General features: G+C 40.9%; 1 non-coding gene across 1 annotated transcript; it reads right to left on the reverse strand.

The window, feature by feature from the left end:
• Positions 1-33,142: 33,142 nt before the first annotated feature.
• LOC112425720 (U6 spliceosomal RNA) lies at positions 33,143-33,249 on the reverse strand. The gene has a single exon (XR_003016849.2). It is a non-coding gene; the product is annotated as a U6 spliceosomal RNA (small nuclear RNA).
• Positions 33,250-72,089: the final 38,840 nt, after the last annotated feature.

Consider the following 72,089-nt stretch of genomic DNA (forward strand, 5'->3'; position numbering starts at 1 on the left):
CTGGATTCAAGTGATTCTCCTGCCTCAGCCTCCCAAGTAGCTGGGATTACAGGTGCCTACCATTATGCCTGGCTAATTTTTTGTATTTTTAATAGAGACAGGGTTTTACCATGTTGGCCAGTCTGGTTTTGAACTTCTGACCTCAGGTGATCCACCTGCCTCGGCCTCCCAAAGTGCTGGGATGATAGGTGTGAGCCACTGTGCCCGGCCTTATTTTATTTTTTGATGGTTTCTCAGACTCTTTCTCTCTATACTCTCTTTCTGGGACATTTGTTATATGGGTCTCTTGGATCAATCCCTATATCCCTAGATTTTTTTTTTTTTCTCTATGTTTTAAGAAGTTTATTTTACTTTGGTCTCTGGTACCTGAAAGCATGCTATCAAACATACTTTGAATCTCTAAAGTGTCTTATTATCATATTATTTTTTGGAGATGGGGTTCTCACTATGTTGTCCAGGCTAGACTCAAATGCTAGGGTTCAAGCAATTCTTCTGCCTCAGCCTCACAAGTAGCTCGGATTATAGGCATGTGCCCCCACACCTGGCAATTTTTTATATTTTTAGTAGAGACAGGGTTTCTCCATGTTGGTCAGGCTGATCTCGAACTCCTGACCTCAGGTGATCCCCGCACCTTGGCCTCCCAAAGTGCTGGGATTACAGGCGTGAGCCACTGTGCCCAGCTGATATTTTCATCTTCATTTTCTTTTTTCTTTTTTTGAGACAGAGTTTCGCTCTTGTTGCCCAGGCTGGAGTGCAATGGCGCAATCTCAGCTCACCACAACCTCTGCCTCCTGGGTTCAAGTGACTCTCCTGCCTTAGCCTCCCGAGTAGCTGGGATTACAGACGTGTGCTGCCACGCCCAGCTAATTTAATTTTTTTAGTAGAGACGGGGTTTCTCCATGTTGGTCAGGCTGGTCTCAAACTCCTGACTTTAGGTGATCTGCCCGCCTCGGCCTCCCAAAGTGCTGGGAATATAAGCATGAGTCACCATGTCTTGCCAGATATTTTCATTTTCTTTGGTAACAAGTTTGTAGACTGAGTAGGATTTGCTAAAATTTAGGTTTGTACAGTTTGCCAATTATGCAGGTAGATGAGCAAAGTCTAGCTTTATTTGGGCAAGATTGTTGATCAAGATGATTTGACACTGCATTCTTAAATTCAAAGTACCTAAGAGTTAGGGGGAGTATTTTTTGTTGCTGAGATTCAGTGCTTCACTTGATATACCATAGAAAGCAGAATCTGATTCATAATCATTTTCTGAATCAGAAAATGTAACTTTATTAATTTACTCAATTTCACAGAGCAATCAGGTTAAGGACACAATAATGTGTGTTTGTGTGGAATACCCAAGGTAATTCAGCAGCCACTACTTCCAACTGAGCATTGGTGTCCTTTTGGGAAACAAAAACTTTTGATTGTCCAGTCATAGCGGTTCATGCCTGTAATCCCAGCACTTTGGGAGGCTGAAGCAGGAGGATTGCTTGAGCCCAGCCTAAACAACATGGCAAGACCCCATCTCTACAAAAAAAAAAAATTTAAAATACTTTGCCAGGTGTGATGGTGGACACCTGTGCTCCTAGCTACTCAGGAGGCTGAGGCGAGAGGGTCGCTTGTGTAAGGGAGGCCGAGGCTGCAGTGAGCTGTGTCCATGCCATCGCACTCCAGCCTGGGCGATAGAGGGAGATGCTTTCTCCAAAGAAATCCAAAAACACAAAACAAGGAAACTTGGTTGATTGAGAAATACTTGCCTGTCCCATCCCAGACTTTTGAGACTCGGTGTCCATAGGTGCTTCCACATCCACTTTTCTACTGTGTCCGATCCCAGATTCTTTCTGGCATATTGTACAGCATGCTTTGTGTTGATTATTTACCTTCCTAATCCAGCTACATGTGTCCTTCCATCTGTCATTAACATAGTGCAGTTGTTTTGCCTTTTTGTCTGATGATATCTGGATCATGCTGGTGTTAGTGTTGTAGTCATTCTCATTTTGATGAACTGAACTCTTAAAAAGCATGTTCACAGTATTCACAATTTGAAAAACTAAAATAACAGTATTTTAATACAAAGCACAACAGTTACTACACAGACAAAGAAAAAGTTACAGTGCACTTAACTTGCGCACTGAAGTCGCGTCACTCAGAGTGAGCTAACGATGAATGATCCAGTACTGTGAACTACAGATTACTGTTAGCAGCATCAAAGGTCAGGGGAGATGACAGTGATAGTATCTTTGGAGGGTGAATAATACGGGCCATATCTGTTTGACACTAAAAGCAGTGTCACTTGCAGCTCCTATTTTTTGGGCTTCTGTACTTTTCTCTCAATTTTTCCACTCATGATTTAAAAAAAAAAAAAAAAAAAGGAACATTTTACATTCAGGAAAGATTTCTCAGGACATGGGAAATTCAGTGTTGAAACAAGACCGTCTTGGGCAAAGTTAGACAGTTGTTTACCCTAGAAAGGTGTACTCCTGTGCTCTGTGGGGAAAGGAGTAGGAGCAGAGACACAATTGTCCCCCATACTGACACACAGATTATCCCAGGCTTTCAGGTCCATTTCTCAGTGTCACCCTTTGTTATCTTAGTGGACTCAGCCTTCAAAGCTTCCAGGACTGTCAGACAGACTGCATCCTCCTCTGAGCATGGTCTAGGCCAGTGGCTCTCAAATGTTTTGGTCTCTGGACACTTTACCTTCCTTTTTTTCTTTCTTTTGAGGCAGAGTTTTCCTCTTTTGCCCAGGCTGCAGTGCAGTGGCACAATCCTGGCTCACTGCAACCTCCATCTCCCGGGTTCAAGTGATTCTCCTGCCTCAGCCTCCTGAGAAGCTGAGATTACAGGTGCGCACCACCATGCCAGGCTAATTTTTGTATTTTTAGTAGAGATGGGATTTTGTCATGTTGGCCAGGCTGGTCTCAAACTCTTGACCTCAGGTGATCCAACCGCCTTGGCCTCTCAAAGTGCTGGGATTACAGGTGTGAGCCACCATGCCTGGCAGCTTTACCTTCTTAAATATTTTTGAGGACCCCAATGAGATTTTATTTATCTGGGTTATATCTACCAATATTGACTACATCAGAAATTAAAACTGAGAAATTACAAAAAAGTTATATGTTCATTTAGTTTCAAGTAACAATAATAGAATCATTACGTGTTGGTTGGGAAAAAAGTAGTGTTTTTTTTTTGTTTGTTTCTTTTCCCTGAAAAATAACTCCATTTTCCAAAACAAAGCAAAACAAAACAATTTAGTGAGAAGAGCGGCGTTGTTTTACATGTTGCAAATCCCTTTAACATCTGAATTAATAAAAGACTTCTGGATTTTCATGTCTACTTCTGCAGTCAATCTTCAAAAATATGTTGTTTGGTTGGAGTATAGGGATAAAATTTGGCTTCACCCAGATATGTATCTGGGAAAGAGAGGTGTATTTCAATAGCCTTTTCTTGCTGTTGATTGTGAATATTCTTCTACACCAAAACATAAAGCTCAAATTAATGAAATTACTAATTTTACTGTTTCAACAAGTTTTTGTTTTTTTTTTAAAGTATATATATATATTCTATGTATGTATGTATGTATTTATTGTTTTCAGACAGGTTCTGGCTCTATCACCCAGGCTTAAGTGCAGTGGTGCAATCTCAGCTCACTGCACTCTCTGCCTCCTGGGCTTAATCCATCCTCCTACCTCAGCCTCCCAAGTAGGTGGGACTATAGGTGCGTGCTACCACACCCAGCTAATTTTTGTATTTTTTATAGAGTCAGGGTTTTACCATGTTGCCCAGGCTGGTCTCAAACTCCTGAGCTCAAGCAATCCGCCTGCCTGGGCCTCCCAAAGTGCTGGGATTACATGCATGAACCACCACACCTGGCCCAATTTTATACTTCCAAATTTTTGTTACAGCGGAGTCCCACTGCATTTAGATAAAGCATTAGTGTGTCCACCATATTGAAGCATAAGCCCTCATCTCTTTTTAAAGTTTGCCTTAAGGTGAAAGACATTGTTTTGCTGCATATGCTTCTTTCTTTTCTCTCTTTCTCTTTCTTTCTTTCTCTTTCTTTCTTCCTTCCTTCCGTTCGTCCTTCCTTCCTTCCTTCCTTCCTTCCTTCCTTCCTTCCTTCCTTCCTTCCTTCCTTCCTTCTTTCTTTCCTCCCTTCCTCCCTCTTTCCTTCCCTCCCTTCTTTCTTTCTTGACGCAGCAGGTCTGGGGAGTTCAAACCCTGTACTAAAGGGCTGGCCCTTGACTGCTCCTGGGAGATCACCTCTAAGCCTCTGGAGTGTCCTGTCTGATGAAAGTGTTTCTGTTTACCTGGGACCCTGAGCCGCCCAGGTAGTTTATGCTAGCAATGTGATTTATGGTAGGGGACTTGGGTGACACAGTATCTGGTTGACATCTGGAGTGGCTGGAGATTGAGAAACTAGGGTTAGCCATGTGGGCACTCTATGCTAGTGTGACTGACACCCAATAAAAATCCTGGACATTGAGACTCAAGTGAGCTTCTCAGGTTGGTGTCATACCTCATTGCTGGGAGAATGACAGGTGTTGCCTGTATAACCCATGAGGAGAGGAGAGGACATCTAGAAACATCTAGAATGAGAAGAATGAGGACGGTTGGTCTTTCTTCTCCTGGTCTCTGCCTGATGTCTTTTTTTTTTTTTTTTTAAGAGACAGGGTCTCACTATATTGCCCAAGCTAGTTTTGAACTCCTGGGCTCAAACAATCCTCCAGCCTCGGCCTCCCAAAGTGGTGGGATTATAGGCGTGAGCCACCGTGCCTGGCCTGACTAATGTGCGCTTTACCTCTGCTGATTGTTCTCTGTGTCTTTTTGCTGTCATGAACTATAACCATGTGTGTAATAGCTTTTCTGAATTCTGCAAGTTTTTCTGAAGTGTCCCTGAACCAGAGAGTAGTCTTGGGGACCCCCATCACTGATCCCTCTGCCCACTGTGCTGTACACCCCAATTATCTTAAAGAGAGAAATTAGGTCCAGACGCTGTCTACCTTCAGGGAGTCTGTGGTTTAGCGAGAGAGGCCATTAATACTCCCCAAATACAATGTGAGGCACACAGCAAGACATACATAAGATAGACCTACAGGGTCAGGTGGCTTAGGGAAGAAAGCGAACAATCTAGCTAGGGTATTTTTGGCCGGGCGCGGTGGCTCGCGCCTGTAATCCCAGCATTTTGGGAGGCTGAGGCAGGCAGACCACAAGGTCGGGAGATTGAGGCCACACTGGCCAACGTGGTGAAACCCTGTCTGTACTAAAAACACAAAAATTAGCCGGGCGTGGTGGCGCATGCCTGTAGTCCCAGCTACTCGGGAGGCTGAGGCAAGAGAATCGCCTGAAACTGGGAGGCGGAGGTTGCAGTGAGTTGAGATTGCGTGCCATTGCACTGCAGCCTAGCGACAGAGCGAGACTCCTCTAAAAAAAAAAAAAAAAAAGGCAAATTCATAGAAAAAAATAATGCACATTGCAGTTGGAAATACGATCAATCATCAGGAAAAGCCAGGATCAGAACAGTCCTATGTCTGTACTTTCCTCTGCACAACTTATACTTTCTTTTTCTTTTGCTCTTGCCTAAATTCTTTGCCATCTGGCTGGTTCTCTGTCCACACAGAAAAATACCTGATCTTTTTTACACATTGACAGAAACTCATTCACACCAATAGTTCTGCCTTCTAGGTATTTGCTCGTAAAAGACTTTTATCTCTCACTGGGGGCTGGGAGTGCTCTGTCTCTGGTTAGAGCAACATCTGGCAATAGCAAGACAGTATTTTTAGGGAGGTGGAGATACATTTCTCCTGGCCACTGACTCATTGTTGCAGAGACTGGCTGGGAAAGTAAATCTGCTTTAGATGTACAGCAGAATGGAGTTAAAAGAAACAGTAGGGGACCAGGTCATTTCCTTTCCTTCTTACTGCCCCTCCTTCCGGTTCTAACTCATCTCATTTTATTTCTTGAATCCAAGATTCTCACATGCCCAGGAATTTTCCTGTGCCAATGCCCTTCACCTTCATTTCCTCTTCTTGTGTGTGACCTTGACCTCTGGGCAGGCTACTCAGAATCCTAGGCTTGAAGTTTCTGATGTCAAGGCTCTAGAGCTCCTAGGGCACCTAGCTTGGAGGCAGCGAGCTGGAGGCATCTGATTAGAGCTGTCTCTGTCTCTGTCTGTGTGTGTGGGGGTGTTGATGGAGGATACTGTGAAAAGATTGTCTGTGTTAAGTGGAGGCTCAAATAGAACACCTCTGAGTTTCCAGCTCAACTTCAACATTCTAAGGATATTTGGTTAAATGAGAGCTGGGAAACATAGGAAAGAGAGTCGTCGACATTGATATCAGTTATAAATACTGTAGAACTAGCTTAAAGAATAAAACGCTAAAATTTGCTTTTCTGGGTAAGAATATTATTAACAGAGGTCATTTATGGGAATGATTGACCATTTAAGCTTACTTATCATGCAATATGGTAACAATTATGTATACTCGTCAACATGCCACTTTCAATAGGTTCGGTTTTACTCACTCAATAAGTTCTACACGTGTGCTTGCTTTTCGTGATTTTATCCTTGAGATACAGTGGTTGTCTATTCATAGCTTAAAGTAAATGAAAAGGAACACTGCCTGGGAAGACAATGCTACTTTGGTACTGTTGTGATTGCATTTTAACCAGTCTGCAAATTCCACACAATCATTCATTCAGTGAATGCTCGCTATGTGCATGCCTGCTATGTGCTGTTCTCTTCTGCAGAGAAGTCAGGGGCGGGCAGGGACAGGAATGTGAGGAGGTGCTTACAGCCTTTGTTGGAGGGGAGTTCTCTCAGATAGTGAGGAAGTGGCTGTCCGGATCGCTGCTCGAGGGCAGCTGATCAGTGCCGACATGGTATTAAAGCCAGCTTCAGCATCCCACAGAGCCATCGACAGAAACTCCTGGCGCTCCTGGCCTCCCTCCTGACCTTGCTCTTGCAGGGCCCCAGTGTAGCTCTACTCTACCTTGGCTCATTCCCATTTCATCCTGCTCTTTGTTTCCATATTTGCGAAAAGTGAAAGGATTTTTAAAATTTATTTATTTTTATTTTTTAGATAGAGTCTTTCTCTGTTGCCTGGGCTGGAGTAGAGTGATACCATCATAGCTCACTCCAGCCTCCAACTCCTGGGCTCAAGCTGTCCTCCATCCTCAGCCTCCCAAGTCACTGGGACTACAGGCATGCACCACCAGGCCTCGCTATGTTTTAAAAATTTTTGTAGAGATGAGGTCTCATTATGTTTCCCTGGCAAGTCTTGAACACCTGGCTTCAAGCGATCCTCCCGCTTTGGCCTCCCAAAGTTTAGGGATTATAGGTGTGAGCCACCATGCCAAGGTGGGAGGATTGCTTGAAGCCAGGAGATTGAGACCAGCCTGGGGAATGTAGCAAGACTTCATCTCTGTAAAAACCAAAACTGGGTCAGGTGTGGTGGCTCACACCTGTAATCCCAGCACTTTGGGAGGCCGAGGGGGCAGATCACCTGAGGTCAGGAGTTCGAGACTTGCCTGGACAACATGGTGAAACCCCTTCTCTACTAATAATACAAAAATTAGCTGGGCATGGTGCCTCATGCCTGTAATCCCAATTACTTGGGAGGCTGAGGCAGAAGAATCGCTTGAACCCAGGAGGTGGAGGTTGCAGTGAGCTGAGATCACGCCATTGCACTCCAGCCTGGGTGACAAGAGTGAAACTCCATCTCAAAAAAAACCCAAAAAAACAAAAAACTGAAACTAAAACAAAAAGAAGAAAAAAAATCAGCCATTTGGTAGAGACATTAAGGCAGACTTTATTCAAGAGGGATCATGGTGATGGGACCGCTGCAATGCCGTCTTGCAGTGAGGGATAGAGATGAGACTCGACTCCCACAACAAGGACAATTGGGCCTTTACAGTCAAGGGACAGGGTGGAGGGCAGTGGGTGGGAAATTACTAAGAAGAAACCTCAAGGGTAAAGGGGATTTCTGACTAGACTGACTTGATAGGATTATTGCCCAAGGAAGGTCAGGGTGATAAAATATTGAAGGTAGTGAGATATCTAGGGTTGGGAATTTTCACTAAACTGACTTAGCAGGATTCTTGCTCAAATTGGATTCTACAAGGATGGAGAGGGAAGCTCAAGGTCAGGCCTAGTCAAGCAGAGCCTGACAAATGTTTTGGTCAAAGGAGAGCATCTTTGTCCTCCTGGGCAAACTCTTCAGATGTGACCCTTTCTCATCACTTCGGGGCAGTGCCTGGACCCAGTCCTACTACTGGACCCAAACCTTATGTTAGTCCCCTGGAGGCTGGTGTTTTGGCAGAAAAATTGTTTACCAAATTTTAAAATTCTGACTTTACTGACTGGGTGTAGTGGCTCACTCTTGTAATCCCAGCACTTTGGGAAGTCGAGATGGGTGGATCACTTGCGGCCAGGAGTTCGAGACCAGCTTGGCCAACATGGTGAAACCCTGTCTTTACACAAAAATACAAAAATTAGCTGGGCGGGGTGGTGCATGCCTGTAATCCCAGCTACTCAGGAGGATGAGGCAGGAGAATCTCTTGAACCCGGGAGGCAGAGGTTGCAGAGAGCTGAGATCGTGCTGCTGCACCCCAGCCTGGGTGAAAGAGATAAAATTCTGACATTAGCCTTATTATGACTTTGTCTTAAGAGAATACTCCCTTGGAATTATCACAGATTCTGCACGTTTCACAAAAATGAAGTTGGGTCAAACGTCCTACTTAAAATCTCCATTTATTTATTTATTTATTTGATGGGCGTGATCTTGGCTCACTGCAACCTCCGACTCCCAGGTTCAAGCAATTCTCCTGTCACAGCCCCCCAAGTAGCTGGGGTTACAGGTACCCACCACCATGCCTGGCTAATTTTTTTGTATTTTTAGTAGAGATGGGGTTTCACCATGTTGGCCAGGCTGGCCTTGAACTCCTGACCTCAGGTGATCTGCCAGCCTCGGCTTTCCAAAGTGCTGGGATTACAGACGTGAGCCACCACGCCCAGCCTAAACTCTCATTTTATATGAACAAGAAGTAGTAGCTTATCTAGATGGGAATAAGCCTTGTGAAGGCACCAGCCTCCAAGGATAATCTCTATGCCAGACTGCAGAATCCTTACTGAAATTATCAGCTGTCCTAACTGGTTCTGTTTAAATGTGACAGATAACCATCTTTTTCTTTCCTTTTTATTTTTTAATTTTACTTTGTTTAAGTATACTTTTATTATTATTATTATTATTTCAATAGTTTTTGAGGAACGGGTAGTGCTTGGTTATGTAGATAAATTATTTAGTGGTGACTTTAGAGATTTTGGTACACCCATCATTGGAGCTGTGTACACTGCGTCCAATGTGTAGTATTTTATCTCTCAACCTCCTCCCACCCTTCCCCTCAGTCCCCAAAGTCCATTGTATCATCCTTATGCCTTTGCATACTCATAGCTAGCTCCCACTTATAAGTGAAAACATAACAATGTTTGGTTTTCCATTTCTGAGTTACTTCACTTAGAATAATGATCTCCAATTCCATCCAGATTGCTGCAAATGGCATTATTTTGTTCCTTTTCATGGCTGAGTAGTATTCCATGGTGTATATATATCACATTTTCTTTTTATTTTATTTTCTTTCTTTCTTTTTTTTTTTTTTGAGATGGAGTCTCTCTCTGTTGCCCAGGTTAGAGTGCAGTGGCGCAACCTTGGCTCACTGCAATCTCTCTCTCCCGGGTTCAAGCAATTCTCCTGCCTCAGCCTCCTGAGTAACTGGGATTACAGGCGCACGCCACTACACCTAGCTAATTTTTGTATTTTTAGTAGAGACGGAGTTTCACCATGTTGATCAGGCTGGTCTTGAGTTCCTGACGTTGTGATCCACTTGCCTTGGCCTCCCAAAAGTGCTGGGATTACAGGCGCCACCATGCCTGGCCTGACCACATTTTCTTTACCTGTTAATTGATTCATGAGCATTTGGGCTGGTTCCATATTTTTGCAATTTGCAAATTGTGTTGCTGTAAGCATGCATGTGCAAGTGTCTTTTTCATGTAATGACTTCTTTTCCTCTGGATAGATACTCAGTAGTGGCATTGCTGGATCAAATGGTAGTTCTACTTTTAGTTCTTTAAGGAATCTCTGTACTATTTTCCACAGTGGTTGTACTAGTTTACATTCCCACCAGCAGTGTAGAAGTGTTCCCTGATCACCACATCCATGTCATCATCTATTATTTTTTTATTTTTAAAGTATTGCCATTCTTGCAGGAGTAAGGTGGTTTTGATTTGCATTTCTCTGATAATTAGTAGTGTTGAGCATTTTTTTTTCATGTTTCTTGGCCATTTGTATATCTTCTTTTGAGAATTGTCTATTTGTGTCCTTAGCCCACTTTTTGATGGAATTATTGTTATTATTGCTGATTTGTTCGAGTTCCTTGTAGATTTTGAATATTAGTCCTTTTTTGTTTGAGTTCCTTGTAGATTTTGGATAATAGTCCTTTTTTGGATGCATAGTTTGTGAAGATTTTCTCCCACCCTGTGGGTTGTCTGTTTACTCTGCTGATTATTTCTTTTGCTGTGCAGAAGCTTTCTAGTTTAAGCAAGCCCCATCTATTCATCTACTTTTGTGTGTGTTGCATTTGCTTTTGGGTTCTTGGTCATGAACTCTGCCTAAGCCAATGTCTAAAAGAGTTTTTCTGATGTTATTTTCTAGAATTGTTATTGTTTCAGGTCTTAGATTTAAGCCTTTGATCCATCTTGAGTTGATTTTTGTATAAGGCGAGAGATGAGGATCCAGTTTCATACTTCTACATGTGGCTTGCTATTATCTCAGCAGCATTTGTTGAATAGGGTGTATTTTCCTCAGTTTATATTTTTGATTGCTTTGTCAAAGATCAGTTGACTGTAAATATTTGGGTTTATTTCTGGGTTTTCTATTCTGTTCCATTGGTTTACGTGCCCATTTTTATACCAGTACCATGCTCTTTTTGTGACTGTAGCCTTGTAGTATACTTTGAAGTTGGGTAATGTGATGCCTCCAGACTTGTTCCTTTTGCTTAATCTTGCTTTGGCTATGTGTGCTCTTTTTTGGTTCCATGAATTTTAGTAGTGTTTTTTTCTAGTTCCCTGAAGAATGATGATGGTATTTTGATGGGAATTGCAGTGACTTTGTAGATTGCTTTTGGCAGTATGGTCATTTTCACAATATTGATTCTACCTACCCATGAACGTATGATGTATGTTTCCATTTGTTTTTGTCATCTATTTCTTTCAGTAATGTTTTGTAGTTTTCTTTGTAGAGATCTTTTACCTTCTTGGTTAGGTTTATTCCTAAGTATTTAATTTTATTTTTATTTTTGCAGCTATTGTCAAAGGGATTGAGTTCTTGATTTGATTCTCAGCTTGGCCACTGTTTGTGTATAGCAGTACAACTTAATTGCGTGCCTTGATTTTGTATCCTGAAACTTTACTGAATTCATTCATCAGATCTAGGAACTTTCTGGATGTGTCATCAGGGTTCTCTAGGTATACAATTATACAGTGACTGTTTGACTTCCTCTTTACTAATTTGGATGCCTTTTATTTCTTTCTCTTGTCTGATTGCTCTGGCTAGGACTTCCAATACTATGTTGAATGGAAGTGGTGAAAGTGGGCATCCTTGTCTTGTTCCAGTTCTCAGGGGGAATGCTTTCAACTTTTCTCCATTCGGTGTAATGTTGGCTGTGGGTTTGTCAAAGATGGCTTTTATTACATTAAGGTATATCCCTTCTACACCAATTTTGCTGAGGGTTTTAATCATAAAGCAATGCTGGATTTTGTCAAGCACTTTTTCTACATCTATTGAGATGATTATATGATTTTTGTTTTTAATTCTGTTTATGTGGTGTATCACATTGATTCACTTACCCATGTTAAACCATCCCTGCATCTCTGATATGAAACTCACATGATCATGGAGGATTACCTTTTTGATATGCCACTAGATTTGGTTACCTGGTATTTTGTTGAGGATTTTTGCGTCCATGTTCATCAGGGATACTGGTCTATAGTTTCCTTTTTTTGTTATGTCCTTTCCTGGTGTTGGTATTAAGGTGATATTAGCTTCATAGAATGATTTAGAGAGGATCCCCTCTTTCTCCATCTTTTGGTACAGTTTCAGTAGGATTGGTACCAATTCTTCTTTGAATGTCTGATAGAATTCAGCTGTGAATCTGTCTGGTTCTGAACTTTATTTGTTGGTAATTTTTTAAAATTACCACTTCTATCTCACTGCTTGTTATTGGTCTGTTCAAAGTTTCTATTTCTTCCTGGTTTAGTCTAGGAGGGTTGTATATTTCCAGAAATTTATCCATCTCCTCTAGCTTTTCTAGTTTGTGTGCATAAAGGTGTTCATAGTAGCCTTGAATGATCTTTTGCATTTCTGTGGCATGAATTGTAATATTTCCTATTTCTTTTCTAATTGAGCTTACTTGCATCTTCTCTCTTCTTTTCTTGGTTTATCTCACTAATGGTCTATCAATTTGGTTTATATTTTCAAAGCAGCTTTTTGTTTCATTTATCTTTTGTATTTTTTTGTTTCAATTTCATTTAATTTTGCTCTGATCTTTGTTATTTCTTTTCTTTTGCTGTGTTAGGGTTTGGGTTTGGTTTGTTCTTGTTTCTCTAGTTCTTTGAGATTCCTTAAATGTCTGTTTGTGCTCTTTAGACTTTTTGATATAGGCATTTAATGCTACGAACTTTCCTCTTAGCACCACTTTTGCTATATCCCAGAGGTTTTAGTAAGTTGTGTCACTATTATCATTGTGATCATACTTCTTTAACTTCTATTTTGATGTCATTGTTGACCCAAAGATCATTCAGAGCAGATTAGTTAATTTCCACGTATTAGTTAATTTCCCATGGCTTTGAGGGTTGGAGTTGATTTCCAATTTTATTCCACTTGATATAATTTTGATTTTCTTGAATTTATTGAGACTCATTTTGTGGCCTATCATATGGTCTATCTTGGAAAATGTTCTATGTGCTGATGAATAGGATGTGCATTCTGCAATTGTTTAGTAGCATGTTCTATAAATATCTGTTGAGTCCATTTGTTCTAGGGTATAGTTTAAGTCCATTGTTTGTTTGTTGAGCTTCTGTCTTGATGGCTTGTCTAGTGCTGTCAGTGGAGTATTAAAGTTCCCCACTATTATTGTTATGGCATCTATTTCATTTCTTACAATAGTAGTAATTGTTTCTATAAATTTAGGAACTCCAGTGTTAGGTGCATATAGAGGATTGTGATATTTTCCTGTTGAACTCATCTCATCTTTTTATCATTATGTAATGTCCCTCTTCATTTTTTTTTAACTGTTGTTCCTTTAAATTCTGTTTTGTCTGATATAAAAATAGCTACTTTTGCTCATTTTTGGTGTCCTTTCTTTTTGCACCCCTTTACCTTAAGTTTATGTGGGTCCCTATGTGTTAGGCGAGTCTCTTGAAGACAGCAGATACTTGGTTGGTGAATTCTTATCCATTCTGCAATTCTACATCTTTTAAGTGGAGGTGAAGGATTTAGGCTATTTACAGTCAACATTAGTTTTGAGATGTGAGCCACTATTCTATTCATCATGCCAGTTGTTTCCTGAATACCTGTTTTTTAAAATTGTATTATTGTTTTATAGGTCCTGTGAGATTTATGCTTCAAGGAGGTTCTGTTTTGATGTATTCTGAGGTTTTGTCTCAAGATTTCAAACTCCTTCTAGCAGTTCTTGTAGTGCTGGCTTGGTAGTAGCAAATTCTCTCAGCATTTGTTTGTCTAAGAAAAGCTTTATTTTTCCTTCATTTATGAAGCTTAGTTTCACAGGCTACAAAATTCTTGGCCGATAATTGTTTTGTTTAAGAGGGCAAAAGATAGGGCCCCAATCCTTTCTAGCTTGTAGGGTTTCTGCTGACAAATCTGCTGTTAATCTGACAGATTTTCCTTTATGGGTTATCTAATGCTTTTGCCTCACAGCACTTCAGATTCTTTCCTTTTTCTTCACTTTAGACAACCTGATGACTATGTGCCTAGGTCATGATATTTTTGTGATGAATTTCCCAGGTGTTATTTGAGCTTCTTGTGTTCAGATGTCTAGATCACTCACAAAGTCAGGGTTTTCTTGACAATTCTGTCAAATAAGTTTTCCAAATGTTTAGATTTCTCTTATTCCACAGAAACAGAAATTATTGTCAGGTTTGGTCATTTAACACAATCCCAAAGTTTTTGGAGGTCTGCATTTTTTAAAATTCTTTTTTTTCTCTGTCTTTGTTGGGTTGGGATAATTCTAAAACTTTTAGCTGTAAAGTTCTTTCTTCTACTTGTTCAATTATATTTTGCATTTCCCTAAGTGTGTCTTTCTTTTCCAGAAGGTTTTATTGCTTTTTATTTATGATATCTATTTCTCTGGAGATGTTTTTGTGCATATCCTGCATTATGTTTTTAATTTTTTAGGTTGGTTTTCACCTTTCTCTAGTACCTCCTTGAGTAGCTTGATAATCAACCTTCTGAATTCTTTTCCTGGCAATTCAGATATTTTTTCTTGGTTTGGACCCATTGCTGGTGAACTCATGTGATATTTTGGGGGTGTTAAAGAACCTTGTTTTGTTGTATTACTAGAATTGCTTTTCTGTTTCCTTGTTATTTGGGTAGGCTATGTCAGAGGGAAGATCTGGGAATCAAGGGCTGCAATTCAGATTCTTTCGTCACAAGGAGTGCTCCCTTGATATGGTGCTTTCCCCCTTCCGCTATGGATGGGGCTTCCTGAGAGCCAGACTACAGTGATTGCTACTGCTCTTCTGAGCCTTGTCCCCCAGAAGAGCCGCCGGGCTTTGGGCTGATACTGGGTAGTGTCTGCAAATAGTCCTGTGATGTGATCTGTCTTCAGGTCTCTCAGCTGTGGATACCAGGGGAGTGAAGTGGACTCCGAGAATCCTTGGTTGTAGGTTTATTTAGTGCACTGGTTTTCTTGAATGCTGCTTTATTTTATTTTTTTTTTTTTTTGAGACGGGGTCTCGCTCTGTCACCCAGGCTGGAGTGCAGTGGCCGGATCTCAGCTTACTGCAAGCTCCGCCTCCCGGGTTCACGCCATTCTCCTGCCTCAGCCTCCCGAGTAGCTGGGACTACAGGCGCCCGCCACCTCGCCCGGCTAGTTTTTTGTATTTTTTAGTAGAGACGGGGTTTCACTGGGTTAGCCAGGATGGTCTCGATCTCCTGACCTTGTGATCCACCCGTCTCGGCCTCCCAAAGTGCTGGGATTACAGGCTTGAGCCACCGCGCCCAGCCTTTGAATGCTGCTTATGCTAGCAGTGAAGTTGTCATGTGGACAGACTCTATATCTCTGATTAGCCAGGATATTATAGGCAGTGAAATTAGCTGTTGTTTTCTCCTCCCTTGGAGCAGGGTTGTTCTTTCATGAGTTCCTGTAGTGGCTTGAGTTGGTTGGCCTCCCACCAGGAGGTGGCACTTTCAAAACAGCATCAGCTGCTATAGTATAGTGGGGCTATAAGCTTGCCCTACAGTCTCCTGGATAAGTATTTGGGTTTCTCAGGTGATGGGCAGGGCCATAGAACTCCCATGTCTTTTGTCTTCAGCTACCAGGTCAGGTAGAGAAATACCGTCAGGTGGAGGCAGTGTTAGATGGGTCTGAGCTCAGACCCTCCTTGGGCAGGGCTTGCTGCAGTCACTGTGGGAAATGGGGGATTGGTTCTCAGGCTAATCAAGTGATGTCCCAAGGGGGTTTATGGCTGCCTTTGCTTCTTCAAACAGGTTTCCAGGGAAGCGGGGGAAACCTGGCAATGACAGGCCTCACCTAGCTCCCATGCAGCCAGCAGGGTCAGTCTCACTTCCACCATGCCCCCTCAATAGCAACAGAGCTGAATTTATATCCAGACCTCTGGTGCACAGGGCTGAGATTTTGCTTCAGGCTACAAGCCTCTCCACTGAGAAAGCAAGCAGGGCTTTCAGGCCTCACTGCTCCCTGTCTGCCATGGCTTCTGTGCTCATATCTGCAGTTTCTGTTTATTGCTCCCTCCTAGATTCTACCCAGGAAAAAATTCATGCTCAGTCAAAATTATTACAAAGTTCAGCTAGAACTCTCCTTCTTCCTGTGGCCCTTCTTCAATTCCACTGGCTGACTACCCCAAGGACTCCTATGAGATAAAGCCAGAAATGGCTCCCTTGGGCTTCTCTGGGGAGTGGCAGTGCCTACAGGGCTCTTTCTACTGCTTCTACTTTTATATTTCTCTTGGCTGTGTAAATTTGTTTCAGCTCTAGGTAAGGTTAAATCCTTCTCCCATGATTTGGATTTTCATGTTTCCCCAGTGTAGACGTGTGTTTGGAGGCAGACTTTCCCTACTCACACGTTGGGCACTCACAGTGTTTTGGCTATCTCACGGAATTTACAGAGGCAAGCCACTTCTTTCCTAGAATAATTTTTTTTTTCTTAAGACTTTCAATATGGCTGCATAGTAGACTGAAACAAAGATTTGGAGAAATGAGAGCATGGTCCAAATAGCAATGGACTCATTTCCCACCTGTAGGAACCTGGGCCGTTTACATAATAGCATGGCACCTTGATGGCTTCACCTTGACACGTATATTTGCTTCCTAGGGCTGCTATAAGAGAGTACCAAAAATTGGGTGGCTCAACAAAACAACTATTTATTCACTCACAGTTCTGGAGGCTGGGAGTATGAAAGCAAGGTGACAGCAGGGCTGCATCTCCTCTGGAGCATCTGGGGAAGCTCCTTCCTGCCTCTTCCTGCTTCCGGGGCTGGTGGCCATCTGTGGTGTTCTGTGGCTTGAGCTGTGTCACTCTAGTTACATGATCGTCTTCTCTCTGCGAATTTTCACATCATCTTCCTGCTGTGTCCCTGCCTCTGCGTCCAAATTTCCACTTTTTATAAGGACACCAGCCATGCAGGATGAGGGTCTGCTCTAATAACCTCATTTTAACTGGGTTATCTCTGCAAAGGCCCTATTTCTGAATAAGGTCACCCTTGGAGGTACTGGGGATGAGGACTGCTATGTATCTTTTTGAGGGGCACCATTCAATCTATAACACATGGGAACAATATTTACCTAATAAGGTGACCACCTAGCACAGAATGTGAAATCCATAAAAAAATTATTATACTGACCACAGAAATGGTGATTTAAAGGGTTTGAATCTGCAGCACTCCTTCATTTGTTTACTCATTATGTCCACAACGCCTTTTGAGAGCTGATGGCATGCAGGTGCCAGGGACAGACCATTTTTATTTCTTCCCACCCAGCTCATGTTCTGGCCCAGGTTCCTACCTGGTTCCTGGCCATGGCTCTCTCCCTGTTGTGTGATCTCATTCCCATCTCGGTGACCCAGGGACTGTGCCAGGCCTCCAGTTGCAGACCTCAACTCTGCTACCAGAACCAATGTGGACTTGTTTTTCCCAGCCCTATTCTTCCTGCTTCTGTCTTCGTAAGCCACAATATTCAAGCCCAGATTTCTTCGACCTGCCATGGCCTTGCTCCTATATCTTGTTCATGTGAAATGGTGCTCTGGGAAACTCTTAGCCAGAATCAGCCATGGGGACTTTTTCCAAAATGAGAGAGTATGAATCCTTTCCTTCTGCCATCCTTATTTTGGCCTCATCTTCTGCTCTTCTGGCTCCAGGTCTCAGCCTTGCATAGCTCATGCCAGAACACCTGGCCACAATCATCCCTCTGAAGCACCTCAGATGATTTAGGGATTGGAAGGAGGAGGCTACAGGTACACTTACCTGCTATGAATTCCCTCTTCCTTTAGTTAGGCATCTTCCACTTAAAGGTAGGGAAGCAATTCCTGTAGAAGCAGCAGCAATATGTCTTGGGGTGGCTTTCTTGGAGCTGGGATTCTAACGGAACATGCAATTGCTGATGACAATTTTCCTGCGTGTAGGACCTTCCAGAATGGAGAAAGCAGGTGTATTCTTGCTAAGCTGCTGCCTGCTGGGCTTCTATTATCTTGCCAGAAGAGCTTCTGTAAGCATCCATGCACTTTCCTCTAAGCACTGGTTCCCAAAGCTGGCTGCATGTTAGGATCACCTGGGGGTAGGAGGTTACAATTCCCAGATACCCAGGATTCTAGGTGAATATATAATCACTAAACTCTTGGCAAGGAAGCAAATGCAGTTTAATCAAGAAGAGATATCTTTTCAATAAGCAGGGCTGAAAAACTTGGACATACCCACGCAAAAAATCTAGGCTCATATAGAGTCTAAACCATTCAGAAAATTCCTATATATCTTATGCCTTTCACAAATATTAACTCAAAATAAACCATAGTTCTAAATAAAAAACTGTAAAACTCCTAGGAGATAACATAGGAAAAAATCTAGGTGACCTTGGATTTGGTGATGACTTTTAAATGCAACACCAAATACATGATTCATGAAATAAAGACATTGATAAGTTGGATATCAGTAAAATTAAAAACTCTGTTCAGGGGAAAGATACTATTCTAAGAAGGAAATGATAAGTCACAGACTAGAAGAAAATATTTACAAAACATGTGTCTTTTAAGGGCTTATATCCAAAATATACAAATACCTCTTAAAACTCAGCAGTAAGAAAAACAACCCAACTAAAAAATGAGCAAAATATCTGAACAAACATCTCACCAAATAAGATATGCAGATGGTAAATAAGCATATAAAAAGATGCTCAATATCATATGTCATTAGGGATTTTTAAATTAAAACAACAATGAAACACCACTACGTACCTATTAGAATGGCTAAGATCCAAAACACTGACAACACTAAATGCTGACAAAGATGTGGAGCAACAGGAACTCTCCTTCATCACTGGTGGGAATGCAAAATGGTGCAGCTAAGAGGTGAAGCCAGCTTGACTTCTGGGTCAGGTGGGGACTTGGAGAACTTTTCTGTCTTACAAAAGGATTGTAAAATGCACCAATCAGCATTCTGTAGTTAGGATTGTAAAACGCACCAATCAGCACTCTGTAGCTAGCTAGAGGTTTGTAAAATGCACCAATCCTATGCTCTGTAAAAAACACACCAATCAGAGCTCTGTAGCTAGCTAGAGGTTTGTAAAATGGACCAATCAGTACTCTGTAAAATGGACCAATCAGCACCCTGTAAAATGGACCAATCAGCACACTGTAAAATGGACCAATCAGCAGGACATGGGTGGGGACAAATAAGGGGATAAAAGCTGACCACCCTAGCCAGAAGTGGCAACCTGCTCAGGTCCCTTTCCACACTGTGGAAGCTTTGTTCTTTCGCTCTTCACAATAAATCTTGCTGCTGCTCACTCTTTGGGTCCATGACATCTTTAAGAGCTGTAACACTCACCACAAGGGTCCACAACTTCATTCTTGAAGTCAGTGAGACCACGAACACACCAGAAGGAACAAACTCGAGACACACAGCCACTTTGGAAGACAGGCTGGCAATTTCTTACAAAACAAAGCATTCTGTTCATAATATGATTCAGCAATCATGCTCCATGGTATTTACCCAAATGAGTTGAGATTGCCAAAACTTGGAAGCAACCAAGATGTTTCATAGATGAATGGCTAAATAAATTTTGGTACACCCATACAATGGAATATTACTCAATGATAAAAATAAATAGGCTGTCAAGCCACAAAAAGACATGGAAGAATTTTAATTGCGTATTTCTAAGTGAGAGAAACCTCTCTGAAAAAGCTACATAGTGTACTATTCTAACTATGTGACATTCTGGAAAAGGCAAACTTCTGGAGACAGTAAAGAGATCAGTGCTTGCCACTAGAGTTGGGGAAGAAAGGAAGGAGAGAAGAATAAGTGGAGCACAGACAACTTTTAGGGCAGTGAAACTATTCTGTGTAACACTATAATGGTAGATACATGTCATTAGTGTATTTGTCAAAACCCACAGAATGTATAACACAAAGTGAACCCTAATGTAAACTATGGACTTTAGTTAATAATAACCTGTAAATATTGGCACATCAGTTGTAGCACATGTACCTCACTAATGCAAGATGTTAATTATAGGGGAAACATTTTAAAAAACAAGTAGACTCAGGCTATATAGTTAACATAGCAATGCAAAGTGCAGAACAGTGCATGCCACACTTTCACTTTATATATAAATATATATTATTTCTTGTCTATTTTAAAATGATCTCTGTGAGTTGCCTCCTGGATAAGTGGGTGACTGAGATAGAAGCTAGAAAAACTCAGCAGTAAGAAAATAACCAGAAAATAACCATTCCATGGGGAATGGGAGGCATAAATAGGTTGCAGCTCCCACTCGGATGGACAGAGCAGCATGTGGAATCTCACATCATGAAGTTTTGCTCCAGAAATACTGCAGCCATAAACCAGGAACACCAAGAGAACACAGACACCCTCAGAAGGAAGAAGATTGCCCCTGCAAGACCCAGGAGACACCCCAAATACTGTCAGTGCCCATACTCTGGAATTGGGAAAGGGGGATTGTCCACCCCTGAACACACACCCTCACTGGGGAGTCTGAAGGTCTAGATCATGGGAGAAGATTCTGACCTTACCAGGAGCTGAGTCAATTTAGAGAGCTGAGTAAAATACAGGGGTAGAGGAAGCAGCTGGAAAAGCTCTGTCGGCTCTCTGGGTCCCCTAGGAAGCTATTTCTGCCTTGCCTCACAGGGGTCCTTGGAGAGGGCTGCCAGAGGTACTGGGAAAAGGCCACAGGGAGAAGTAAACCACCAGCTGAACTACCTAACAATTCCAACCAAATAAAAAGTCTCCTGACCAGAACTCGGGGGAGGATGTGGATCTGGTGTGCAGACTCCACAGGCAGGGAAGCACGAAAGCCCTACTTCCTTTCATAGCTGGGAAGCTGCTAGTCTGGGGCAAGTTCTCAGCCCTGCTCACCCACTGCCTGGAAACAGACTCGGTGCTGTTTAAGGGCTCATGGTGGGAGTGAGACTGGCCTTTTGGGTTGCATGAGAGTTGGGTGAGGCCTGCAACTGCTGCTTTCCCCCACTTCCCTGACAATCTGCATGATACAACAGTCAGTCATAATCCTCCTGGGAATATAATTCCATCAAGCTGGGAAACACACCCATGGACCCCACAGCAGCAGCAGCAAGACCCACCCAAGGAAACCCTGAGCTTGGAAATGCCTAGCCCTGCCGTCACCTGATGGTCCTTCCCTATCCACCCTAGTAGCTGAAGAAGAAGGGTATATACCCTTGGGAGTTCTAGGGCCCTGCCCACTGCCTGATTCTCCTCAGTGGAGTGCACCATCTCCCAGCAGTAGGCCAACCAGCACAAAAAGACTGCATTAAACAACCAAAACTACGGACTCCCACAGAGTCCCTTTCACCCCCCGGCCACCTTCACTGGAGCAGGTGCTGGTATCCATGGCTGAGAAATCCACAGATGGTTCACATCACAGGACTCTGTGCAGACAACCCCCAGTACCAGCCCAGAACCTGTAGACCTGCTGGGTAGCTAGATCCAGAAGAGAGATAGCAATTACTACAGCTTGGCTTTCAGGAAGCCACATCCCTAGGGAAAGGCGGAGAGTACTACATTAAGGGAACACCCTGTGGGACAAAAGAATCTGAACAACAGCCTTGAACCCTAGACCTTCTCTCTGACAGAGCCTACCCAAATGAGAAGAAACCAGAAAACCAACTCGAGAAATAAGACAAAATGAGGTTCTTTCACACCCCCTAAAAAATCACTCTAGCTCACCAGCAATGGATCCAAACCAAGAAGAAATCCCTGATTTACCTGAAAAAGAATTCAGAAGGTCAGTTATTAAGCTAATCAACGAGGCACCAGAGAGAGGCAAAGCCCAATTTAAGGAACTCAAAAAAGTGATACAAGAAATGAGGGGAGAAATCGTCAGTGAAATAGATACCATAAATAAAAAGCAAAACTTCAGGAAACAATGGACATACTTATAGGAATGCAAAATGCTCTGGAAAGTCTCAGCAATAGAATTGAACAAGCAGAAGAAAGACTTCAGAGCTCAAAGACAAGGTCTTTAAATTAACCCAACCCAACAAAGACAAAGAAAAAAGAACATGAAAATATGAACAAAGCCTCTAGGAAGTAAGGAATTTTGTTTAAAAACCAAACCTAAGAATAATCAACATTCTGGAGGAAGAAGATAAATATAAAAGTTTGGAAAATATATTTGGGGGAATAATTGAGAAAAACTTCACTAACCTTACTAAAGACCTAGACATACAAATACAAGAAGCTCGAAGAACACCTGGGAAATTCATTGCAAAAAGATCATTGCCTAGGCACATTGCCATCAGGCTATCTAAAGTTAAGTCAGAGGAAAGAATCTGAAGAACTGTGAGGCAAAAGCACCAGGTAACCTATAAAGGAAAACCTATCAGATTAACAACAGTTTTGTCAGCAGAAACCTTACAATCTAGAAGGGATTGGCACTCTATCTTCAGCCCCAATCCCTTCTACAGCCTCCTTAAACAAAGCAATTATCAGCCAAGAATTTCGTATCCAATGAAACTAAGCTTCATAAATGAAGGAAAGATACAGTCTCTTTCAGATAAAAAAAATGCTGAGGAATTTGCCACTACCAAGCCAGCACTATAAGAACTGCTAAAAGGAGCTCTAAATCTTGAAACAAATTCTGGAAACACATCAAAACAGAACCTCCTTGAAGCATAAATCTCACAGGACCTATGAAACAAAACTAGAATTGAAAACAACAACAACAACAGCAACAAACCAAGGTGTACAGGCAACAAATAGCACGATGAATGGAGTGGTGTCTCACATCTCAGTACTAATATTGAATGTAAGTAGCCTAAATGCTCCACTTAAAAGATGTAGAGTTGTAGAATGGATAACATCTGCTGCCTTCAAGAGACTCACCTAACACATAAGGACTCACATAAACTTAAGGTAAAGGGGTGGAAAAAGATAATTCATGCAAATTGATACCAAAAGTGAGCAATAGTAGCTATTCTTATATCAGACAAAACAAACTTTAAAGCAACAGCAGTTAAAAAAGACAAAGACATTATATAATGATAAAATGCCTTGTTCAACAGGAAAATATCACAATCCCATAATATGCACCTAACACTGGAGATCACAAATTTATAAAACAATTCCTGCTAGATCTAAGAAATGAGATAGACAGCAACATAATAGTAGTGGGGGACTTCAATACTCCACTGACAGCAGTAGACAGGTCATCAAGACAGAAAGGTAACAAAGAAACAATCAATTTAAGGTATACCCTGGAGCAAATGGACTTAACAGATATTTACAGAACATTCTACCTAACAACCACAGAATATACATTCTATTCATCAGTGCAAGGAACTTTCTCCAAGACAGACCATATGATAGGCCACCCAATAAGCCTCCATAAATTTAAGAAAATTGAAATTATATTAAGTACTCTCTCAGACTACAGTGGAATAAAATTGAAAATCAACTATAAAAGGAACCTTTGAAACCATGCAAGTACACGGAAATTAAATAACCTGCTCCTGAATGATCACTGGGTCAACAATGAGATCAAGATGGAAATTAAAAACTTCTTCAAACTGAGTGACAATAGTAACACAATCTATCAAGATCTCTGAGATACAGCAAAGGCAGCGCTAAGAGTAAAGCTCATAGCATTAAACGCCTGCATCAAAAAGTCTGAAAGAGCACAGACAGACAATCTGAGTTCATATCTCAAGGAACTAGAGAAACAAGAACAAACCAAACGCAAACCCAGCAGAAGAAAGGTCAGAGCAGGACTAAATGAAACTGAAACAAAAACAGAATACAAAAGATAAATGAAAGAAAAAGCTGTTTCTTTGAGAAGATAAATAAAATTGATAGACCATTAGAAAGATTAACCAAGAAGAGAGAATATCCAAATAAGTTCAATTAGAAATAAAACAGGAGATATTACAACTACACTACAGAAATACAAAAGATCATTCAAGGCTACTACAAACACCTTTACACACCTAAACTAGAAAACCTAGAAGAGATGGATAAATTCCTGGAAAGATACAATCCTCCTAGCTTAAATTAGGAAGAATTAGACACCCTGAACCGACCAATAACAAGCAGTGAGATTGAAATGGTAATAAAAAAATTACCAATAAGAAAAGTTCAGGACCAGATAGATTCATAGCTGAATTCTACCAGACATTCAAAGAATTGGCACCAATTCTATTGACACTATTCCACAAGATAGAGAAAGAAGGAATTCTCTATAAATTATTCTATAAAGCCAGTACCACCCTAATACCAACACCACGAACGGACATAACAAAAAAAGGAAACTACAGACCAATATCCCTGATGAACATAGATGCAAAAATCCTCAACAAAATACTTGCTAACTGAATCCAACAACATATCAGAAAGATAATCCACCATGATCAAGTGGGTTTCATACCAGGGATGCAGGGATGGTTTAACATATGCAAGTCAATAAATGTGATACACCACATAAACAGAATTAAAAACCAAAATCATATGATCATCTCAATAGATGTAGAAAAAGCATTTGACAAAATCCAGCATCACTTTATGATTAAAATTCTCAACAAAATCAGCATATGAGGGACATACCTCAATGTAATAAAAGACATCTATGACAAACCCACAGCCAACATTGTACTATATGGGGAAAAGTTGAAAGCATTTCCCCTGAGAACTGGAGTGAGACAAGGATGCCCACTCTCACTAATTCTCTTCAACACAGTACTGGAAGTCCTAGTTAGAGCAATCAGATAAGAGAAATAAATAAATGCATCCGAATCGATAAAGAGGAAGTCAGACTGCTGCTGTTCACTGATGATATGATTGAAGGGGTGGCCTGCCCCTCCACACCTGTGGGTGTTTCTCGTTAGGTGGAACGAGAGACTTGAGAAAAGAAATGAGACACAGAGACAAAGTATAGAGAAAGAAAAAGTGGGCCCAGGGGACTGGGCACTCAGCTTACAGGGGACCCACGCCGGCACCGTTCTCTGAGTTCCCTTAGTATTTATTGATAATTATCTTTACCATCTTAAAGATAAGGGAGTGGCAGGACAATAGGATCATTGTAGGGAGGAAATCAGCTGTAAGATATATGAACAAAAATCTCTGTGACATGAATAAGTTTAAAGGAAAATGCTGTGCCTTGAGATGCATATGCAAACATCTCCATAAACCTTTAGCAGCATTGTTTCAGCCTATCACATGGGGAGAAACCTTGGACAATACCTAGCTTTCCTAGGCAGAGGTCCCTGCGACCTTTGGCCGTGTACGTGTCCCTGGGTAGTTGAAATTAAGAGAATGGTGATGACTTTTAACCAGCCAGCTGCCTTTAGGCACTTGTTTAACAAAGACACATCCTGCACAGCCCAAAATCCATTAAACCTTGAGTCACCACAGCACATGTCTCTTGCAAGGACAAGGTTGGGGGTAGGGTCACAGATTAACAGCATCTCACATACAGAACAAAATGGAGTCTCTTATGTCTACTTCTTTCTATATAGACACACTAACAGGCTGATCTCTCTTTCTTTTCCCCACAATGATTGTGTCTCTAGAAAACCCTAAAGACTCATCCAAAAAACTCCTAGAACTGATAAAAGAATTCAGCAAACTTTCTGGATACAAAATTAATGTACACAAATCAGCAGCTCTCCTATAGATCAACAGCAACCAAGCTGAGAATCAAATCAAGAACCCAACTCCTTTTACAGTAGGTGCAAAATAAAATATAAAATACTTAGGAATATACCTAACCAAGGAGGTGAGAGAACTTTACAAGGTAAACTATAAAACACTGCTGAAAGAAATCATAGATGACACAAACAAATGGAAGCATATCCCATGCTCATGGATGGGTAGAATCAATATTGTGAAAATGACCATACTGCCAACAAAGTCACTGCAATTCCCATCACAATACTACTATCATTCTTCACAGAACTAGAAAAAGCAATCTTAAAATTCATATGGAACCAAAAAAGAGCCCACATAGCCAAAACAAGACTAAGCAAAAAGGACAAATCTGGAGGCATCACATTACCTAATTTCAAACTATACTATAAGGCCATAGTCACCACATAAGACCACATATTTTTATTCATAAAAATATAAAAATAGGCATGTAGACCAATGGAACAGAGTAGAGAACCCGGAAATAAACCCAAATACTTACAGTCAACTCATCTTTGCCAAAACAAACAAAAACATAAAGTGGGGGAAAGACATCCTATTCAACAAATGGTGGTAGGATAATTGGCAAGTCACATGTAGAAGAATGAAACTGGATCCTCATCACTCACCTTACACAAAAATTAACTCAAGATGAATCAAAGACTTAAATCTAAGACCTGAAACTCTAAAAACTCTGGAAAATAACATCAGAAAAACCCTTCTGGACATTGGCTTAGGCAAGGATTTCATGGCCAACAACCCAAAAAGCAAATGCAATAAAAACAAAGATAAATACCTGGGACTTAATTAAACTGAAGAGCTTTTGCACAGCAAAATAAATAGCAGAATAAAGAGACAACCCACAGAGTGGGAGAAAGTCTTCACAATCTATACATCTGACAAAGGACGAATATCCAGAATCTACAATAAACTCTAATTAGCAAGAAGAAAACAAACAATCCATCAAAAAGTGGGCTAAGGACATGAATGGACAATTCTCAAAAGAAGATATACAAGTGACTGAAAAACATATGAAAAGATGCTCAACATCACTAACTATCAGGGAAATGCAAATCAAAACTACAGTGATTACCGTCTTACTCCCACGAGAATGGCCATAATCAAAAAATAAAAAATAAAAAAGTAATAGATGTTGGCATGGATGTGGTGAACCAGGAACACTTCTACAGTGCTGGTGGGAATGTAAACTACTAAAACCACTATGGAAAACATTATGGAGATTTCTTAAAAAACTAAAAGTAGAACTACCGTTTGATCCAGCAATCCCACTATTGGGTACCTACCCCTAGGAAAAGACGTCATTATACGAAAAAGACACTTGCACACGCACGTTTATAGCAGCACAATTCGCAATTGCAAAAATGTGGAACCAACCCAAATGCCCATCAATCAATGAAAGAATAAAGAAGCTGTAGTATATATACACTATGGAATACTACTCAGCCATAAAACAGAATGAATTAATGGCATTCATAGCAACCTGGATGAGATTGGAGACTATTATTCTAAGTGAAGTAACTCAGGAATGGAAAACTGAACATTGAATGTTCTAACTCATCAGTGGGAGCTAAGCTAGGAGGATGCAAAGGCACAAGAATGACACAATGGACTTTGGGGACTCAGAGGAAAAGGGTGGGAAGGGATGGGGAATAAAGACTACGAATTGGGTGATGGGTGTACCCAAATCTCACAAATCACCACTAAATAACTTACTTATGTAACCAAACACCACCTGTTCCCCAATAACCTATGGAAATAAGAAAAGTTTTAAAAAAGGAAAACAAGCAACCCAACTAAAAAAATGAGGAAAAGAGGAAGGACATGGTGGCTCATGTCTTAATCCCAGCACTTTGGAAGGCAGAAGTAGGAGGATCACTTTATCTCAGGAGTATAAGACCAGCCTGGGCAACATAGGGAGACCTTGTCTCTATTAGAAAAAAAAAGGGCAAACTATCTGAACAGATATTTCATGAAAGAAGATATAAATTTGGCAATTATGCACATGAAAAATGCTCAACATCATATATCATTTATTGTATTGTATTGTCCTTGTGTACATTTCTAATTGTATGCTATATGCATATATTCCCTATTCAAAAATAAATAAGACTTAAAAAACAAAAGAAAAACAAGACAACCTGGATACCCAAGCTGTACTCCAGATCAGTGAAATTAATATTTTTGGGGGTGGGGTCCAGGTATCAATAGTTTCTAAGCTTCTCCAGCTATTCCAGTGGGAACCACTGTTTTAGAGACATGTTTGCAAACACTGAGCTCCCTTGGTTCTTTCACCCAACTGAGAAAGCAGGATAAGTGCTCGGGTGCCTCTGTATCTCAGCTCACCCTCTTGTTTCCAGTTGACTGGACTCCCATTTCCCCAGGGATACCAACCATTACCCTCTGCCAATTTAATACACATATACCAGATTAGTTCCAAAAAGCAATCACAAATCCATTTCCTTGCAGCTAGCAATACTAATTATAGAGAATTTCGAATCCTTCTGGCTGCAATTGCTCAAAGTTTAGCACTTGGGGTTTTCTCCACTCTATCTTTAATTTCAGTTTTTCTCACCCCCCGCGCAGCTAGGACCACAAGTCCAACCTTGAAGTGTTGATGTGGGAGCAGGTCAGCCTGGTCGTGAAGAGCATCCCCCAGATGGCCTCGGGTTTGCATTCTGGCTGCTGTTTTCCAGCTCACCTTTGAGAAGCTGTGTTGTCTTACTGTGACTATGCTGTCAGCACCAGAACACTTTCTGGGCAGGTCTGTTAAATTCAGTGAGTTTGAGGACGGTAAGGGCAACAATAGCATTTATCATAACCTTAGATAACATATGTGGGAGCTCCTCAAAAATGGTTTTTTTTTAAAAAATAAGAATAATTTAAGCTATAGCCCTGTGGGCAGGGCCCAGCTGCTGCAGGTAAAAAGACAAGAAAAACTCTATCCCAAGGCTGGGCACGATGGCTCACACCTGTAATCCCAGCACTTTGAGAGGTGGAGGCAGGAGGATCATTTGAACTGTGGAGTTTGAGACCAGCCTGGGCAATAAAACAAGACCCTGGCCTGGTGCAGTGAGTGGCTCACATCTGTAATCCCAGCACTCTGCGAGGTTGAGGCAGGTGGATCACTTGAGGTCAGGAGTTTGAGACCAGCCTGAGCAACATGGTGAAACCCCATCTCTACAAAAAGATACAAAAGTTAGCCGGGTATGGTGGCACGTACCTGTAACCTCAGTTACTCGGGAGGTTGAGGCAAGAGAATCACTGGAACCCAGGAGGTAGAGGTTGCAGTGAGCCAAGATCGGGCTACTGCACTCCAGCCCCGGCGACAGAGCAAGACTCTGTCTCAAACAAAACAAAACAAAACAAGACCCCCATCTTCATTAAAAAAAAAAAAAAAAAGGAAGACATGTTGTGCATACTGGCATGCTGTGTACACCCTGTCCAGATTATTGTGTCTGAAAATGCTTGTGCTATTTAACTTAATTTAATTTGTCATTCTTGCGGAAAAGGGTTTATTCAATTTAAGGGGCAAAATAAGGTCCAAATCTATTCAAATAGCACACAGTCGTTGCTGTGGCACCCTGACCCTTTGGAATGCAGTGATGAACTCAATTGAAGAATTGCCTGCTGAGTCTTTACTGGGCACCAGGCACTAACCATGCTTGGTAACTCAATAAAGACAAGAAGGAGGCAACTGGGCTCTGCCTTCAAGGAACTGATGGTTGGGCAGAGGATGCTGGCAGCAAATAACTGCATATTTTCACTTGGCCCCCTTGCATCTACGGATGTGAAATTACATCCTCTCAGTGCCTGGGATGCTGGCACAATGGCGCAGAGAGGTACCTGCTGTCATCGAAGGCCACAAAGCACGTTAGTGGCTCTGCTAATAGCAGATAGCCCTGTGGGTAGGGCCCAGCTGCTGCAGGCAGTGTTTTTACAGTATTGAGACCTCTTGGCTAAAGAAAGAACAGTTGAGAAAGTCTACAAACTGTACAAACCATCCTTATTTGAGAAGTAGAAAGATGGATTGGTTTCTATCGATTGCATATCTGTAGTAAAAAAAATTCACAGTCAAATTCTGCTTTTTGGTTTTTAGACACCCATGAGGTAAACACTGTTGTCAGAGGAAACAGTGGAAATGAGGAGGCTGCCCTTGTCTTAGAGAACCTATCAGGAAATGCTTTCCTAAATAGAAAGTATCCTTATCCCTTGTTCAGCATCTAATTTCCCCTTTGTTCCGTGTTTGATAACAATAGCAAACCTTAATTTCAGTCCAGCATAAAGAGATTATTGTGAGTTTTGGGTCAGTCAGGTTTGCACTAATGAGTTTTGACTAAATGTAGTTTGAAACCTGGATTTATCCTGCTGGCAACAACTGAATATCTTGACTCCCCCTTTGAGGGAAAAGCAAGGGAGGTTGGCAGCTTTTGCAGAGGTGGCATCTGACTTTGCTGATGCCCGAGGGGCTGTAAGTGGATTTCAAGACACATGTTACTTTTGTTAGTAAAACACCACTAACTAAAGCATTTCTTCAGGAGAAATGCTTAGAGGAAGAAGATATTTATGTTTTTTTTTTTTTTTAAGATGAAGTCTCACTCTATCACGCAGTCTGGAGTGCAGTGGCATGATCTCGGCTCACTGAAATCCCCGCCTCCCAGGTTCAAGCAATTCTCCTGCCTCAGCCTCCCGAGTAGCTGGGATTACAGGCATCTGCCACCATGCCTGGCTAATTTTTGTATTTTTAGTAGAAACAGGGTTTCACCTTGTTGGCCAGGCTGGTCTTGAACTCCTGGTCTCAAATGATTCACCTACCTCAGCTTCCCAAAGCGCTGGGATTGCAGGAGTGAGCCACTGGACCCAGCCAATTTACCAAATTTTTACCACATTTTACCCTTATACAGGAATGGGAAATGATGAAAATCTCGTGCCAGGGAAGAATATAGGAGGCACATATATTGGTTTGCCTGGGACTGAGTTAGTTTGTGCCCATTGCCTTAGCAGCCTGTTTGATGTAACATGTCTTCGATTCTTCATTTTAAAATGAGATATTGGCCAGGCATGGTGACTGACACGTGTAATCTCAGCACTTTGGGAGGCTGAGGTGAGTGGATCACCCGAGCCCAAGAGTTTGAGACCAGCCTGAGCAAGATAGCAAGACCCCATCTCTATTAAAAATACAAAATCCCATTAGCCAGGTGTGGTGGCACATGCCGGTAGTCCCAGCTACTCTGTGGGCTGAGGGAGGAGGATCGCTTGAGTCTGGGAAGTTGAGGCTGCCATGAGCCGTGATTGTGCCACTGCACTTGAGCTTGGGCAACAGAGTGAGATCTTATCTCAAAACAAACAAACAAAATACTAATAATATGAGGTGTCATTATTATTATTTTTTAATATGTATGCATGTTTATTAACAGTTTGGTCAATGTAATATCTCAGAGAAATCTTAAGTCAGGCAAAAGATAAGTGAGTGGCCTTGTTTAAAATATTATAAAATCCTGGAGTGTCTATTTAGGGGTTGATTGGAACATTTTGGAAGAGACTGCCCTTTGCTGTTCTGCAGGCTCCTGCAGTATGAGGAGCACAGAACCTCTGAGAAAGGCATTTGGAGGGTTTTCTTTTCCTTTCATTCTTTTTAAATTATACTTTAAATTCTGGGGTACATGTGCAGAACGTGCAAGTTTGTTACATAGGTATACATGTGCCATGGTGGTTTGCTGCACCCATCAACCTGTCATCTACATTAGGTATTTCTCTTAATGCTATCCCTCCCCTATCCCCCACACCCCGACAGGCCCCGGTGTGTGATGTTCCCCTCCCTGTGTCCATGTGTTCCCATTGTTCAACTCCCACTTATGAGTGAGAATATGCGATGTTTGGTTTTCTGTTCCTGCGTTATTTTGCTGAGAATGATGGTTTCCAGCAACATCCATGTTCCTGCAAAGGACATGAACTCATCTTTTTTATGGCTGCATAGTATTCCATGGTGTATATGTGCCACATTTTCTTTATCCAGTCTATCATTGATGGGAATTTGGGTTGGTTCCAAGTCTTTGCTATTGTGAATAGTGCCACAATAAACATGCATGTGCATGTGTCTTTATAGTAGAATGATTTATAGTCCTTTGGGTATATACCCAGTAATGGAATTGCTGGGTCAAATGGTATTTCTAGTTCTAGATCCCTGAGTAATCACCACACTGTCTTCCACAACGGTTGAACTAGTTTACACTCCCACCAACCGTGTGAAAGTGTTCTTATTTCTCTACATTCTTTCCAGCATTTGTTGTTTCCTGACTTTTTATTTTATTTTTATTTTTATTTTTTGAGACAGAGTCTCGCTCTATCACCCAGGCTGGAGTGCAGTGGAGTAATCTCGGCTCACTGCAAGCTCCACCTCCCGGGTTCACGCCATTCTCCTGCCTCAGCCTCCCGAGTAGCTGGGACTACAGGCGCCTGCCACCACGCCTGGCTAATTTTTTGTATTTTTAGTAGAGAAGGGGTTTCACCTTGTTAGCCATGATGGTCTCGATCTCCTGACCTTGTGATCTGCCCACTTTGGCCTCCCAAAGTGCTGGGATTACAGGCATGAGCCACCGTGCCTGGCCGTTTCCTGACTTTTTAATGATCGCCATTCTAACTGGCCTGAGATGGTATCTCATTGTGGTTTTGATTTGCATTTCTCTAATGACCTGTGATGATGAGCTTTTTTCATATGTTTGTTGCTCGCATAAATGTCTTCTTTTGAGAAGTGTCTGTTCATATCCTTCACCCATTTTTTGATGGGGTTGTTTGTTTTTTTCTTGTAAATTTGTTTAAGTTCTTTGTAGATTCTGGATATTAGCCCCTTGTCAGATGAATAGATTGCAAAAATTTTCTCCCATTCTGTAGGTTGCCTGTTCACTCTGATGATATTTTCTTTTGCTGTGCAGAAGCTCTTTAGTTTAATCAGATTCCATTTGTCGATTTTGGCTTTTGTTACCATTGCTTTTGGTGTTTTAGTCAAGAAGGCTTTGCCCATGCCTATGTCCTGAATGGTATTACCTAGGTTTTCTTCTAGGGTTTTTATAGTTTAGGTCTTATGTTTAAGTCTTTAACCCATCTTGAGCTAATTTTTGTATAAGGTGTAAGGAAGGGATCCAGTTTCAGATTTCTGCATATGGCTAGCCAGTTTTCCTAACACCATTTATTAAATAGGGAATCCTTTTCCCATTGCTTCTTTTTGCCAGGTTTGTCAAAGATCAGATGGTTGTATATGTGTGGTATTATTTCTCAGGCCTCTGTTCTGTTGCATTGGTCTGTATATCTGTTTTGGTACCAGTACCATGCTGTTTTGGTTACTGTAGACTGGTAGTATAGTTCAAAGTCAGGTAGCATGATGCCTCCAGCTTTGTTCTTTTTGCTTGGGATTGTCTTGGCTACGTAGGCTCGTTTTTGGTTACATATGAAATTTAAAGCAAAAATATGGAATGCTTCACAAATTTGCACATCATCCTTGTGCAGGGCACATGCTTATCTTCTCTGTATCATTCCAATTTTAGTATATGTGCTGCTGAAGTGAGCACTGAGCTGTTATCATTAATGGTTCCACTAAAATGTACCTGGAGGGCTTCATTTATTGTATGGTGTAATATATTGCTATTTACTTATTTTTATTTATTTTATTTTATTTTATTTTATTTTATTTTTGAGACAGTCTCACTCTGTCACTCAGGCTGGAGTGTAGTGGCATGATCTTGGCTCACTGAAATCTCTGTCTCCCAGGTTCAAGCGATTCTCCTGCCTCAACCTCCCGAGTAACTGGAACCAGAGGCATGCACCACCACAGCTGGCTAATTTTTGTATTTTTAGTACAGATGGAGTTTTGCCATGTTGGCTAGTCTGGTCTCGAACCCCTGACCTTAAGCAACCCACCCGCCTTAGCCTCCCAAAGTGTTGGGATTATAGGCGTGAGCCACTGTACCCTGCTACTTAAATTTTTTGAAATGCATTTTTATCTTGCCCTAAACCAGAGGTGTCCAGTCTTTTGACTTTTCTGGGCCACATTGGAAGAAGAAGAATTGTCTGGGGCCATACATAAAATACGCCAACACTAACAATAGCTGATGAGCAAAAAAAAAAAAAAAAAAAAAGGAAAAGAATCCTCTCAAAATCTCATAATGTTTTAATAAAGTTTACAAATTTGTGTTGGGCTGCATTCAAAGTTGTGGGTGTGGGTTAGACAAGCTTGCCCTAAACCCATTTGCAAAAATGAGCTAAGACAAGCACATATTTAATAAAATAAAGTATTAAATTTAATAAAAATAAAGTACTAAATTTCTGTTTTGTAAGAACATTAATGATAGACGTATATTATGTACAAAATGTTAATGTTTGTTAACATTTGCTGTGCACTATGAGGACCACAGAAGTATCAGTACCAGCTGTCTCAAATCTGATAAAGGAACAGCCACATCTATTTCAAAAGTTACTATGACAGTTATTTTAAGAAGATTGTAGGCAGTGGCAGAAAGTATGTTTTAAGATTACTCTGAGAAGTATGAGTTTTCATTTATAGCTATGTATTTACTTATATCATCTATATCTTCCAAATTAATTTCACTCATTTTCAATTCCAAGGTTTCCTGGGTACAAACAAACAGTAAAATCATAGCTGCTGATGTGTGTCATTAGCAGAAAAACTCATCATGCAGTTAGGTGATGCCAGCTTTATAAAGTGTAATCAGATGCTCCAAGTAGAAAAATCAGTTGATTGCAATTATATATATATATATAGTCCAATTCATCAAAGTAAAGCTTCTGGAAGATTTCTCGAATTCAACATCTGAACATTGTTGTGAATGCTATTGTAAATGCGGTTATAAAGTTCCACATTGAAGATAAAATTATAGTTTTTACAGTGATAATAAAAACAAAACCTGGCAGAACACCGCATTTTGGTAAAACTAATGTTCTTACTCAAATAAATGATGTGGAGCAGAAATATATTTGGAATTGGTACACTGAAAATTCATACTTGTGTCCAAACAAGCTCTGATACTCTACCAATCAAAACAGAAGCCACCGTTGCCACACTCTATGAAGGTTTTCAGATATACACAGAATAAACCATGAAATTATCTTAATGAAGTTGTTGTTGAATTAAATAACAAGTTTGGCACGGTGTTTGGTGCTCTCTTTCTTGCTACTTATCCCTGGTTGGATTTTAGAAATGTCTGGGCCTTTGTGAACCAAGCTCTGTGTTGATTTTGACATTTTTTGGAAATAAGTCCTTTAGTTTTTATTTACATTTTATTCAAAATGTGTTGAAAATCTTTATAAAAGTATTCAATAAACAGAACACCAATAACCTTTAGATTTCGAAACTTTAAGCCAATTGTAGTGTTGCCATTAATGAAAACAAAGTTTGTGAGCAGGAAACCATTGAAATTTATCTCCATAAAAGTAGGGGAGAATTGAATAAACTAAACAATGCAAATGCAAATGATGAACAGGACTTAATTTTGATATTCTATGATTTCACTTTGGTTCAACTGAAAAATAATACATATTTAGTACTAAAATGAAATGAAATGAAGAAGACCTACAACATTGCATCAAAGTATAGCTGAATGTTCAAAAGGATCTGGCAATTTTTCTGATGCCTTGTCTTATTAAAGTATTTGTCAAAGAGAGCTATTATGAGTGGAGGCAACAAAAAATGCTGTCCGTGAAAAGATTTGGGCTAAAATATTTATATTTTGTGAAAGAATTAAAAATAAGATCATTTGGAAAAAAATGATTTGAAAAATCAATGTTGTGGTGTTTGAGACAAATGCATCTTACAAGCTGATCTAAAAATATGAATACTTACATAACTATATGGGATGTGTAATATATTATAATAATGTATTAGGTTATATTATTAGGATATGTAATATAATACATTGCTATATAGTTTATAATATATATTATATGTTATATAATATTTTACATATAACATACATATATAATACAAGATGATAATTCTGCTGTCTTTATTCTCCAATATTTGGATAATCAATATCAATAATTTATTTTGCTTTTAGTGTACAAATTTTTCATTATTTAAACTTTTAAAGAAATATTTTTAATTTTGCAATAGTTTTAAAAAATATTTAATTTTTGCAATGGAAGCTTTTTCCTTTTGAAATTACTTTTATAAATTATTTTATCTTCAAGTGGAACTACTCTATTGGTCTACCAATATACCACAATCAATGTCAGTTGATAAATATATATTCAAAAATACATCATTTTGGACGGGCAAAGTGGCTCACACCTATAATCCCAGCACTTTGGAAGGCTGAGGAGGGCCCATCACTTGAGGTCAGCAGTTCGAGATAAGCCTGACCAAAATGGTGAAACCCTGTTTCTACTAAAAATACAAAAATTAACTGGGTGTGGTGGCACAGGCCTGTAATGCCAGCTACTCAGGAGGCTGCCCAGGAGAATCACTTGAACCTGGGAAGCTGAGGCTGCAGTGAGCTGAGATCACTGTTGCCTGGACAACAAAGCTAGACTTCATCTTAAAACAAAAAAACAAAACAACAACAACAAAAAGAACTCCACATCATTTTAACTATTTCTAACAGTCACTTTTACTCCCAGGTGTTTTACTTGGATAACAAGTAGCCACCCTAACTATAAAGTCTTCATAGGCCAGGCCATTCAGGGAAAACTGACTTTGGCAAATGCAATTCTCATTAGAAAGCAAACTTTTCTGGAAACAGGAAAGGCCTAGGAAATGGTGATTCCTTCATTCGTTCCCACAAGCATTCATCCAGGACATGCTTACTACTTGCCTTCAATGGTTCTAGGTGCTAGAGACAGAGGTGATGTGGGGCTTGCATCATAAAATGAAGTGCAGGACCAGCCTCCTTATGGAATCGATGTTTCAGTTAAAAATTCAAGAGGCATTACAGAAAGCAGGCATTGCTGGAGCACAGAGTGAGAGAGTGGGTGGGGAAGGGTGAGGTAGGGGAAGCTGGCGTAGAAGGCTGAGGATACACGAGTCCACAGGAAGGATTTGGATTCAGCCTAAAGGATGTGGGAAGTTATTAATGGGTTTTAAACAGAAAGATAACTTGATGTTTTTAAAAGAAGATTGCAGGCCAAGCATGGTAGCTCACACTTGTAATCCCAGCACTTTGGGAGGCTGAGGCAAGCAGATCCCCTGAGGTCAGGAGTTTGAGACCACCCTGGCTAACATGGTGAAAACCCGTCTCTACTAAAAATACAAAAATTAGCTGGGCATGGTGGCGGGTACCTGTAATCCCAGCTACTTGGGAGGCTGAGGCAGAAGAATTACTTGAACCTGGGAGGCAGAGGTTGCAGTGAGCCAAGACCGCACCATTGAACTCCAGCCTGGGGGACGAGAGCAAGACTCCATTTCAAAAAAAAAAACTTGCTTTTCAGGATGAAGAATAAATAGAAAGGACAATATGAACACCGGAAGGTTAATGAACAGGCGATGGCAGTCGTCCTGGTGAGGGAGGGTAGTCTGACTCGATTTGTGGGCAGTAGAGGAAGGGTGAATGAGTTTGAGAGGTGCAGGAGGTAGAAGAGAGAAGATTCCAGATGGATCAGATGCAGTGGGCTGAGAGCAGGAAGGAGCAAGGAATCAGGGATGACTCTCAATGTTATCCTTAGTGATGACAGTGCTGTTCGTTGAGACCGTGACCCCCCTAGGAAGAGCAGGCGTCAGGACACAGACATCGAGCTGGCTTGGGCTGTGCTGGTTTGGGTCATGTTTCCAGGCTGCTTAGATGCACAAGTCCGTGAGCACTGCACCTGCCATCTAGAGCTCAGGAGAACAGTCTGGGGGAAAGACACGGACAGGAGCTGTGGGCCCAGAGGTACGAGACAATGGAGTAATGAACGACTGGGAATTACAGACTGGACCATGGCAAGACTAGGGGGTGTGGTTAGGTTTGGGAAAGGCAGCACAGCCCCTGATGAGCATAGAGAATAAAAGACTGAATGGACTTCTATGTGTGGACTTGGATGAAAGCAGAGACGTGGGGTCCGTCAGTTGCGGTTGGAGGCCTGGTACTCCCTGAGGGACGTCAGACACTCAGGCCTCTCAGAATTCAGCGGTTCCTGGAAGGGGCTGTGAGGTGAGGAGGGGCTTCACCCCTGAGGTGCGTAGCAGCGATTGGCAGGCAGAGGCAATCACATATGGGTTTGTAGTTTGGAGAGGGGTGCGAGTGACTAGGGTGAGCCCTTGGAAATGGGGGTGACAGCTTGGGACAGTGGGGGCAGAGGGAATCTGGCTGCTTCAGTTGTACGTGGGGACACAGTGGCACTGGGGTTTGGCTCATTCCAATTCACAGATGTTGTCGTCTATCTGGTCTCTCTCTGCTGCAATTTACTACACTTTCTCCTAACACTAGGCTCAGTGACATCGCTTCCAGAGGGAAAGAGAGGAAGGAGGTCCCTGGACTTTTCAAACATTCCAGGAAATGGAGGTGGCAGCAGCACTGTATCAGGACTAATGGTGGGCTGGGCTGGTGATGCCTGCTGTTGAACTCCTTAGAGACACAGTTCTTCAGCTGGCTAGTCTGTATATTATCCGCTATGCCCATAGAATGAATCATTGACACACCTCAGTTTCATGCGCTGGTACTATTGTAGTACTAGGGACCATGTCTTGAATATTTTAAAACAGATTCTGCCTTCGCTGGTGGTCAGAATGCATGGAGAGGTGATGGCAAGCACTCAAGTCCCAACTCTGTGACTGTCAGGCCACATTTGGTCCTTTATACACCTTTATGCAGAGATAGCTTAGTCACTTAAGCAAGGGGTCAGGATTTCTTTTCTTTCCTTCCTTCCTTCCTTCCTTCCTTCCTTCCTTCCTTCCTTCCTTCCTTCCTTCCTTCCTTCCTTCCTTCCCTCCCTCCCTCCCTCCCTCCCTTCCTTCTTCCCTCCCTCCCTTCCTTCTTCCCTCCCTCCCTCCCTCCCTCCCTCCCTCCCTCCCTCCCTCCCTCCTTTCTTTCTTTCTTTCTTTCTTTCTTTCTTTCTTTCTTTCTTTCTTTCTTTCTTTCTTTCTTTCTTTCTTTCTTTCTTTCTTTCTTTCTTTCTTTCTTTCTTTCTTTCTTTCTCTTTCTTTCTTTTCTCTCTTCCTCCCTTTCTCTCTTTCTTTCTCTTTCTCTCTCTCTTTCTTTCTTTCTTCCCTCCCTCCCTCCCTCCCTCCCTCCTTCCCTCCTTCCTTCCTAACTTGCTTTCTTGCCTCTTTTTTTTTTTTTTTTTGGAGACAAGGTCTTACTCTGTCACTCACGCTGGGATAGAATGATACAATCACAGCTCACGGCAGCCTCGACCTCCCAGGCTCAAGTGATCCTCCTGCCTCAGCCTCTTGAGTAGCTGGGACCACAGGTGCATGTCACCATTCCTGGCTTTTTTTTCTTTTTTTTTTTTTTTTTAGCAGAGATTGGGTTTCACCATGTTGGCCACGCTGGTCTTGAACTCCTGACCTAAGGGAATCTGCCCACCTCTGCCTCTCAAAGTGCTAGAATTACAGGCGTGAGCCACCATGCCCAGCCAAGATTTCTTTATGAGGATTGTCTTTATCTGTAATAAGAGGCCTTTTATTCTCCCCCAAGAACTATTGTTTTACCTTTTCTCTGGCCAGGAGTATCTTGGAACATAGAGGAGATTTGGGCTACAGTAACTTGAGATGTGTGTGTCTGGGGTTTTGGACAAGAATATCTCATGATGTGGGTTGGGGCTTTGGATGAGGTACCTTGCCGCACAGCAGAACAATGATCCTGGCAGAGGATGGGTGAATACCAACAAGTCCCCACTTAAGGTGCATGTAAAATGCTCCTTCTGTGCCCTGAAATACTGCATTTCCCAAAATGACCTTGTAGAAGCTTGAATGTAATGATTCATTCAAGACTTTTAAGAATGTTCTGTGATGACTTTTAGAGTAGTACAAGAGGAATGTTCCTCCTGATAATCAGAAGGAACAGAGCTTATAATTTTCATATTAGAGCCAGATGTGACCTGGGACCTGTACATTATGGCAGGTTTAAGGCAGAAAAGGAAACGTGATATTTTTTGAAATAGCTTGCTACTTGGTATTTCAAAATATATATTGCCAGATATATTTCTGATATTGGGAAGGATGGTGATTGTTGGTTCAACTTGACTGGGAAGACAATGGTCAACTTCATCTCCTAATAGAAATGGCTTTTGAGTTGAGAGCAGAGAACATACTAAACAACACCCTTAATTGCCAGATGAGACAATAAAGTCTGCGAGGAGTAAAGTGCCCTTCCCAAAGTCACACAGAATGGACAGAGATCAGAACTCAACCTTTTGGCACCAAGACTAGGACCGTGTCCACTTCACTATCCTGTATCTCCGTATGCGTGTTCTTTTCTTTAGTTTCAAGAATAAAATTGATATTCAAGGAGAGTTCACCCTTGATTCAGACTTGCCTGCATGTAAGTACCTCCTTCTCCATCCCCCAGCGGGGAAGTGGTGCTTGAATGGAAGAAGGTGGCTCTCTGTGGTGCTTTGGTGGTGTCTCTCTCTGGAACCCCTTGCTCTCCTGATTCTCCTGGTTGCTCTTATATGGATTCATGTGTTGCTTTCTGATCCGACTCACAGGTTCCTGATTTTCTTCACACTTGTCTTATTTTCTGTTCCTTTGGGTGGTTTCGTACTTTCCATGACCTCGTCATCTGTTGCCTTAGTTCATTTTGCATGGCTGTAAAGAAATACCGAGGCTGGGTGATTTACAAAGAAAAGAGGCAGCCCGGACCATATAATGAAACCTTGTCTCTACAAAAGTAGACTTAAAAATAGCCAGGCATGATGATGCATACCTGTAATCCCAGCTACTCAGGAGGCTGAGGCAGAAGGATCACTTGAGGCTGGGAGGCAAAGGTTGCAGTGAGCTGTGATCCTACTACTACACTCCAATACCCCAGCCTTGGCAATAGAGTGAGACTGTGTCTCAAAAATAGATAAATTTTAACAAATAATAAAAGAGGTTGATTTGCATCATAGTTCTGCAGGCTGTGCATGAAGCATGGTACCAGCATCTGCTTCTGGTGACGCTTCAAAAAGCTTCTAATCTTGGCAGAAGGAGAAGAGGGGTTAGGCATGTCACAGGGTAGGAAAGGGAGCAAGAGAGAGGAGCAGGAGGGGGAGGTGCCAGGTTTCTCCCAACAGTCAGTTCTCACGGGGACTCACAGAGCAAGAAGCCACTCATTATCTTGAGGACTCTACCAAGCCATTCATGAGGGATCTGTGCCCATGAGCCAAACAGCCACCACTAGGCCCCACCTCCAACACTGGGGATCACATTTCAACATGAGATTTGGAGGAGACAAACACTCAAACTTTATCAACTACTTATACCCTAATGATGCCCAAACTAATATCTCCAATTAAAACTTCTTTCTTTGGCTTCAGAAGCCTGTGGAGCATCCAAGTCTGTCCCCTCAGTATGTGGTGGACAGAGCTGCGTCTACGTCACATCCCTTAACATGATCCTTTACTGGCTCTTTAACACCTGCAGGAGCATGTAACTGGGCACACAAGGGCCTCCATAACCAGGCATCAGCCTAATTTTCTGGCATTACCACTTTACAGTCCTTGCCTCTCACTATGTCCCATAATAACATCTGATAACCATCATTCCCTTCCATCCCTGTGTGCCACACCTGGTATACCTTGAAGTTCTCAACTCTTTCTGCACTGATGTGTTGAGATATAGATGTCACTACTAACCATGACTTTTTTTTTTTTTTTTCTTTAAGAGGGAGTCTTGCTCTGTCACCCAGGCTGGAGTGCAGTGACACGATCTCAGCTCATGGCAACCTCTGCCTCCTGGGTTCAAGCCATTCTCCTGCCTCAGCCTCCTGAGTAGCTGGATTACAGGTGCCCACCACCGTGTCTGGCTAATTTTTGTATTTTTGTTAGAGATAGGATTTCACCATATTGGCTAGGCTGGTCTCAAACTCCTGACCTCAAACTGCCTTGGCCTCCTAAAGTGCTGGGATTATAGGAGTGAACCACCACACCCAGCCCATGACTTTTTCTTAAGAAAAAATATTCTCCTAGGAAAAAATTTCCTTTGTTTGGGATTCCCCATGTGTGTTCCTACAGAGTACCATGTACTGGAATCTTGGTACGGAACAATGTGGAGTTTGAGAAAGCCCCCAGTCACCTTGTTTGTCACGCCCTCCCTCAGGAGGGAATTTTTCTCTGTCACTGAAAATAGCTGCTGAGGGTGGATATGACCCCCACCCTTTCCCCATGTGGAACAGAGGCATTCATTGTCCCTGGTGGATTTCTGCTCTTGCAGGCAAAATCATCTCTCTGTCGCCACTGAGACACAGTTCGTTTTGAAGCCTGAAGGTTTCCCTTGCTTAATTGATGAGGAACTAATAAAGCATGGCCTTGTTCTTGGGAGTACAGCCCTATTAATGGCAGGATTCTGATACCACTTTTGCACACATATTAAATTGCAGCCCAGAAGCCAGATCTTCTACTCTTTGCAAACTTAATGGAAAGCAAGGGAGGCAGGCAGCAGTAACAGGTAAACGATGAACAAGAGTCATTGTGTGCCTGGAGTTCTTAAATTTTTTTCTGGGGCAGTCTCAGAAAAATGCTCCTGGTCCCTATCTAAGAATAATAGATTTTGAATCAGAAGGGACCTTAAAGGTTATCAGAATTTAGAGGTAATCTGCTGCCCAGGGTAAAAATTCCATCTGCAGCGACTGCGATAAATGGTTATATCTAGCCTTAAAAAAAAAAAAAAAAAAAAAGTTTCCAGTGACTGGGAGCTCACTGCAGCTTGAGACAGCTGTCATTATGAGCAAATAGAAAGCTTATGTTAGCAAGTAGCCACTTCGTAGCTGACTCAAAATATAATCTGTTTCTAGAATAAACTTCTGGATGGGACCCAAAATAAATTCTCACTATACTCATTTCTTGTAGCTACACACAGATAGAACTAGGTAATTCAACTGGAAAGACTGTAGAAATGGAGGGGTTCTGAATCAAGTGCCCAGACGTCCTGGAGTTATTTGGCGAGTACTAACTGCAAACATTTGCTCCATTGTCAGACTAAATGCCACAGCCATGATTCCCAGTCATTGCAATAGGAGGCCATCCGGTTGATAGAAACAGCAGATTGAAAAAGAGGAAGCACAATGACAAAAAAAAGTAAACCTCTAAAGTGAATTTCTTTTATAAATCACTATAGCAGTTACACTTGATTCATTTATAATTGTAGGACGAATTTATTCATTAGTTCCTGATGTGTGGATGAATACTCAGATCTCTTATGAAGACTCTGAGATTTTCCCAGACATCTGGGTTCTATATATTGAAAATAAATCACTGTGTTTGATTTTTTAGTTTGAAATTTGGGTCATTTGTCCCTGAGGATGTTTATTTGTTGTAAATAACCAATACATAAACAAAAATGTAAATCTCATATACTTTTTGCATTATAAAATATTCTTTTTTTAACCATTTACAACTTTTCAGCCATTAAAAATGGACAAAAGAAAACTATTCTTAGTTCAAAGTGCATATAAAAATAGGCAGCTGCAATCAAATTAGAACTCAGGATTAAGAAATTCATTCAAAACCGCACAACTACATGAAAACTAAACAACCTGCTCCTTAATGGCTACTGGGTAAATAACAAAATTAAGGCAGAAATACATAAGTTCTTTGAAACCAATGAGAAGAAAGACACAACATACCAGAATCTCTGGGACACAGCTAAAGCAGTGTTTAGAGGGAAATTTATAAAACTAAATGCCCACAGAAGAAAGCAGGAAAGATCTGAAATTGACACCCTAACATCACGATTAAAAGAACTAGAGAAGCAAGAGCAAACAAATTCAAAAGCTAACAGAAGATAAGAAATAACTAAGATCAGAGAAGAACTGAAGGGGATAGAGACACGAAAAACCCTTCAAAAAATCCATGAATCCATGGGCCGCTTTTTTGAAAAGATTAGCAAAGTAGACCACTTGCCAGATTAATAAAGAAGAAAAGAGAGAAGAATCAAATAGACACAATAAAAAATGATACAGGGGAGATCACCACTGATCCCACAGAAATATAAACTACCGTCAGAGAATACTATAAACGCCTCTATGCAAATAAACTAGGAAATCTAGAAGAAATTGATAAATTCCTGGACACATACACCCTCCCTATACTAAACCAGGAAGAGGGCGAATCCCTGAATAGACCAATAACAAGTTCTGAAATTGAGGCAGTAATTAATAGTCTACCAAACAAAAAAAAGCCCAAGACCAGAAGGATTCACAGACGAATTCTACCAGAAGTACCAACGGAAGATGGTACCATTCCTTCTGAAACTATTCCAAACAATAGAAAAAGAGGGACTCCTCCCTGACTCATTTTATAAGGCCAGCATCATCCCGATACTAAAACCTGGCAGAGACACAACAAAAGAAGAAAATTTCAGGCCAATATACCTGATGAACATGGATGTGAAAATCCTCAATAAACTACTGGCAAACTGAATCCAGAAGCACATCAAAAAGCTTATCTACCACGATCAAGTCAGCTTCATCCCTGGAATGCAAGACTGGTTTCAACATATGCAAATAAATAAATAGATAATCCATCACATAAACAAGCAATGACAAAAACCACGTGATTATCTCAATAGAGCAGAAAAGGCCTTTGATAAAATTCAACAGCCCTTCATGCTAAAAACTCTCAATAAACAAATATTGACGGAACGTATCTCAAAATAAGAGCTATTTATGACAAACCCACAGCCAATATCATACTGAATGGGCAAAGGCTGGAAGCACATCCTTTGAAAATCGGCACAAGACAAGGATGCCCTCTCTCACCACTCCTATTCAACATAGTATTGGAAGTTCTCGCCAGGGCAATCAGACAAAAGAAAGAATTAAAACAGGGTATTCAAATAGGAAGAGAGGAAGTCAAATTGTCTTTGTTTGCAGATGTCATGATTGTATATTTAGAAAACCCCATTGTCTCAGTCCAAAATCTCCTTAAGCTGATAAGCAATTTCAGCAAAGTCTCAGAATACAAAATCAATGTGCAAAAATTACAAGCATTCCTATACAGCAATAATAGACACACCGAGAGCCAAACCATGAGTGAACTCCATTCACAATTGCTACAAAGAGAATAAAATACCAAGGAATAAAACTTATAAAGGATGTGAAGGACCTCTTCAAGGAGAACTACAAACCACTGCTCAAGGAAATAAGAGAGGACACAAACAAATGGAAAAACATTCCATGCTCATGAATGGGAAGAATCAATATTGTGAAAATTGACATACTACCCAAAGTAATGTATAGATTCAATGCTATCCCAATCAAGCTACCAGTGACTTTCTTCACAGAATCAGAAAAAACAACTTTAAATTTCATATGGAAACAAAATAGAGCCCATATAGCCAGGACAATCCTAAGCAAAAAGAACAAAGCTAGAGGCATCATGCTACCTGACTTCAAACTATACTACAAGGCTACAGTAACCAAAACAGCATGGTACTGGTACCAGAACAGATTTATAGGCCAATGGAACAGAACAGAGGCCTCAGGAATAATGCCACACATCTGCAATCATCTGATCTTTGACAAATCTGACAAAAACAAGCAATGGGGAAAGGATTCCCTACTTAATAAATGGTGTTGGGAAAACTGGACCCCTTCCTTATACCTTATACAAAAATTAACTCAAGATGGATTAAATACTTAAATGTAAGACCTAAAACCATAAAGACCCTAGAAGAAAACCTAGGCAATACCATTCAAGACATAGGCATGGGCAAAGACTTCATGACTAAAACACCAAAAGCAATGGCAACAAAAGCCAAAATTCACAAATGGAATCTAATTAAACTAAAGAGCTTCTGCACAGCAAAAGAAACTATCATCAGAATGAATAGGCAACCTACAGAATGGGAGAAAATTTTTGCAATCTATCCGTCTGACAAAGGGCTAATATCCAGAATCTACAAATAACTTAAACAAATTTACAAGAAAAACAACCCCATCAAAAAGTGGGCAAAGGATATGAACAGACCCTTTTCAAAATAAGATATTTATGCGGCCAACAAACATATGAAAAGAGCTCATCACTGACCATTAGAGAAATGCAAATCAAAACCACAATGAGATACCATCTCAGGCCAGTTAGAATGGCGATCATTAAAAAGTCAGAAAAAACAAATTCTGGAGAGGATATGGAGAAACAGGAATGCTTTTATATGGTTGGTGGGAGTGTAAATTAGTTCAACCATTGTGGAAGACAGTGTGGTGATTCCTCAGGGATCTAGAACTAGAAATACCATTTGACTCAGCAATTCCAATACTGGGTATATACCCAAAGGACTATAAATCATTCTACTATAAAGACACATGCACATGCATGTTTATTGTGGCACTATTCACAATAGCAAAGACTTGGAACCAACCCAAATGCCCATCAATGATAGACTGGATAAAGAAAATGTGGTACATACACACCATGGAATACTATGCAGCCATAAAAAAGGTTGAGTTCATATCCTTTGTAGAGCCCTGGATGAAGCTGGAAACCATCATTCTCAGCAAACTAACACAGGAAGAGAAAACCAAACACCGCATGTTCTCACTCATAAGTAGTTGTTGAACAATGAGAACACATGGACACAGGGAGGGGAATATTATACACCAGGGTCTGTCAGGGGGTGGGGGGCTAGGGGAGGGATAGCATTAGGAGAAATACCTAATATAGATGATGGGCTGGTGGGTGCAGCAAACCACCATGCCACATGTATACCTATGTAACAAACTGCACATTCTGCACATGTATCCCAGAACTTAAAGTATAATAAAACCAAAAATCAAAACAAAAGAAACAAACAAACAAAAACACCAGGCAGCAGGCTGGATTTCACTTACAGGCCAATTGGCCAACTAAGGCAATTTAGCTCACTGCTTTCTCCCATCCAAACCTCTAGTGACTTCATGACTTCCTTTTCTTACTCCATGTGCTTTTGATGTCCTCCTGGAGAGACCTGCTGGGCAAGGAAGGATATTCAGTGGAATTAGTCTTTGGCTTCATACCCATTCAAGGTCCCTTAGCTCAGCTTCATGGTCAGGATGGGTCAATGTCCAATCAGTCTCAGGTCAGGAGAGTAGAAGGTCCTCTCAGACTGAAACTGGAAGAATATGAAACCTCAAGTACACATGAGATGGTCATAAACTTCAACTGCTTCTCCACTGCAGATCTAAAACATCTTCTTTTGCCTTCCTCTAGGGATGCCTCTGAGAAATGCCTTCCCCCAGATTACTTCTTGTGATTAAAAGGAGAAGTTTTTAAGTGAATGGTGGGAAGATAAGAAAAGGATCAGGAAACAGATCTTTGGAGACATTTAGGCATTTTCACAAGAGGTTTTTTAGAGGCACATAACTTAGTCTTTTGCACTTGCTGTTTTCATATTCTACCAAGAAAGTTTGCCTGGCTTGAAAACTTGAGCAAGTGATCTGGAAGCTTAGATATCCTAGATTCTGTGGCTGCCAGTGGTGCATGTAAAAGATCTGAGGACAGCCAGGAAGTTGCCTGATGGATTGGAAATGAAGCCACGTTCTTCCTATGGAACCTCGCTATTCTTTAGGGGAGGAAATAGCCCTGACTTCATCAACAAGCTGCTCTCATTCGGTATGGCCAATTCTAGACAGGTATGGGCTCAAATGAGGTTTTTGAGTAAAAGAACTGAAACAGAAAATAAAACTCACTAATAGCTTATGATACATCAAAGGTTGTTTCCTGCCTTGATATTCTTCCGAAAATCTGTTGTTTGGCTTTGACTGGGACCTTTGGAAAGTCAAAGAGCCCCACACTGACTGCAGTGTCATTTCTGCCATCTCTGAACTCGTGTGCAATCAATGACTGTGAGATCACACAGATTAACAACGCACTGAATGCTATTCATATTCACATGGCATATGCCTTCAATTTATTATTAATGTGTGAACATTCACTTTCACAAAAAACGCTATAGATGTAACCTGGAGTATAAAAATCTCTTTATGTCCTTCATATGTTGACATTGTATTCTGTCAGTCAAATGCTACAATCATTAATCATTTATGAAAAGCTGTTCATTTGATTGGAAAATTATCAAGTGCTTTCAAACTTTTAAATAAACAAAGAAATACATTGCTCATTATACAAATTTAAGGGATAGTATGTTAGATGGATAACGATGAAGGATGCTTACATATTTTTTGAGGCAACCAATGCTTGTAAACATTTAGAAAATAATATAACACAGAATCATAGCTAAGATATTATATGATATTCCAATCTTTATATAATTGATTGGTGTCATTCACGACTTTTAAGGGCCTTGAAAAACTCTATCTAGTGTTTGTCACTTAATTTCATTGAAGCCACAAATTCTTTTAAGACAAAGTACTGTTTGGGATTCTTTCACATTTTATGAAGGAGAAGCCAGGCAGACTGTCATCTTTGTAAACCCAAAGTTTCATGAAATGAAAACTCTAAAGTCATATACCATGATTCTTAAGATAAATTATCTTTGACCCAAACATAATACAAATTGTGAAAAGTATTTAGAAAAGATTAAAATCTGATAGCAAAATAACATACCCCAAATATCTGGCTTCTTCCTTCACCAGCTTTGATTGAAAGCGAACACCAATTTACAAACTGTTATTGTTGCTGCAACATAATGTTAAACTTTTAAGATTTACTACTAAATCTTCTAATAATAAGGATGTAATAATAAATTTTTTGAATAATATTCCAGGCCAACTCTATATCTCATAAGTTCATTCTATGAGTGCACTATTTTGACATTAGTCAAATGTTAATTCTAACACTTGGTTATCAGTATTTGACTGAAACATTTTGGGCTTCATTCATGGTCTTTAGTACTCTCTTCTAGATTCCAGGAGCTGCAAGTCCGAAAACTACATTTCTAAGACAACTACTGGCAAGAGATGAGAATTGAAAGACAGAGAGAAGTCACTATGAGATTCTGCTGTTCCAATTAACAGGAGCATGAAGCTCATGGACTCTTGACTCTTGAAGCTGGCAATGGCAATGGCAGCAAAGGCCACCACAGACAACTGTGAGCTGCTGCAGCTGTCATAAGGCAACAGGGGCAGGTGATCGCAGGCTGCGGTGGCATCAGCAATGAGTCCCGCAGTGTCAGTGAGGATGTGTCTATGGAGAACGTTGGCAGCAGGACTGGATTTAGTGGTTCATATGGGAAATGAATAAAAATTAAGTTTGCAAAAATAGGGTGGGTTAGGCTTTGGAGAACCTGCAAACCAGTCCAAAGAGTTGCTGTTTTCTATCAGGAAAATATTTGTTGTTAGTTCTAGCAAGTTTTATTTAGCTAGATCCAGAACTGTTCTAAGATCAGAAAGGGATATTTATTTTTCATCTTCATATTTTTGTTCATAGACAGAGACAAGACAAAATGCCATTAAGAGCAGGGACATTCCTAGAAAAAACAGATAAGTCTACTAGGAGTTTCTGCTAGAGAACTTGTAGGTACAAATCTCTATTAGTAATAATTTCTTACATTTCTATAGTGTTTTGTGGAAGTTTTTGGCATCCATTATTTAATTCGTGCTTGCAGTAAACCTGTGAGGTAGGTTTAATTAGTATCTTGATTTTAAAAATGAAGAAATAAATATTCATTCTGCTAGACAACATGCCAAAACATACACAATTAGGAGTAGAGCCTGGAGTCAGTCTTGTGTCATTTGACTCCTGGTTTCTATTTTCTTTCTTACATAGCATTTCTCTTATCTTTTTTTTTTTTTTTTTTAAAAAAAAGGTCTCCAATGGAACAGAGTAGAGAGCCCAGAAATAGGGCCACATATCTATAACAATCTGATCTTAGACAAAGCTGACACAAAGAAACAATGGAGAAAGAACTCCCTATTCAATAAATGGTGCTGGAATAATTGGCTACCCATTATGCAGAAGATTGAAACTGGACCCCTTCCTTACACCATATACAAAAATAAACTCAAGATGGATTAAAGACTTAAATGTAAAACCCCAAACTACAAAAACTCAGAAGACAACCTAAGGAACACCATTCCGGACATAGGAACTGGCAAAGATTTCATGAGGGGGATGCCAAAAGCATTTGCAGCAAAAGCAAAAGTTGAAAAATGGAATCTAATTAAACTGAAGAGCTTCTTCACAGTGAAAGAAACTATCAACAAAGTAACAGACAACCTAGAGAATGGGAGAAAATTTTTGCAAATGATGTGTCTGATAAAGCTCTAATATCCAGCATCTACAAGGAACTTTAACAAATTTACAGAAAAAAACCCCCAAACAACCCCATTAAAAAGTGGGCAAAAGACATGAACAGACACTTTCCAAAACAGCAAGTACATGCAGCCAACAAACATATGAAAAATGCTCAGCATCACTGATCATTAGAGAAATGCAAATCAAAACCACAATGAGATACTATCTCACACCAGTCAGAATGGCTATTATTAAAAAGTCAGAAAATAACAGATGCTGGTGAGGAACAATTATACATTGTTGGTGAGAGTGTAACTTAGTTCAACCATTGTGGAAGACAGTGTGGCAATTCTTCAAAGATCTAAAAAAAGAACTACCATTTGACCCAGCAGTCCCATTACTAGGTATATATCCGAAAGAGTATAAAGGATTCTGTTATAAAGACATATGCACACGTATGTTTATTGCAGCACTATTAATAATAGCAAAGACATGAAATGAACCTTAATGTCCATTGGTAGCAGACTGGATAAAGAAAAACGTGGTACATATACATCATGGAATACTATGCAGCCATAAAAAAGAATGAGATCATGTTCTTTGCAGGAACATGGATGGAGCTGATGACCATCATCCTTAGCATACTAATGTGAGAACAGAAAAATCAAATACCACATGTTCCCACTTATAAGTGGGAACTAAATGATGAGAGCACACGGACACAAAGAGAGGAACAACAGACATTGGGGCCTTCTTGAAAGTGGTTGGGTGGGAAGAGAGAGAGGAGCAGAAAAAATAACTATTGGGTACTACGCTTAGTACCTGGGTAATGAAATAATCTGTACAACAAATCCCCATGACATTAGTTTACCTGTATAACAAACCTGCACACGTACCCCTGAACGTAAAAGTTAAAAAAGGCCTCATTTCTCCTTTTGAGAAATGTGTGCAGTTCCTTCTCTTCTTTAATGTTTTATGTAGATTACTTTCTATGCCAAGTCTGTTGTGCTACTAAGATTTCACAGATTCGTAAATATACATGATGGGATTATGTCTCAATATACCCATTGTAAGTTGAAAATGTCATAGGTCAAAAATTCATTTGACTCATCTAATCTTCTGAGCGTCATATCTTAGCCCAGCTGACCTTACATGTCCTCAGAACACTTACATTAGACTACAGGTGAGCAAAATCTTCTAACATGAAGCCCATTTTAAAATAAATATTGTTGCAGGTGCAATTGACCGGAGCCAGCATTACAGTCACTAAAATAATTTACAAACAATCATGGGTAAAGAAAGGCAGATTTATAAGAGAAAGTATGAAGATATGTTGCCAGAGTGCAATGGGAAGCACAGCAGAGAAGGGGCCCTCCGCATAGAGGCAGAGGCTGGAGGGAAGCTTTATAGGGTCATGCTGGAGCGGCTACAAGCAGATAAGGCTATGGTGCTGGGCTACATGAAGAGCAAGGTATTTGGGAATAGGATGTTATGCCAGGGAGTTGTTTGTGGTTAGCCCTCTCTCAGAACAATTGCTTGCCCCAACCCTGGGATTCCCTCCCTGCTACCTTATCTTATCAGGATTCCACAAATGGCTCATGTGGTTGAATGAATACGGTACACTGTAAGGCATAGTATTAGTGATTCATCTTTGTGATTGCATGGCTGGCTGGGAGCTGTAGCTTGCTGCTGCTACCCAGTGTCATTAGAGTATCTTACAGCATATTGCTAGCCCAGGAAAAGATCAAAATTCAAAATTCCAAGTATAGCAGAGTGTGGTGGCTCATGCCTGTAATCCCAGCACTTTGGGAGCCCACGGGGGGCAGATTTCTTGAGCTCAGAAGTTGGAGACCAGCCTGGACAACATGGCAAAACCCCATCTTTATAAAAAAACACAAAAATTAGTCAGTTGTGGTGGCGTGCACCTGTAGTCCCAGCTACTTGGGAGGCTGATGAGGGAAGATTGCTTGAGCCCAGAAGGCAGAGGTTGCAGTGAGCCAAGATCACGCCACTGCACTCCAGCCTGGGCAACACAGCCAGACCCTGTCTCGGAAAAAAAAAAAAAAAAGGCAAGTATAGTTTCTATTGAATGCATATTGTTTTCATGCTATCATAAAGTCAAAAAATCATGTCAAACCATTGTAAGAGACCATCTGCATATCATATGTTGAAACTACAAATAGAACACCCTCCCTTCCTTTCTATCCTCTTTTTTTTTTTTTTTTTTTTTTTACAAATATGGCCTTCTCTCCATGCTGCCTCTCTAATCTTGCTTTAGTTGGTCTTTTGATGACAACAAAAGAATGCCAATCCCTTTTCACCTAAATTTCATTTTCACCAGCAAATGAATGTTATTGGTGAAAATTTATTGGTTAAAATATTTATTGGTGAATATGTATTCATTTACTGGTTGGCTAGACTGCATCATCAGTTTAGTTGTCAATAAACGTATAAGGGAGTACACATATGAGATATATATCTGAATATCTGAAAATTCACATGCGAAAAACACAGGGGCTATTGAAAAATTCTATGGACACAAAGTTCTTCCTTCGGAGTCTGTATATGTGGCTATATGTGGCTAGACTGTCTTTTGGCATTTATTTTTGTAGAGAAACATGAAGTCAAGGGCTTTTCCTCAATTTACACAAAGTTTTTAAAAACACTTATTTTTTTTCCTGGACTGAAATCTTGTCATACCTTTTCTTTATCTAATATTTGCATAAAAATTACAAATCAAGTATGTCTTTTATGTAAACTCTCTTTTTACTAATCCTTGTTGTGAAACCTTTCATCTGTGTGGTCTTTGTCCTTGTCTGGGTTTTCTAGAAAACAGAGCCTGAGATAAAGCTTTTATGCTGAAGCCTCATGGAAAGTGTGATCCCAGGAAGGCAAGGCCAAGGGCAAGGGAAGAAGAGAGAGAAAGCAAATATAAGTTCGTGACTGACAGAGCTGGCTGTAGCTTCTTATTCCTTAATTATAAGTGCATCTTCCAGAGGTGCTACGGGACCACTGCACCTTAGAACCATCACTCTTCCCTTGGTTATAAGCACGTCTTCCAGAGTTGCTGTGGTGCCACTGCACCTTGGAACCATCGCTGGGTGCAAAATGAGAGAGAAATTGATCTGCTGCTCCTTACAGTCTCTTGCCTTTCATTGCTCAGAGTTCCTCCTTGGGGTGTTAACTTTCTCTCCTTTCCAGGTCCTGATGTGCTGCCTCTTTAAGCAGCCTCTGGGGAAGCCACACCCTGTCCCCTGAATCAGGGTGCCCCATTGGGGTTCAGAAGTGCAGGAAGAAGGATCAGGGCCTCTGGGGTCAGATGGGATCTGGCCTGGCTGCTGAGAGCTGCCTGACTTCAGTCACAGTGGTCTGTGGAGGCCTGGCCTACTCTTACCAACGGAGGAGCGGCGCTCGCCCCTTGGGACCTGAGGCAGTGATGGGGTCAGGAGATGAGGCATCAAAGCCAAGGCTCTCCACTGAGCAAGTGGCCAAGCATCCTTGGGGCCAGAGGCACCAAACAACTCCAAGGAGGAGCAGGAACTACAGCGAGCACATTCGCAAGCTTGGGCTTCTCAGGCGAGAATTTCCTTTCCTTTCCTCTAGATTCACAATCTTAGGTTTCATTTTAAAAGAAGTTCTTGGTTCTCTGTATTTACATTTTGGGGTTTTCTTTAGGTTTGTTTCACAAGTAACTTTTTCAGTCCCTTTCCCAGTGGCATTTCTGCTCTTCACTGCCTATATTTAATCCTGATCTTGCATTTTTCATTTCCTTGAAATTCTCACCTCATTTAGATAATTCTGTTATTCTTTTGTCAGAATCTGTTCTTTCCCTCTTATAAATACTAAATTAATTTTCTAAGGATTTTCATTCAGTTGAAATAGCAAATAATTTTTAGAGGGTTTTAAAAAAATCATCAGTTTTATTTTCCTTGATCTCAGCATTCTTCCCCACTTAGATATCTTGCTGGTATTTTTCAACTTTTTCACTCTAACAGGAGGGATAAACCTATCCTGATGAGCTTTGTAGACTGTTATCGGCCCCACTCTCTGTCTATAATACACACTGGTTAAACGTATTTTGGGCATCAAATTTCACAGTGTTTGCAGGCTTTCCTTCAGTGTTACTCCCCTAGACTGAGAGAGAATTTCTCCTATTTCTATGGCCCAGCGATCACACACACTCCCCGTCACACACACATACGCTCTGGTTCTCAGGATGCATGACCTGGCTGAGTGTTGTCTCCAGCTCCTCCTTTAATGCTTTTTCTGAGGGATCATATCTCCCAGCATATCCATTCTCAAGGGCCTCTTCCTACTTATGTGCTTTCTGGATGCTATAGCTCTTGACTGGATATGTATGCATCAAAAAAGCGTGGTGCAGTAAATACAGAGCTACCTGGTGGTGTGGTATTTTTCTAGCCAGGGGCCAGATGATGGGATAGAGATGAGGAATTCAACCACCTTCTTTAAGGAAGATAAGATTGCTCTGTTACTGTCAACATCACATGGATGGAGAGTTTTTCAGTTCAGTTCCAGTTGATTTATAGTCAGTGGAAATTTCTACCAGACTGTGGAAATAGATTAGCCATCAGTTCTAGTCTTTAATGTTCATTTAAGTTTTCATCTTTCTCTGTGTCTTTGTGGGCATTTTGAGAGGGGCTACATCAGAGGCCTGGTGCCCTGGTCCATCAGTGCCCTGGTCCCAGGGCACTTTAGGGTGAACTTTTCCTCTGAGTCTACCATTGTGCCCCCGCCAACAGCGCCACATTTGAGCCCCCTCTTCCTTAAATTAGACAACTCCTTGCTGTTAGCAAACCCAGTACTCTTGTTCCCCATACCAGTGCACCCCTCTTATTGCCTGTGCAGTTTCAGATTCTGAATATCTTGCAACTTTCACTTCTTGCTTGAAGTTCTCCTGGCTGCTCCAGGTCTCCTTTGATTCCTAGGCTCCTGGCCATCTGTGCTGTGCAATCGTTCAAGTAGTTACCAAGGGCCTGGTCCTGCGCGTGCGTTAGATCTCTTCCACTAGAATGTCAGCTTTGACAGAGAAGGGGTCGTGCCTTATTTATCCTTCTGTCTTTTTTATAGAAATAGACATGTAGTAGACAGTGTCCTTTTGTGATAGCTGCCTATGGGTAAGGCATTTTAGAACTATATCTAGAAGCCATCTTGATACCCACATTTGCTCCAAAGCATTTAATATTGCTGTATCAGTAAACTCTTTTATTAGGGGGTAAACATAAGTGTGTAAGACAAGTTCGACTACCTATCCATGTGTTCATCTATATAACCTTTTTTTTCCTGATCTCTGAAAAAGAAACTCGTATATGAACTCTTTACTGAAAAATACGTAGTTGAAAAATATGTACTGAAAAATATTAATATGCCAATGAATATCAAGGTTAAGAACACAGGTTCTCAGCTGGGTCCAGTGGCTCACGCCTGTAATCCCAGCACATTGGTAGGCTGAAGTGGGAGGATTTCTTGAGTCCAGGAATGGGAGACCAGCCTGAGCAACATGGTGAGACTCCCTCTCTACAAAAAAAGTAGCTGGGCATAGTGGCACATGCTTGTAGTTCCAGCTACTTGAGAGGCTGAGGTAAAAGGATCCCTTGAGCCCGGGAGGTGGAAGTTTCAGTGAGCCAAGATAGAGTCACTACACTCCAGTCTGGGTGACAGAGGAAACCCTGTCTGGGGAAAAAAAAAAAAAAAAAAAAGAACACAGGTTCTGGTATTAGATGCCTTTAGGTGGAATCCTGTTTCTCACATTGGCTCAGCTTTGTCTTCTGTAAAAGGGACAAATATATTATTATCTGCTACAATTGTGTTTTTGTAAGGATTAAATAATTTAGTAGCATTTATTTAATGAATACTTACCAGTGCTGGCACATGGTTCTACTGTGTAAGCTGGCCTTCTTCATTTCAAAACCATTGCTGGTCTCATACTAGATGTTTTCTCCCCACTGCCTAGGGTGCCCGCAAAAGCATTTTATACAAGCCTCATCCTCTCCCCACAGCTTCATCACCGTCTTTACCTGGGGTTTGCTCCTCCAGGGACTCCTGACTCACATTTCTTTCAATGAATTTTTTTTTCTTTCCTGAGAGTTTTGGAATGAAAACAAATGTTATTTTGGTCTCTTTTGAATATGAATTGGAAGAGAACACCAAGACTGTCTCTCAAGTCAGCAGTGGGCACACTGCGACCTCCAATGTGGATTATCCGTCATGCCTACTTGACCCACTTGGCATTTGTTGTCTTGTGGAGTCTCACATTTGTGGTTAACATTTCAATTATTAGCCTTACCTCTCCAAAACTTTCAAAATCTCCCTTGAAGAAAGAGAAAGAAAGTAAATATTTATTGAGCAATTCCAGGTACCGTGCTTGGTTCATTTTGTATTCATCAGGTAGTTTAACCCATATACCAACTCCAGGATTCATTATTCACATTTTCTCTCTCTCTCTTTCTTTCTTTCTTCTTTTTCTTTTTTTGAGATGGGTGCTCAGTACTCGCTTCAGGAAGATGGGTAGTTTAACCCATATAAACCCATATACCAGCTCCAAGATGCATTATTCACATTTTTTTTTTTTTTGAGATGGAGTCTTTCTCTGTTGCCCAGTCTGGAGTACAGTGACACGATCTCAGCTCACTGCAGCCTCCACCTCCCAGATTCAAGTGATTCTCCTGCCTCAGACTCCCAAGTAGCTGGGACTACAAGCATGTGCCACCATGCATGGCTAATTTTTGTAGCTTTTTTTTAGTAGAGACATGGTTTTGCTATGTTGGCCAGGCTGATCTCAAATTCGTGACCTCAAGTGATCCTCCCACCTCGGCCTCCCAAAGTGCTGGGATTACAGGCATGAGCCACTGTGCCTGGCCCATTATTCATATTTTCTAGCTGAGGAAATGAAAGCTCCAAGAAATTGTGACTTGCCTAAGATCACATAGGCACGGAGCAGGTTTTAGTACAAAACACTTAGTGTTGAGTCTTGCATATAGTTAGAATTCATTAAAGAGCCAACAAAAATCGTCCTTAAAAACAAAACAAAAGAAAACAAAGCCACCTTTTGAGCAGAATGCAGGAGGATATGTCAGTAGACATGATCACATGCATGTGTGTTTTCTCCTGTTGCCTCTGAGTTCGAGTCCTCTCTCTTGCTTCCTGAGACACACGATGTTCTGTGGCAATGCTGAGATTGTTTGTGGCAACATGACTCAGGTGTCTGTTACAATCAAAATTTCCCAGGAAATACACTACAAACCTGTAGACAACCTCAGTGCTCTTTTCAGGAAGCCCCTACACTTCAGTTACTGGAGACAACTGTCCGCTCTCCTGGGAAAATGGCTCATTTATTGTCTTGGTTTGTTCTGGCTGCTGTAACAGAATACCATCCACTGGGTGGCTTAGAAACAACAGAAATGTATTTGTCACAGTTTTGGAGGCTGGGAAGTCCAAGATCAAGGTGCCAGCAGTTTCAGTGCCTGGTGAGCCCTCTTCCTCGCACACAGATGGTGCCCCCTAGCTGTAATCTCACGTGGTGGAAGGGGCACAGCAGCTCTCTTATGTTTCTTCCTATAAGGGCTCTCCTCTCATTGAAGAGGGCCCCACCTTCATGACCTAGCCAGCTCCCAAGGGCTCCCTCTCCTAACACCATCACATTGGTGATTAGGGTTGAACATATGAATTGTGTGGGGACACAAACATTTAGACCACAGCACATATTAAATAGAATTTTACTTATCAGGACCTTTTTCAGGGTTCTTGCTTTGCTGTGTCTGCTGCATCTAAAGTCTTTTATCACAAATCTTCCCAATCAGTCCCCTGCCTTGAAAAACCCAATTTAACCACTTGAGCTGAGACATCAAAGCCACAAAAATATCTCACTTCTCTCCACCCCTTTCTGAGACTCTGTGAAGGTGGTGTTCTCTCTTACAGCAATGCCTTGAAATACAGTGGCTTTTACTTTATGAACAGTTTTCCTGGTGACATTCTGGGGAGTTAAACGCCCCTGAAGTCTTGGCTTATTTTCATCTTTGACAAGATGATAACTTTGGGTTGGCTGTTTGGAATACTAGGTTCTGGTGACAAACTCTGAGTGGCTGAGAAAAGGCACTCCAAATGGCTTGCGATGAAGACTCAATTTCATTTCCCTTTCACCAGGGGCTAGGCAAGAGCTGCATAACTTCTGTTAGTGTCTAGCCTTTTTTCAGAAGCCAGTCTATAGAACAAGTCAAAGGTATAGCTTCCGCTTTCTTGGGGTTGAAATGTGATACGCTCAGAGTATGCCCTTTTAAGCCAAGGCTTCTATTAAAACGTTCTTAAGTATATAATCTAGTGAGAGGAGAGCACTGTGGTTTTTTTCTTTTTCTTTTTTTTTCTGAGATGAGATCTCACTCTGTCCCCCAGGCTAGAGTGCAGTGGCATGATCTTGTCTCACTGCAGTCTTGACCTCCCCGACTCAACTGAAGAGGGCCCCACCCTCATGACCTAATCAATCCTCTCTCCTCAGCCTCCCAAGTAACTGCGATCACAGGCATACGCCACACACCGGGGATTTGCCATGTTGTCCAGGCTGGTCTAGAACTCCTGGGCTCAAGCAATACTCCTGTCTTGGTCTCCCAAAGTGCTGGAATTACAGGCGTGAGCCACCACACCCAGTCGGGAACACTTATTTTCACATAAAATTTACATACCTTATTGTATAAAGGGTTGTGCAGAAAATCTTCAGTCCATCCAAACTATCCTTTTCTCCTTCCATAAAACCATTTTATGCTTGGGGCTTTGTGAGGATGTGGAAATATCCTTTGTGGGTCTGAATTATTGTGTGTGAAAATTTTAAAGTAGAAGTTGTTTATGTGACTCACACTATTGTATTGCAGGAACATAGAATTCTGACTTAATAACTTAAACAAAAGAAAATGTATTCTTCCACGTAACAAGCGGCCGGGATGAGACAGAGCCAGGCATGGCGCATGGGGCAGGGCCTCCCTGCTATTCTCTGGGCTCCTCTGGTTTCACTCTCAGCCTAGGGCATGGTCGCTGGGGACATTCCAGGCCTTGCCTCCAAGCATAACAAAAAAGGGGTGCTTATTCCTTTGACTCATTCTTGAGGGTGAGAGGTCCTTCTCAGGAGTACCCTGGCATACTCCCTGTAATGTATCCTTGGCCAGAATTAAGTCATCTGTTTATTGTTAAGTCAATCAGGGCCAAGAGGAATGGTGTGAACCAACATTGGCTCAGAATAATCAGGCTGGCCTTGGGAATGGGGTCTCCTCCTGAACCGTACAGAGCAGATACTGAAACAAAATAGAACTCTTTTAGAAAGGAGGAGGGGGAAATGGATACTTGATGGATAAGTAACAATGTCTGCTAGATCGGCACATTTAGTATAGCATCCTATGCATATAGTGTACTGCACCGTACACGTAGCCTACAGCACCATACACATAGCGTACCACACTATACATGTGACACAGAGCATGCGTCCTCACCTCGGAGTCCCCTAAGATGATGGCAGAAAAGGGGACGTGTTCAAAGTATGAAGCATAAATTGGGTGCTGGTATATTTTCCCTGGGACACTAACTAATAATTCTGCTAGGACAAGGGTTCTAGGGTACAGGGGTTCTAGAGTCTTCTCTGGCGATCTCAAGACATGTAAGGAAGACAGGGCTAGAGGCTTCTGATGGCCACTTTGCAAATCGCATCATAAACAAATGAGTGGGTAAAATCCTCAAGCTGCCTCCCGGAGCATGAGCAGTTTTTAGAACTTCTTTCTCAGAATTCCATAAAAGCTACTCTAGTTGCTCATTTGTTTTGAAGCTCAGAAGAGGGTTAGCAAGCCAAGAACCAAAGAAGAGGCTGAGACTTTTCCAGTTCCTATTTTCTACTCTCACAGTAAATAAAGATGGGAAGGAGAAACAATGAAATCTTAGAGATGCCAAGGGCATCTGCCTTTGCTCTCACTTTGGTCCCCAGATGGCCTAGTACAAAACCGTCTGTTGCCGGAGGAAACTAATATGAACCTGTTTCAGGGTTTTGCAATTCAAACCCAATATAAACACCTCTGTGGCACTTGCAGGGTATTCCCAGATGATGTTCAAGTCAATAGCAAAGGTAATTACTTTCTCATTCCCTCATCCTCTCTTGCTCCACTGCCAAGGCCTAGAGGCCTCTACCTCCGGGTTGGCCACGAATCCTACTGAAATTCCTGGTAGGATGATATCTATGTTTGTCTCTGGCGTGTATAAAAAAACATCATATTTTTATAGCATTTTCTACTTTTTCAAGCACGCTCATGTTTCAAAAGAGCTTTACAAGGTAATTGCCCCAGCTTCATGCGTAAGCTTAAGCTGCATAAATGAAGGACAGCGAGTTCATTTACATTTGTGATAGTGACATTTGTTGAGTTCAGAAAGGTAAGTGGTTCCCTGTGGGCATGTGAGGAAGTGGGGTTAGGGAGAAACAGAGCTGGCCTCTAAATCTTCTGACCTCACTCTCAGTGTACTATTTTATATGTGGAACATTTTCTCACTGGACTCCATGGTAAGTAGAACCTGCTCTGCCTTATAATGATGAGGTAAAGGATTATTTTAGGGGGACAGGGGGACAGGAGAAGGCATAGGAAAAGGAGGACATGGGGGTGTAGGCCTCCTCCTATGTGATCTCTGGACTCTCCAAGCATTCTGAAAACAGAAAGTGTCTCTCAGCTACTTCCTAGGTTAGGGGATAGAATAGTCCAATCACTTTATGTAGCTTCCATTTTTTCACCATTCAACCCATTTTTATGAGTGAGGCCAAGTTAAGAAATCCCAGAAAAAGCTTGAAGAGGTAAAAAGGAATCTTGAGAGTCAGTCGATCCAGCAATCCCACTACTGGGTATCTACCCAAAGGAAAAGAAATCACTATATCTAAAAGATTCCTGCACACATATGTTTATTGCAGCACTATTCACAATAGCAAAGTCACAGAATCCACTTATGGATTAATCAACAAATGATTGGATTAATCAACAAACGATTGGATAACCAAAATGTATATATCCACCACAGAATACTATTCAGCTCTAAAAGAGAGTGAAATCAAGTATTCTGCAGCAACGTGGCCCTCAGAATTGAAGGCCATTATCTTAAGTGAAACAGCTCAGATACAGAAAGTCAGATATCACCTGTTCTCATTAATGAGTGGGCGCTAAATAGCATGTACACATGGATAGACTGTGGGATGACGGACGTTGAGACTCAGAAGGGTCAGGGGGTGAGGGATGAGAAATTACTTAATGGGCGCAATATGCACTATTCGGGTGATGGCTACACTAACAGCCCAGACATCGTCTCTGTGCAAGATATCCATGGAATAAAAATGCACTTGTACCCCTTAAATTTATACAAATACAAAAAATATTTCAAGGTTAACTTAAAAAAAGGCAGTTGGAGGAACCTCCAAGTTCTCTTAGGATCATAGTGGCTGCCAAAATTTTAATCTCTCCATATGTTCTGCAAAAACCGTATAGAGCAACAAAGAGCGGCAAGTCCTAGTATCTATAACCCATTTCTACAACATTACTAGACGACAGAGAACACTGCAAGTTTCAGTGCGTGTGTAAGTAAGGGACAGACATCTGAAACAATAGAGCCAGTGCTGGCACCTTCCCCACAGTGGAGTCAGATGGGGACTGTAGAGCAGAGGGAAGGGCACCTGGGCCCCAGCGGGGAAGGAGCTCAGATGAAATTATTCTTAGGAAATGAGAGACCTGGCTCGTGCCTGTAATTCCAGCACTTTGGGAGGCCGAGGCGAACAGATAGCCTGAGCCTAGAAGTTTGAGACTAGCCTGGGCAACATGGAGAAACACCATCTCTACTAAAAACACAAAAATTAGCCGGTTTGGTGGTGTGCATCTGTAATCCCAACTACTTGGGAGGCTGAGGCATGAGAATTGCTTGAGTCCTGGAGACAGAGGCTGCAGTGAACTGAGATCACACAACTGCACTCTGGCCTGGACAACAGAATGAGATCCTGTCTCAAAACAAAACAAAACAATACAAAAAAGTGAGAGGTCTGCCTGAGTGTGAGTGGGGAAAATGAAAACAAGTGTGAGCTGGGTGAACCTGACAAAAAGCTACTGGAGGATCAAAAAGAAAAAGTATTCTCAGGGCAGTGGCTCACGCCTGTAATCCCAACACTTTGGGAGGCTGAGGCAGGAGGATCGCTTGAGCTCAGGAGTTCAAGACCTCCCTGGGTAATCTAGCAAGACCCTGTCTCTATTTTAATTAAAAAGAAGGAAGGAGAAGGAAGGAGGAAGAAAGAAGGAGAAGAAGAGGAAGAAGAAGAAGAAGAAGAAGAAGAAGAAGAAGAACAACAACAACAACAACAACAACAACAACAAGAAGAAGGAGGAGGAGGAGGAAGAGGGGGAGGAGGGGGAGGAAAGAGCAAGGGGAAGAAGGAGAAGAAGGAGAGGAGGAAGAGAAGAGAAGGAGCACGAGGAGGAAAAGAGAAAGGGGGAGGAGGAGGAGAAGGAGGAGGCAGCGGCGCAGCATAAACGTGCAGTGGACCGGAGGTGGAAAGTGCCAGTTCTGGCTGGTGACTCAGAGAGGGCAGGTGTTCTTTGGAGGCTTAATGGGAAAGAGAAAGAAGGAATCCAGAGACATAAATTAAAGTTTCTATGGAAACAAAAGAGGACCACAGGATCAAAATATACACCCAATCATTCCCCATAAAAAATACATTTGTACTAAAACGAAAGCAACAAACTGCATCTTATTATAGTGAAAGATGAGTGGAATCTTGAACTAAGAAGTATAGTCCCCTAAATCCTCCTGCCCACCTACATCTGTTATTGCTGACCAGGAAAATATCAGACCAGCTAGAGGAATGCAGCACAAAGGACAACTTCCATACAGAGCTACTGTGAGATGAAAATGGGAAATGGCAATGAACACCACCCTCCCCATCCAAACCACCACAAACCAGGGGAGAGCATACGTCAACACCTCATCCAATCTATGCCTTCTTTACCAAGAATTCTCGGATTGGAAGCAAATATCGGCTTAGAAAACTAAAGGCAAAGTGACTAACTCGACAAAAATTTAAAGATAAAAATGACAAAAGCCAGAAATTTGTGAAATGAATGATGTACTGCTATCAGAAAAGATAAGTAAGAACCACCTCAGAAATAAAAACTCCATCACAAGATTCATTGAGAGAATTGGTTCACTTGAAAATAAAACAAGGAAATTGAAGGAATGAAAATACCCAAGAGAACAAAAATAAAATTAAAACAAGAGGTGAAAATGGGATCTCAAAGACAATAACAGCTATAAATAAATAGGCAAAGAAAATCTCACATGTAATTGAAATAGAGGAGTAAGACTAAGGAGATAGAAGAACAGCAACAACAACTAATATTTGTGTAAAGCCATGGCACAAAAACTCTTTCTGAAAATAAACACAATCTTCATATTTCAAAGATCTGTCACGTAACTAAAAGAACTGGGTTGAAATGATCAGTTCTCAGTTGACTTAATAAAACAATATTACTTTAAAGACAAAGGAAAAAATCCTTTAAGTGTTCAATACAATACTCCAAACCATTTACAAAACAAGAAAATTGTGCTGGCATCAGCGTTCTCAACTTCAAGTATGAGGCAAGACAACAGAGGAGCAATATTGTAAATTTGTAAGAATAGAAGAACACCAAATATTATGAGTTCTAATAAAGTAATTAACTAAAAATGTGAAGAGAAAGAGGCGAGAAAAAGGAAAGGGAAATAAGCTCATTGATTTCTGGATGCTAATAGGTAGGTGTCAAATAACATCCTTTGAAGCTGACAAACCAAATAGTGGAAAAATAAATAAGAAAAAAGAAATAAATTGGTTAGAAATGATATTAGTATAGGGGAACATGGTAGAATAAAAACACAAACCTTCAAAACTCCACTCTTCCCTAGAAATTTAAAACAATGAAAGAACAACAAAGAAAGAAAAACAAAAAGAGTAAATAGAACAAAATGCATCAGTAAATAAATGATTACAAATATAGCAAAGTTGATATGAAACATGTTGGCTATGTTAATAAATATAATGAATGTATGTTCCCTACTAAAAGAAAAAGAATTTCTAGGCCAAGTGCAGTGGCTCATGCCTATAATCCCAGCACTCTGGGAGGCTGAGGAAGGAGGATTGGTTGAGCTTAGGAGTTGGAAACTAGCCTGGGCAACATAGCGAGACTTTGTCTCTGCTAAAAATAAAAAAATATTAGCCAGATATAGTGGTGTGCACCTGTGGCCCCAGCTACTTTGGAGGCTGAGGCAGGAGGATCACTTGAGCCAGGTAGGTCAAGACTGCATGAGCCAAGATTGGGCCACCACATTCCAGCCGGGGTGACAGAGATAGACCTTGCCTCAGAAAAAAAAACTCTGACTGGCTCACAACACAAAAATCAACCACATAAAAGAAGCATATCTGAAATAATGTGATTCAGAAAGGCTAAAAATAGAGATGAGTAAATGCATTTCCAGGAAACAGAAACAAGAGATTCTGGTATCAGACAAGGTAGAATTTAGTCTCAAAAACCTTGTGAAACAGCAACACAATAACAAACAAATAAAAATTGTATACTTTAAAATGCTAACAGCTACAATTTACAATAAAGATATGATAGGCCCGAATACCTACCCAAATAACACAGCAACTAACCTCTTTTTTTTTTTATTATTATACTTTAAGTTCTAGGGTATGTGTGCACAACATGCAGGTTTGTTACATATATATACATGTGCCATGTTGGTGTGTTACACCCATTAACTCATCATTTACATTAGGTATATCTCCTAATGCTATCCCTCCCCCCTACCCCCACCCCACAATAGGACCCGGTGTGTGATGCTCCCCTTCCTGTGTCCAAGTGATCTCATTGTTCAATTCCCACCTGTGAGTGAGAACATGTGGTATTTGCTTTTCGGTTCTTGCGATAGTTTGCTGAGAATGATGGTTTCCAGCTGCATCCATGTCCCTACAAAGGACACGAACTCATCCTTTTTTATGGCTGCATAGTATTCCATGGTGTATATGTGTCGCATTTTCTTAATCCAGTCTGTCACTGATGGACATTTGGGTTGATTCCAAGTCTTTGCTATTGTGAATAGTGCCGCAATAAACATACTTGTGCATGTGTCTTTATAGCAGCATGACTTATAATCCTTTGGGTGTATCCCCAGTAATGGGATGGCGGGTCAAATGGTATTTCTAGTTCTAGATCCTTGAGGAATCGCCACATTGTTTTCCACAATGGTTGAACTAGTTTACAGTCCCACCAACAGTGTAAAAGTGCTCCTGTTTCTCCACATCCTCTCTAGCACCTGTTGTTTCCTGATTTTTTAATGATTACCATTCTAACTGGTGTGAGATGGTATCTCATTGTGGTTTTGATTTGCATTTCTCCGATGGCCAGTGATGATGAGCATTTTTTCATGTGTCTGTTGGCTGTATGAATGTCTTCTTTTGAGAAGTGTCTATTCATATCCTTTGCCCACTTTTTGATGGGGTTGTTTGTTTTTTTCTTGTAAATTTGATTGAGTTCTTTATAGATTCTGGATATTAGCCCTTTGTCAGATGAGTAGATTGCAAAATTTTTCTCCCATTCAGTAGGTTGCCTGTTCACTCTGATGGTAGTTTCTTTTGCTGTGCAGAAGCTCTTTAGTTTAATTGGATCCCATTTGTCAATTTTGGCTTTTGTACATGAAGACCTTGCCCATGCCTATGTCCTGAATGGTATTCCCTAGGTTTTCTTCTAGGGTTTTTATGGTTTTAGGTTTAACATTTAAGTCTCTAATCCATCTTGAATTAATTTGCGTAAAAGGAGTAAGGAAAGGATCCAGTTTTAGCTTTCTAATTATGGCTAGTCAATTTTCCCAGCACTATTTATTAAATAGGGAATCCTTTCCCCATTTCTTGTTTTTCTCAGGGTTGTCAAATATCAGATGGCTGTAGATGTGTGGTATTATTTCTGAGGGCTCTGTTCTGTTCCATTGGTCTATATCTCTGTTTTGGTACCAGTACCATGCTGTTTTGGTTACTGTAGCCTGTAGTATAGTTTGAAGTCAGGTAGCATGATGCCTCCAGCTTTGTTCTTTTGGTTAGGATTGTCTTGGCAGTGCGGGGTCTTTTTTGGTTCCATATGAACTTTAAAGCAGTTTTTTCCAATTCTGTGAAGAAAGTCATTGGTAGCTTAATGGGGATGGCATTGAATCTATAAATTACCTTGGGCAGTATGGTCATTTTCACGATATTGATTCTTCCTATCCATGAGCATGGTATGTTCTTCCATTTGTTTGTGTCTCTTTTATTTCACTGAGCAGTGGTTTGTAGTTTTCCTTGAAGAGGTCCTTTACATCCCTTGTAAGTTGGATTCCTAGGTACTTTATTCTCTTTGAAGCAATTGTGAATGGGAGCTCACTCATGATTTGGCTCTCTGTTTGTCTGTTACTGGTGTATAAGAATGCTTGTGATTTTTGCACATTTATTTTGTATCCTGAGACTTTGCTGAAGTTGCTTATCAGCTTAAGGAGATTTTGGGCTGAGATGATGGGGTTTTCTAAATATACAATCATGTCATCTGCAAACAGGGACAATTTGACTTCTTCTTTTCCTAACTGAATACGCTTGATTTCTTTCTCTTGCCTGATTGCCCTAGCCAGAACTTCCAATACTGTGTTGAATAGGAGTGGTGAGAGAGGGCATCCCTGCCTTGTGCCAGTTTTCAAAGGGAATGCTTCCAGTTTTGCCCATTCAGTTTGATACTGACTGTGGGTTTGTCATAAATAGCTCTTATTATTTTGAGATACGTTCTATCAATACTGAATTTATTGAGAATTTTTAACATGAAGGGCTGTTGAATTTTGTCAAAGGCCTTTTTTGCATCTATTGAGATAATCATGTGGTTTTTGTTTTTGGTTCTGTTTATATGCTGGATTATGTTTATTGATTTGCATATGTTGAACCAGCCTTGCATCCCAGGGATGAAGCCAACTTGATCATGGTGGATAAGCTTTTTGATGTGCTGCTGGATTTGGTTTGCCAGTATTTTGTTGAGGACTTTTGCATCGATGTTCATCAGGGACATTGGTCTAAAATTCTCTTTTTTTGGTTGTATCTCTGTCAGGCTTTGGTATCAGGATGATGTTGGCCTTGTAAAATGAGTTAGGGAGGATTCCCTCTTTTTCTATTGATTGGAATCGTTTCAGAAGGAACGGTACCAACTCCTCCTTGTACCTCTGGTAGAATTTGGCTGTGAATCCGTCTGGTCCTGGACTTTTTTTGGTTGGTAGGCTATTAATTATTGCCTCAATTTCAGATCCTGCTATTGGTCTATTCAGGGATTCAACTTCTTCCTGGGTTAGTCTTGGGAGAGGGTAAGTGTCCAGGAAATTATCCATTTCTCCTAGGTTTTCTAGTTTATTTGTGTAGAGGTGTTTATAGTATTCTCTGATGGTAGTTTGTATTTCTGTGGGGTCGGTGGTGATATCCCCTTTATCATTTTTTATTGCATCTATTTGATCCTTCTCTCTTTTCTTCTTTATTAGTCTTGCTAGTGGTCTATCAATTTTGTTGATCTTTTCAAAAAACCAGCTCCTGGATTCATTGATTTTTTGGAGGGTTTTTTGTATCTCTATCTCCTTCAGTTCTGTTCTGATCTTAGTTATTTCTTGCCTTCTGCTAGTTTTTGAATGTGTTTGCTCTTGTTTCTCTAGTTCTTTTAATTTGTGATGTTAGGGTGTCAATTTTAGATCTTTCCTGCTTTCTCTTGTGGGCATTTAGTGCTATAAATTTCCCTCTACAGACTGCTTTAAATGTGTCCCAGAGATTCTGGTATGTTGTATCTTTGTTCTCATTGGTTTCAAAGAACATCTTTATTTCTGCCTTCATTTTGTTTTGCACCCAGTAGTCATTCAGGAGCAGGCTGTTCAGTTTCCATGTAGTTGAGTGGTTTTGATTGAGTTTCTCTGTCCTTAGTTCTAGTTTAATTGCACTGTGGTCTGAGAGACAGTTTGTGATAATTTCTGTTCTTTTATATTTGCTGAGGAGTGCTTTACTTCCAACTATGTGGTCAATTTTGGAAGAAGTGCAATGTGGTGCTGAGAACAATGTATATTCTGTTGATTTGGGGTGGAGAGTTCTGTAGATGTCTATTAGGTCCGCTTGGTGCAGAGCTGAGTTCAATTCCTGGAAACCCTTGTTAACTTTCTGTCTCATTGATCTGTCTAATGTTGGCAGTGGGGTGTTAAAGTCTCCCATTATTATTGTATGGGAGTCTAAGTCTCTTTGTAAGTCTCTAAGGACTTGCTTTATGAATCTGGGTGCTCCTGTATTGGGTGCATATATATTTAGGATAGTTAGCTCTTCCTGTTGAATTGATCCCTTTACCATTATGTAACGGCTTTCTTTATCTCTTTTGATCTTTGATGGTTTAAAGTCTGTTTTATCAGAGACTAGGATTGCAGCCCCTGCTTTTTTTTTTTTGTTTTCCATTTGCTTGGTAGATCTTCCTCCATCCCTTTATTTTGAGACTATGTGTGTCTCTGCATGTAAGATGGGTCTCCTGAATACAGCAAACTGATGGGTCTTGACTCTTTATTCAATTTGCTAGTCTGTGTCTTTTAATTGGACCATTTAGTCCATTTACATTTAAGGTTAAGATTGTTATGTGTGAACTTGATCCTGTCATTATGATATTAGCTGGTTATTTTGCTTGCTAGTTGATACAGTTTCTTCCTAGCATCAATGGACTTTACATTTTGACATGTTTTTGCAATGGCTGGTACCTGGTGTTCCTTTCCATGTTTAGTGCTTCCTTCAGGATCTCTTGTAGGGCAGGCTTGGTGGTGACAAAATCTCTAAGCATTTGCTTGTCTGTAAAGGATTTTATTTTTCCTTCACTTATGAAACTTAGTTTGGCTGGATATGAAATTCTGGGTTGAAAATTCTTTTCTTTAAGAATGTTGAACATTGGCCCCACTCTCTTCAGGCTTGCAGAGTTTCTGCCCAGAGATCTGCTGTTAGTCTGATGGGTTTCCCTTTGTGGGTAATCCAACCTTTCTCTCTGGCTGCCCTTAACATTTTTTCCTTCATTTCAACTTTGGTGAATCTGACAATTATGTGTCTTGGAGTTGCTCTTCTCGGGGAGTATCTTTGTGGCGTTCTCTGCATTTCCTGAATTTGAACGTTGGCCTGCTTTACTAGGTTGGGGAAATTCTCCTGGATGATATCCTGCAGAGTGTTTTCCAACTTGGTTCCATTTTCTCTGTCACTTTCAGAGACACCAATCAGACGTGGATTTGGTCTTTTCACATAATCCCATACTTCTTGGAGACTTTGTTCATTTCTTTTTACTCTTTTTTCTCCACGCTTCTCTTCTCGCTTCATTTCATTCATTTGATCTTCAATTGCTGATACTCTTTCTTCCAGTTGATCGACTCAGTTACTGAAGCTTTTGCATTTGTCACATATTTCTCATGTTATGGTTTTCATCTCTATCAGTTCTTTTAAGGTCTTCTCGGCATTGATTATTCTAGTTATCCATTCATCCATTTTTTTTTTCAAGGTTTTTAGTTTCTTTGTGCTGGTTACATAGTTCCTCCTTTAGCTCTGAGAAGTTTGATGGACTGAAGCCTTCTTCTCTCAACTTGTCAAAGTCATTCTCCATCCAGCTTTGTTCCATTGCTGGTGATGAGCTGCGTTCCTTTGGAAGGTGAGATGCGCTCTGATTTTTTGAATTTCCAGCTTTTCTGCACTGCTTTTTCCCTATCTTTGTGATTTTATCTGCCTTTGGTCTTTGATGATGGTGATGTACTGATGGGGTTTTGGTGTGGGTGTCCTTTCTGTTTGTTAGTTTTCCTTCTAACAGTCAGGACCCTCAGCTGTAGGTCTGTTGGAGTTTGCTTGAAGTCCACTCCAGACCCTGTTTGCCTGGGTATCAGCAGTGGAGGCTGCAGAAGGTAGAATATTGCTGAACAGTAAGTGTTGCTGTCTGATTCTCGCTCTGGAAGCTTCGTCTCAGGGGTGTACCCCGCTGTGTGAGGTGTGAGGTGTCGGTCTGCACCTCAGTTGAAAATGCAGAAATCACCCATCTTCTGTGTCACTCATGCTGGGAGCTGGAGGCTGGAGCTGTTCCTATTTGGCCATCTTGGGCGTGTCCCCACAACTAACCTCTTGAAGCAGCAACAAGAGACACAGGGAGAAATAGAAGCATGCTATTGACATGAGACTTTAAATTTAGTCCAAGACAGACCATGTGGGCACAATGTTAGCTGGGATATGAAATGACTTAATAAGGTGGACCTAATGGCTCTACATCAAACTTGACACCACTCATAGAAATACACATTCTTTTCAAGCATACATAGAACATTCACAAGGATTGGCTATATAGTAAATGACAAGTAAACCCCAATAAGTTCCACAAAGTAGAATTAACATAAATAACATACTCTAATCACAATGCTGTAAAATTAAATAACAAAATCAAAAGTGAAGAAGAGCCTTCTGCCTTCCAATTAAAACAAAGAAACAAACAAACAGACAAACAACTTTTTATATAAGCACATTTAGGACAAATTGGGAACTGCAAATCAAAATTGTAGAATTTCTAGAAAAAAAAAAAAAAAAAAAAAACGTAATAAGAAACATCACCATCAACCTTACAGAAATAAGAAAGATTACATACAAATAGTTTGAACAATTGTTGCCAATAAATTAGATAATCCAGATGTAAATGAACAAATTCCTAGAAATACAAAAATGACCAAAAGAACTTAAAAAAGAATAGAGAGTCAAACATACCTGTAACAAACAAAGTGACTAAATTAGCAATTTAATAACTTCTTGCAAAGGGAAGTCCAGGTCCAGATGGCATTACTGGAGAATTCTACCTAACATTAAAAAAAAAATTGACACCAATCATTCACAAAGTCTTCCAAGAAATAAAAGAGGAAAGAACTCTTTCCAACTCATTTAACGAGGCAGTATCATCCTGAAACTGAAACAGACAAAAAACATCACAGAAAACTATAGATCAATATTGAATAGAGAACAAATCCCACCGATCATCTCAATAGACATAGAAAACTTATTTCACAAAATTCAACACATTTTCAGGATGAAAACACTCAACAAACTAGGAAAAGAAGGGAACTTTCACAACCAAATAAAGGCCACCTATATAAAAACCACATCTCACATCATACTTGAAGGTGAAAGATGGAATGCTTTTCTCCTATGATCAGGAACAAGACAAGGATGTCTGCTCTCATCACCTCTTTTGAATATTGTAATGAAAGTTCTAGCCAAAGCTATCAGGCAAGAAAAAGAAATAAAATCTATCCAGATTAAAAAGAAAGAAGTAAAACTATATTTATAGATACTATGACCTTGTACAAAAATTTCTAAGGAACACACAAACATATTAACACTAATAAATTTGTTCATCAGTGTTTCAGGATGCAAGATCAATGTCATAGGCAGAATGATGCTCCCCCAATCCCAGAGATGTCCATGACCTAATCTCAGAACCTGTGAATATGTCAGGTTACATGTCCAAGGGGATTGAAGGTTACAGATTGGAATTAAGATTGCTAATCAGATTATTTTAACATAGGGAGATTGCCTTGGATTATCAGGAGATCCAATGTAGAGATGAGGGTCCTTCCAGGTGGAAGATGGAAGCAGTGGAGGAGGTCAGAGTGATGGAACATGGCAAGGTGTGACCTGATGTGGAGGGAGGAAGTGACCATAAACCAAGAATCCAGATACTAAAAAAGGTAAAACAAGAGTTTCTCGGCCGGGCGCGGTGGCTCACGCCTGTAATCCCAGCACTTTGGGAGGCCGAGGTGGGCGGATCACAAGGTCAGGAGATCGAGACCACGGTGAAACCCCGTCTCTACTAAAAATACAAAAAATTAGCCGGGCGCGGTTGTGGGCGCCTGTAGTCCCAGCTACTCGGGAGGCTGAGGCAGGAGAATGGCGTGAACCCGGGAGGCGGAGCTTGCAGTGAGCCGAGATCGCGCCACTGCACTCCAGCCTGGGCGACAGAGCAAGACTCCGTCTCAAAAAAAA

The sequence above is a fragment of the Macaca nemestrina genome, chromosome 8 (genome assembly GCF_043159975.1).
Source record: "Macaca nemestrina isolate mMacNem1 chromosome 8, mMacNem.hap1, whole genome shotgun sequence".
Classification (NCBI taxonomy): Eukaryota; Metazoa; Chordata; class Mammalia; order Primates; family Cercopithecidae; genus Macaca; species Macaca nemestrina.